The 72089-nt window shown below is 33.6% G+C and overlaps 3 protein-coding genes across 5 annotated transcripts in view; 2 read left to right on the plus strand and 1 right to left on the minus strand.

Moving 5' to 3' along the window:
- The first annotated feature begins 10661 nt into the window (after nt 1-10661).
- On the plus strand, nt 10662-12455 carry LOC124925748 (cytochrome P450 89A2-like). Its single transcript, XM_047465828.1, has one exon. It carries the CDS (start codon nt 10689-10691, stop codon nt 12291-12293), a length of 1605 nt encoding a protein of 534 aa, XP_047321784.1. The 5' UTR covers nt 10662-10688; the 3' UTR covers nt 12294-12455.
- Nucleotides 12456-34513: 22058 nt separating this feature from the next.
- Nucleotides 34514-35993, minus strand: LOC124925703 (F-box protein At5g07610-like). The gene has a single exon (XM_047465775.1). It carries the CDS (start codon nt 35956-35958, stop codon nt 34741-34743), a length of 1218 nt encoding a protein of 405 aa, XP_047321731.1. The 5' UTR covers nt 35959-35993; the 3' UTR covers nt 34514-34740.
- Nucleotides 35994-62128: 26135 nt separating this feature from the next.
- Nucleotides 62129-72089, plus strand: part of LOC124924115 (katanin p80 WD40 repeat-containing subunit B1 homolog KTN80.4-like) — a 15526-nt gene continuing 5565 nt past the window's right edge. Inside the window, exons 1-12 of one of the 3 annotated variants that reach the window (XM_047464186.1) lie at nt 62129-62615; nt 62842-63080; nt 63330-63460; nt 63678-63795; nt 63892-64118; nt 64582-64684; nt 66832-66902; nt 67034-67108; nt 67194-67337; nt 67432-67666; nt 68113-68430; nt 68500-68598. In XM_047464186.1, coding sequence (XP_047320142.1) covers nt 63050-63080; nt 63330-63460; nt 63678-63795; nt 63892-64118; nt 64582-64684; nt 66832-66902; nt 67034-67108; nt 67194-67337; nt 67432-67666; nt 68113-68430; nt 68500-68598 — 1552 coding nt within the window. In that variant the 5' untranslated portion in view covers nt 62129-62615; nt 62842-63049. Of the gene's footprint in view, nt 62616-62841; nt 63081-63329; nt 63461-63677; nt 63796-63891; nt 64119-64581; nt 64685-66831; nt 66903-67033; nt 67109-67193; nt 67338-67431; nt 67667-68112; nt 68599-72089 lie in introns of all 3 variants that reach the window. The other 2 variants (XM_047464185.1, XM_047464184.1) reach the window with 2 other exon arrangements.

Raw genomic sequence — 72089 nt, forward strand, 5'->3', positions numbered from 1 at the left:
TAGCCCATGCGTGGTTCCGCCCCTGGTTTCACCATCTTCCGTTTGTGCTAAAGAGTTTCGTCAGCAACTTTTTCCCAAGATACAATGAAACCTGTAATGATTTAGCATAGAAAAAACACTACAACAACGAACTAAACAAAAATACATGAATCACAATCATCGAGTTTCACACAGAAATGAATGAATCAAAAAACTCAAAAAACACTCACAAAAATAAGAAAAAACTTTTGGAATTTTAGAGTGAAAATGATATGAAGATTTGTGTAGAGGAATAAAAGGTGAAGGGATATTGTAAGAATTAAAAATCAACACTCTAATTTATAATATTAAAATAATTATTTTGATTTATTTTAAAAGAAAATAAATCTGTAATTGGGTGTAGCCGAAATACAGATTTATTTCTACATCCAGAACCACGTCTATCGGATGGACGCTGAAATCTCATCCAACACCCGAGAAGCGACCGCAAAGCTCGTTGTGGCCAAGGAAGTGTGCGCCCATAGCGCACCGGATCCACTAATGTTGACGTTAGCAACTTCCATCAAAATGCAACGGAACACCCGCATTCTGATTGACCGCTGATAGAACACCCCGTGAACGCCAAAATGCGCCCGAAATGACATCGTTTCGACCGCCACCTTCGTCTTCCTCGTGATCGCTGGAGGGAAAGACATGAAGTTCCGTATTTGATTTTTCAAAGATGGAACTTTCTCCACAGTCCATCTATGCGGATGATTCAAAAGTTGAAATGATCACCATATCGGTGATCATTTCTTCTACTTCAATAGAGATGATTCATCCATATTTCATCAAGTTGGCTCAAGATCAGCTAAAACGTCATTAATGAATTTTGGTTGGTTCGATCCACTTGATGCCTCCACCGACTCAGGGATGTTATAATTAACCTCTCTCAACACTTCCGAAGGCAAGAGATAACATCTCAAGTCTTAAATCAAAAGTTTTCAAAATTTTTCCAATGAAGCTCAAAGCTTTTAATTTTTCGAAAATTTTGTATAAGGCTCTAAAGCTTGGATCCAGGCATCTCAAAAGCTTCAATAAGACCTAAGGAGTGTTCTCCAATCCTTGGTAAACTTCCAATAATCCTTTAATTCATATTTCTCATTTAAGATTGAATTTTTATATTCAGTTTTTATAAATTTATATGATGTATGATTTTTTAATTTGATGATTATAAATTGATCTTATGATCAATTATGAGCTTTTTGTGAAAGCTATAACCGATCAATCGGTCTAAAAAAGAAAACTCAAATTTGAATTTTGTAAAATCAAAAAACGGGTTTGTTGTTCTTGGGATAATCCTCTTGAATCACAACCCAAAAAGTATCCCAAACTGATTGTAATAATGTGTTACGGTCTGCTCACCATAGCCTCGGTCCTAAAATATTTGCAGCACCCGTCTCTCGGCCCTAGTGTGCATATGGGCCAGTTTATGTTTTTTATTGAATAATTTTGTTTTGTTCCCTTTCTCTCTTATTTCTCTTGAACTGAATTCTATTATTTTGGAAGTTTGTTGTAACCGAATATTTTTGGGTAATTCAGCCTCTTTAAATGCTTATGTCCACCCCACATTTTGGGGCTATAAATTGAATCTTTTGGAACTTGGTTCTCTAAGATACTCTCTCGGCCCTCAACCCCTTTCTTGGACTACTATGTGTATTCTAGTGGTATTCTCTTCTCACCCCAATTTTCTTCTCTCTTTACCCTCGAATTCTCTCCTCACTCTATGTTCGCTGCGTTTGAGTATTGAATTCCATCCTTGGTCCCAACAATTAAGAACCCGTTTCTTGAATTAAAGAACTCGAAAGGCTTAGTTATAGTTTCAAGCGTAACAATTGGTATCAGAGCTGGGCGATTCTCCAAATGGTAGAAACCCGCCAGCAAACAGAAATGGAAGCACTAAAGTTCCTAATTGAAGGATTGTCCCAACAATCAGCCGCTACGTAGGCCATTTTACACCAACACATGACTGAATTGGTTGCCTTGCATGGTGCCCTTAAACATCAGCTGACCGAACTAAGCAATAATATAAACGAAAGATTCAGTGTCACGGAAGAAAGACTTGTAGCAATTGAAAGTGTTGCGTCGGGTAAGGGCCAAGATCCCCTCGTCGGCCCCGATGATCAAGATGAGCCTTCTTGCGACGGTCCTCCATTTAGGCCTCAGCACCCTGGTCAGAACCGCGACCACCATTATGTTCGTCCCATTCGGCTAACTAAGGTCGACTTCCCTCGATTTGATGGATCGGATGTCGAGGGCTGGTTGATTTCCGCCGAGCAATTCTTTAGGGTGGACAGGACCAAGGATGACACTCAATTAGATATCGCCCCATTCACTTTTCTGGCGAAGAAAGAATGTGGTACGGGTCATATCTTCAGAACCGCAACCAAAAGGAAGCATTGTCATGGGATGTGTTCAAAAAAGACCTCGTGGCGCAATTTGGGCCCTCTATACACGACACTCCAATGAGGCAGTTGATGAATTTAAAACAAGTTGGTTCAGTCCAAGAATATAATCTTCGGTACATGTCAATATCCCAAAAGTTATTACATATGCCAAGGGACTACGTCATAGATTGCTACTTGTCCGGTCTAAGGGAAGAGATTGCGAACTGCATCAGGTTGCGATTCCCAGATTCTTTGAATGAAGCCATGGCCATGGCTAAGGTCCAAAAGCAACGTATCGGTCCCTAATGTGCAGCGGGCACTTGTACAACGCCGAAGCACCGTTGCTGCTCAAGACATCGAGTATCAACACAGCCTGGCCGAGCACCAATACCGACTTCAAGAATTCATCATATGGGTCCTCATCAAGTGCAAACCAGGGCCATGTTAAGCAATTAGACACTGTCTTAATGGATGAAAGGCGAAAGAAGGGCCTATGCTACTCTTGCAATGAAAAATGGCAACCAAACCATATGTGTAAATTAAAGTTATTCATGGTCTCGGCCAATCAAGAAGACCAAGAACCTGATCAAGAACCTGTTTTTGATGATTTACCTTCGTTGATCGGCCCAAGGGATGAACCAGCCATATCCTTACATGCCTTGACAGGTCTAAAGCTTTTCAAACGCTCCAGATTCTTGGCAAAGTTGGGAACCTTCCGGTAGTGATCCTGATCGATATAGGCAGCACCCACAATTTTATCAATAGCAGGATTTTGGAGAAAATAGACCACAAAAGTATAGCAACCCGGGTGCAATCGGTTAGAGTGGTCGATGGGTCTAATGTGTTATGCTCTAGTGTTTGCAAAGACTTGAAGTGGTCCATGGAAGGTAATGAATATCAAACAGAAATGAAGGTAATTTTCATGGACGGATATGATATTGTGTTGGGCATTGAATGGCTGATTACTTTAGGCCCGTCATCTTGGGACTTCGAAAAGATGACCTTATCCTATGAAAAGCAAGACAGAACCACGGTCCTAAAGGGGATTCCTCGGTCGCAGGCCACTTTGATGCATGGAAACCAGCTAGAAAAGACTCTAGATAAATATAGTGTTGCTGCCAAAATGCAAATAAAGAGTAAGCCCGAAGGCCAAACTGTTTCACTCGCGACAATGACCTTGGAAGATATTCCTGAAGATCTAATTAGAAGTTATGGCTCTTTCGATGCCGCTGTTATGTTGGTTCGGGAAAAAGACTTGGCCTGGATTTTTGAAGACACTATAGGGTATAATCGAAGATGGAATAAATTATTTTTGCACCAGGTGCGGGAGACATTGCAGCAACAAAGGTCAGCTTTAAACGAAGAAAACCTCGACCTTGTGTGCACAGAAATTTCATACATGGGCGGAATGGCGAGGACCCGACCAACACCATTACTGAAACGATTCTGCCGAAAGAATTTTAAGAAGACCGGTCCTATGCGGAGAAGCTTGCTGAACATTCTGAAGCCCGACCGAAGCGATATTTTTGAAGTTTGAAGATGCGCATTAGAGGCTGACCAGTCCACGTTCTTTTCGTCGAGGGCGACGAACCTTGAAGGGGGAGATTATGTTACGGTCTGCTCACAAAAGCCTCGGTCCTAAAATATTTGTAGTACCCGTCTCTCGGCCCTAGTGTGCATATGGGCCAGTTTATGTTTTTTATTGAATAATTCTATTTTGTTTCCTTTCTCTCTAATTTCTCTTGAACTGAATTTTGTTATTTTGGAAGTTTGTTGTAACCGAATACTCTTGGGTAATTCAGCCTCTTTAAATGATGATGCCCACCCCACTTTTGGGGGCTATGAATTGAATCTTTTGGAACTTGGTGCTCTAAGTTATTCTCTCAGCCCTCAACCCCTTTCTTGGACTACTAGGTGTATTCTAGTGGTATTCTCTTCTCACCCCGGTTTTCTTCTCTCTTTAACCTCGAATTCTCTCCTCACTCTATGTCCGCTGCGTTTGAGTATTGAATTCCGTCATTGGTCCGAACAATCAAGAACCCGTTTCTTGAATTAAAGAACTCGAAAGGATCAGTTATAGTTTCAAGCGTAACATAATGTTAGGCAACTATTTGGATCATGTTTAATCCATCCCGATTATGTTTAATCAAAATCAAAATCAAAATCATCAAATTAATTAATTTTTTTGAGTTTTGAATTGATTCAAATAAGCAACTAGTGTTCTTATTTTGGTACCAATCAAGTGTATGTAGTATAAGGAAGCTATTGCGTAGCTCCTTACACTTTAAAACAACTTTAAAATCAAAAACCCTATATTTTATCATAAATTGTTTTGAAAAAATTGATCATCATCAATATCGATTAATACTTTGAGATGATGATCAACATGTTCCTTGAAGCTTTGTGAAGCTACTCTAGCCCTCGCTTCAAAGAATCTGAGCTCAAATCAAAGTTAAAAAAACCTTAAACTTTGGTGTTCTTGAGAATCGAGAGGTCCGACCGAAGATCTTCAGTCTAGACCGAGGTCTAGGAACGAGAAATTCGAACCCAAGACCAAGAGGTCCGACTGAGAATTTTTATATCCAAGACCGAGAGGTCTAAGCCTAGGACCGAGAGGTCCAAACTCAAGACCAAGAAGTCTAAACCTAGGATCGGAGAATCTCGACTCAAGATCAAGAACTCTCAAACCTAGGACTAAGGGTGTTAACCCCGAGCTAGCCCATGACTGTGGGGTTCTTACATCTTGACCGATGATTTCAGCCAATAACCGAGAGTTCTTAGCACCTCGACCGAGGCTTTTTAGCCCATATCGAGAGGTTCGACCAAGGGTCCTGGACCCCGACCAAAAAAACGAACCTAAGGCCTAAGACTACGGTCCTAAGGCCTTTTTGGTTCCACTTTTCAAACCTAAAATTATTTTTGTAATTTTTGAACCCCAATCCATTTTCTAAAAATTCGGAGGGATTAGAAAACGATTTTAAATTATTTTTGGAATATTTCCACAAAAAAATATTTTGACTAAATCTTGTTTTAGTGTTTATTTCTAAATCCTAATACCCTTAAAATGACTAATGTTCTTTATACATTGATCTCTAGTTATTATCAACAACATATATCATCATTTAAATATTGTTGTTTCAATATTATAAATAATGTTAAAACCTAGAAGCATGACTAAGACCGGAAGAATAATCGTTTAAAACTCAAACGTTATACAACCGATTTTCAAAACTCGAGTTTATAAGTAGCGACCATTTTTAAAACGGTACAGAGGATGAAGCACGAAAGCAATTTTCCGAGTATCACCAAATTTCGAACTAAGAAGATACTGGTGAAAAATACGTTTGTACACGTACACCTTTTTATTGATTTTTCTAAAATCAATTGGCGACTTTATCTTCAAATAAATATTATTTCTTAAATTAATTATGTTTAATTAATTTAAACTAGAATTTCATAAAAATCAAATTGTCATTTGATTATCGCAAATCCCCAGATTATTCAAATTTGAATAAAATTATTTATTTTTATAATTAATTTCAAAAGATGTCAGACACGCAAACCAATGTTGAAACCATCGAATCTCGAGTCACTATGGGCACACACACGAGACCTATAACACACGCGGGTGACAATCGATCGAGGAGTTTCTCTCTATGTGCGGAGACCGACGCTTTCTCGACGCTTCTAGCACTTTCAGATGTTATTGGTCACACAGGACCGAGAAAACTAGCATGCCTCTGCACCAAGGCTAGTTTTCCTAACGCTTAGGACCGATAGAATTGACCTGAGGTTCTTCATCCGATCAAGAGGACTTAGCCCCGGGATAACTTTTCGTCACTTCAGACCTATAGACACCCCATTAAGTTTTTTTTAATTATTTAATTTTTTTTAAATTTTTTTAAATTGTATATTTAGTCACGTTGGGCTATAATTTGCACATAAGGAGGGCTTATTGTTTGTCTATGACCGGTTGTGAGCTACTGCAGACCTAGGACTGATGATCTACACCTGAAGGAGGTTGGTTGTTAACCCAAGACTGAGAGAACAAACTTGCTACTAGTCGCGTTCTATACCCGATGCTTACCCATGACCAAGAGATCTTGCACCAGTTGATGGTCACATTTTGCACCAATTGCTAACCTAGAACTAAGAAACTACACTTGATGTTGGCTGCATTTCTACACCCGATGTTGACCCGATGCTAACCTAGGACCGAGAGTTATTATACCTAGATGCACCCGAGGAACTAGGATCAATGAGCGTGGACCGATGTTTTCCGCACCCGAGAATCGATGTCCGGGGATCGATGTTTTCCGTACCCAATGACCAAGGATCGAAGCTACTACTCACCTACGAACGAGAACTTGAACATTCTCTATACATGGGATCGATGATGTCTATTGCACTTGAGACTGATGTTATTTGATGCACCTAAAGACCGATGACCAATGTTTTATGTGCTCAAGAATCGAGGACCGCTATTATTGACCTAGAACCGACGTTGTTGCACGTTAGGGATCGATGTTTCTACACTCTATTCAACCGAGGTTGCATATTCTGACCGAGTTGGGTTCGCACATTGACTAAAATACAGGTTTTGCGACCGTAGAGGCTAACTGTGGTTCCTGTGCTTGTTTTTCATATATATTTTTTTGTCTTGTTTAGATTAGCCTCTCATTTTGGTTTTTCTGAGCTTTATTTTATGTAAGTTTGTGACTTATGTGATCCTATAGTAGCATATAAATTATTTAAATATTGTATAGCATAAGTTATTTTTAAAACGGCCAAAATTAATTAGTAAAAACTTTAAGGGCGTTGTGGGACATAACATATAAAAAATAATTTCTCACACATAATCAAACACCTAACTCATTTCTCTTCATTTTCTATTTTTTATAAATTAAGTAGTGACTCTCTATTCTTGAGATAATTAAAATTAAAAATAAGTCAATGTCATATTTTTCATTAAAAAGACTCTCAATCTCTTTTAATTATAAGGGGACAATAAATCTCAATTTCTTCCAAATTCAATGGAAAGTTGAGTTGTTTTTTTTAATTAAATTTTATAAACTTAAACAATTTATTATGTAAAGTTAATATCATAACATTGTGTTACGTGCTGCTCATCAAAACCTCGGTCCTAAAATATTTTATGCATCCGTCTCTCGGCCCAAGTGTGCATATGTGCCAGTTTATGTTTTTATGGAATAATTCTGTTTTGTTTACTTTCTCTCTTATTTCTTTTGAAACCGAATTCTGTTATTTTGAAAGTTTGTTGTAACCGAATACTCTTGGGTAAACCAGCCTCTTTAAATGGTGATGCCCACCCCACTTTTTGGGGCTATGAATTGAATATTTTGGACTTGGTGTTTAAGTTATTTCTCGGCCCTCCTCCCCCTTCTTGGACCGCTAGGTGTGATCTAGTGGTATTTCTCTCCTCCCCTTCGGCTCTTCTCTCCCTAACCTCGAATTCTCCTCTAATTTTATGTCCGCTGCACTAGAGTGTTGAATTCCATCATCAAGAACCCGTTTCTTGAATTAAAGAACTTGAAAGGCTCGGCCATAATTAAAAGTCCTAACATCTTGGTATCAGAGCTGGCCGATTCTCAACATGGTAGAAACTCGCCAGCAATCGGAAATGGATGCGCTCAAGACCCTGATTGAAAACTTATCCCAGCAAACAGCAGCAATGCAAGCTGCCATAGACCGTAGATTTGATGTGGCCGAAGAAAGAATGGCGGCCCTTGAGAGCGGGGCATCTGGAAACATGCAAGAACCCCGCCACAGACCCTATGATGATAATTCTTGCCACGGTCCTTCACCATTTAGGCCCCCGCACCCTGGCCAGAACCGCGATCAACACTATGCTCCTCCTACTCGGCTAACCAAGGTCGATTTTCCTCGGTTTGATGGGTCGGATGTCGAGGGCTGACTAATATCTGCCGAGCAATTTTTCAGGGTGGATAAAACTAGGGATGCCACGAAACTAGAAATTGCCCCCATTCATTTTTCTGGCGAAGCAAGAATGTGGTACGGGTCATATCTTCAAAACCGAAATCATATGGAAGCCTTATCTTGGGATGTGTTCAAAAGAGACCTTATGACTCAATTCGGGCCATCTATACATGATACACCAATGAGACAGCTAATGAATTTAAAACAGGTTGGGTCGGTTCAAGAATATAACCTCCGGTACATGTCGATCTTTCAAAAGTTATTACATATGCCAAGGGACTACGTCATTGATTGTTATTTGTCCGGTCTAAGGGAAGAAATTGCAAACTGCATCAAGCTGCGATTTCCAGATTCTTTAAACGAAGCAATGGCCATGGCTAAAGTCCAAGAAGCAACATATCGGTCCTTAATGAGCAGTGGTAACTTGTATAGCGCTGAAGCATCGTTGCTGCCCACGCCATCCAATACCAACACAGTCGGGCCGAGCACCAATACTGACTTCAAGAATTCATCATATGGGTCCTCTTCAAATGCAAACCAGGGCCATGTTAAACAATTAGACTCAGGCTCAATGGATGAAAAGCGAAAGAAAGGTCTATGCTATTCTTGCAATGAAAAATGGCAACCAAACCATAGGTGTAAATCAAAGTTATTCATGGTCTCGGCCAATCAAGAACCTGACCAAGAACCTGTTTTGGATGATCTACCTTCATTGCTCGGCCCAAGGGATGAACCAGCCATATCTTTACATGCCTTGACCGGGTCTAAAGCTTTCCAAACACTCCAGATTCTTGGCAAAGTTGGGAACCTGCCGGTGGTGATCTTGATCGATACAGGCAGCACCCATAATTTTATCAATAGCAGGATTTTGGAGAAAATAGACCACAAAAGCATAGCAACCCAGGTGCAATCGGTTAGAGTGGTTGATGGGTCTAATGTGTTATGTTCTAGTGTTTGCAAGGACTTGAAGTGGTCGATGGAAGATAATGAATACCAAACAGAAATGAAGGTAATTTCCATGGATGGTTATGATATTGTGTTGGGAATTGAATGGTTGATTACTCTAGGCCCGTCTTCTTGGGACTTTGAAAAGCTGACCCTATCCTATGATAAGCAAGACAGAATCACGGTCCTTAAAGGGATTTCTCGGTCGCAGGCCAGTTTGATGCATGGAAACCAGCTGGAAAAGACCCTAGATGAATATATTGTTGCTGCCAAAATGCAAGTAAAGAGTAAGCCCGAAGGCCAAACTGTTTCGGTTGCTGCAATGATCTTGGAAGATATTCCTAATGATCTAATTAGAAGCTATGGTTCATTCGATGCTGCTGTTATGCTAGTTCGGGAAAAAGACTTGGCCTGGATTTTTGAGCCAAGTATGGAGTTTAATCAAAGTTGGAAGAAATTATTTTTGCACCAGGCGCTGGGGACATTGCAGCAACCAAGGCCAGCTCTAAACACTGAAAAACTCCACCTTGGGTGCACAGAAATTCTAGAAAGGGCGTAGTGGCAAGCGACCCAGCAGCGCAAAGGACCGCAAGGACCCGGCCAGTTCCACTATTGAAGCGATTCTGCTGAAAGTTTTTTGTGAAAATACGGTCTTATGCTGCGACCTTTGCTGAATGTGCCGAAGCCCGACCGAAGCAATAGTTTTGAAGTTGAAGATGCATATTAGAGGCTGACCAGTCCGCGCTCTTTTCGTCGAAGGCGACGAACTTCAAAGGGGGGGATTATGCTACGTGCTGCTCATCAAAAACCTCGGTCCTAAAATATTTTATGCATCCGTCTCTCGGCCCAAGTGTGCATATGGGCCAGTTTATGTTTTTATGGAATAATTCTGTTTTGTTTACTTTCTCTCTTATTTATTTTGAAACCGAATTCTGTTATTTTGAAAGTTTGTTGTAACCGAATACTCTTGGGTAAACCAGCCTCTTTAAATGGTGATGCCCACCCCACTTTTTGGGGCTATGAATTGAATATTTTGGAACTTGGTGTTTAAGTTATTTCTCGGCCCTCCTCCCCCTTCTTGGACCACTAGGTGTGATCTAGTGGTATTTCTCTCCTCCCCTTCGGCTCTTCTCTCCCTAACCTCGAATTCTCCTCTAATTCTATGTCCGCTGCGCTAGAGTGTTGAATTCCATCATCAAGAACCCGTTTCTTGAATTAAAGAACTTGAAAGACTCGACCATAATTAAAAGTCCTAACACATTGTTATGGAATATTTTATGAGGTTGTGTCACACATATTTTGTTCTAATTTGGCTATAAAATAAATCATCGACATGTTATAAAATATTATATTATTATTTGAAGTGAGAGAAACAGGGTGATGGAAATCTGGTTCATCATAGTCGTTACACTTTGCGTCGCAGCTCTCATCAGATCCATCTCCGATGTCTTCATCTCTTCTAATCCAGTTTCTTCCAAGAAAAAAACAAAGAAACTACCTCCAGGACCCCCTTCCATTCCAATAATCGGTACCTTCCTCTTACTTCGAAAGTCCTTTCAACTCGAACCCATTATCAAAAACCTCAAGCTCAAATATGGACCATTACTCGCTCTCCGATTTGGTTCCAGTCTGTCGATCTTCATCGCCGACCGCTCTCTCGCCCATCAAGCCCTGATCGAGAAAGGTGCCATCTTCTCCGACCGACCTGACATATTCCCAATCCCTCGATTATTTAGCAGTAATCAGAAAAATATTAACTCTTCATCCTATGGTCCCACATGGAGGCTCCTCCGCCGGAATTTAACTTCCGAGATTCTCAATCCCTCAAGAGTCAAATCTTATACGCATGCTCGAAAATGGGTTCTCACCAACCTCCTCATCCACCTTAATCGCCACTCTTCCGACGACTTGGTGGTGCCGGTAATTAAAGATTTGCAATACGCTATGTTTTGCTTATTAGTATTGATGTGCTTTGGAGATAAGTTGGAGGAAGAAAAAATCAAGGAAATTGAAGAAGTCGAAAGGGAATTAATAATGAATTTCACCAAATTTAACGTCATTAATTTCTTTCCTAAATTGGGTTCAATTATTTTCCATAAACGGTGGCAGCAGTTAACCCAAATTCGACAGAGACAAGAAGATGTGATCATCCCATTAATCAAAGCTCGGAGAGAATTCATCCAATCAAAGAAACAAAAACAGAGCACTAAATCTGAAGCTGAAGCTGAAGCTGAAACAGTGGCGTACATTGACACCTTAATAGATCTTGAATTACTGGAGGACGAGAAGAGGAGATTGAACGATTCAGAGATTGTAGCATTATGCAACGAATTTCTCAACGCTGGAACCGACACAGCATCGACAGCTTTACAATGGATTATGGCCAATCTCGTCAAATACCCAACAATCCAAACCAAGCTATACGATGAAATCTCCGGCATAATGGGTCCGCCGGAATTCAACTCTTTTGAGAGAGAAATAAACGAGAAAGATCTACAGGGGATGAGTTATCTGAAGGCGGTGGTTTTGGAAGGGCTTAGACTTCACCCTCCTGGTCATTTCGTTCTCCCACACAAGGTAACAGAGGATGTTGAGCTTAACGGGTATTTGGTGCCGAAGGAGGCGAGGGTGAATTTTATGGTGGCGGAGATTGGGAGAGATCCTGCGGTTTGGGAGCAGCCGATGGAGTTTAAGCCGGAGAGATTCATCATTGACAACGGTGGAAAGGGGTACGAATTGGTGGATACTGATATAACAGGGAGTAAAGAGATAAAGATGATGCCTTTTGGAGTTGGAAGAAGGATGTGTCCAGGAATGGGTTTGGCTCTTCTTCATATGGAATACTTCTTGGCGAATCTGGTATGGAATTTTGAGTGGATTGCCATTGAAGGGGATGAAGTGGATATGTCGGAGAAGCAAGAATTTACAGTTATTATGGAGAAGCCTTTGCAGACTAAGCTGAAACCTAGATCAGCTCCTAAGTGAATGAATGAATTGGCTTATCTTTTAATCTTATCATATTTTCTGCTTTTGAACTTGGAAGTAACGGTAATCATGGTCTGGCTTTTTCATAATTATGTGTTTAGTAATGGTTTGAACTTGGAAGTAACGGTAATCATGTCTGGCTTTTTCATAATTATGTGTTTAGTAATTGTTTGAACTTTGAAGTAACGGTAATCATGTCTCGCTTTTTCATAATTATATGTTTACTAATTGTAAAATATCTATTATTCGTGAAAAGTATTGGTTAATAAATATATTTAATGTTCCGAATAATTTTAATAATATAAACCCTTAAACTAGTTAATTTTTTATATTTATTTTCATTTAAATGAACCTAGACTGTTATAAATATGTTAAGTTTTTGTTTTATATACATTTTTTTGCTATTGGCTTTTGATTATTTCAGTTTGAAAATGTATGTATCTTAGTGAAAAAACGATATTTATGTATCTTGTTTTTGGACATATTCTATGTCAAATAATTATTATTTTTTGATAATTTTATTATTATTATTATTTTAAAAAAAACACTAGTTTACAATTTTTAAATAATTTTAATTATCAATTATTAAATTCATTACTAAAATATAATTTATTTAAAAAATAATAATTATCAATATTGTAACGCCAAAAATCAATTATTCTCAAAAAAAAAAAATATATTGTTACTCAGATAATCGTATCTCATAACTTACCTTCCTATCGAGTCTCAAGTGAGATGAGAAATCAAAATAGTAGGTTTATCTAGAATGTATTTAAAATATCGATTTAGATTGGTTTTAATTTGTTTTGAGTCGCTACCTAATTAATACTCGTCAAATTAGGAAATAAAAATATTTTGAGTTTTCAAATGCATTTTAAAGATTTTATTATTCGTTCAATGTTTGATTACTGTTAGATTAAGTTGAATAAACAAAAGAGAAAATTAATTAAAAGAGAAGCAAGATAGACGTCGTCTAATCTTCTTAAACATGGTCTAAAGAAGAAGTGTAGTCAGTCGTCGTCTAAACTTCTTAGACGCGGTCTAAAGAAAAAAACGTAGTCAGACGTCGCCTGATCTTCTTAGACGAGGTCTAAAAAAGAAGCGTTTGATCTTCTTAGACGCGGTCTAAAGAAGAAGCGTAGTCAGACGTCATATGATCTTTTTAGACGCGGTCTAAAGAAGAAGTGTAGTCAGACGTCGCCTGATCTTCTTAGACGGGGTCTAAAGAAGAAGCGTAGTTAGACGTCGTCTGATCTTCTTAGACGTGGTCTAAAGAAGAAGCGTGGTCAGACGTCGTCTGAACTTCTTAGACGTGGTCTAAAGAAGAAGCGTAGTCAGACGTCGTCTGATCTTCTTGAACGTGGTCTAATGAAGAAGCTTAGTCAGACGTTGTCTAAACTTCTTAGACGCGGTCTAAAGAAGGAGCGTCGTCTAACTTCAACAGTCGTCTGAAGAGGCATCTGATCAGACAGCTGAACACGCGTATATTAAGTGCCATGTAATCAATATTCCAGCTCACGTTCTGTACTGCCCCGTACACCACGATCTCATGAATATTTTATAGTACAATCCGGTACGTCCATGATCAACCGCATATCCTCAACTGTACCAGCTTGTACACCAGGCGTACATCCAACAGATTACTGACATGTGTCCAAGAAAAAGATTCGATCGTTGGTGCATCTCAACTATAAATATCTACCCAAGGACAACGGACGAATCTCTTGATCATTTTTACGCACTTGATTACTTGCGATACACTCGCTCTTGCTATCTGATTATCTGAGCCCTTATTATTCAAAAGCTTAAGAGCAAAGTACTTATATTGTAAATCATCTGTAATCAATCTACTGTCATTTTTCGGTGTGAAATTTCAGTGTTATAAGTTGAACTAAGATTGTTATGTTTAATAGAGAGTTAGCTAGAAGTTCAGAAACAGGCGCGTGTTAAGTTTTGTGTTTTTTGACTGAGTTTGTGCAGTTGTTGTGTAAATCAAAGTCTTCTAATGAATAATCCTTCTATTAAGGAAGAAGGGGTGACGTAGAAGTTTTATCCTCGAACATCTAAAAAACTCCATGTGTTCTTTACTTTCTGTTAACTGAATTCGTTTTCCTGACGCTTCAAATCCAATAAATTGTTCTGCACTTGAATCCTTTGAAGAGTTTGTGAAAATTTGTGAAAAATAGAAATAGATTTAACTTCTAAAAGTGTTAAAATCGCATCGTAGTTTGAAAACTGTTAACTATAGTGAGACCACCGTTTCTATAGTCAATACCGTTCCTAACAGTTACACGTGAGAAAGAGCTTTCACGTAATTTCTTACGTGTCTATCACATATAAGTCTTTATTTTAAATTTTTGATCATTTAAAATAAATATTATTTTATACCTTATTTTTTTAATTTTAAAACATAGGCTAAAGGTAAATTCAAGTAAATATGCGTCAAGATTATCAAGTGTGAAAACTAAGTTAATAGGTAAAATTAAAAAAATACATTTGGAATAAAGTAGAATTTCAAAACTATGTTAGAGTACGGTCAAATTCAAACACATGTATGTTCAAAAATGTAATCAAATAATTAGCAATATGAATAAACATTATCTTTTGAAATTTATTATTATATTAAATAAATCATCATTATTCTTCATAGTCATTATTACCATCATGACTTCCTTTCCCATCATCAATTTCATTCATGATTACTTTCCCTTTTTATATTATTACAATTATTTTTCATTTTTTAGTTCACATTGGTTATTTAAATTAACCTACGGTCTATTAGTTTGATTATTTTTATATAGACCATGTTTAATGAGCATTAAAAAATGATCCCAAGTCTGTTAATCATCTAACGTACATTCTTAATATCTATTCTTAACAGGAGTTAATATCTATTCTTAATAGGAGTTTCGGTAAAATATCAACCGTTCGTTAAAGAGGGTTTATTATTCTTTTATTAAGTTGAAATTATATTCATCAGATTTTTGAAACTTTGAGTAATCTGGCAACCTTATTTATATCTACAAACAAACACCCTTTGGGGATGGATTACAGTAAATAATTAGATGGAGATGAGATATATACAATATTAGTAATCTTATTTTGTAATTAGACGTAAATAATATATGAATGCAACATAATAATAATAATAATAATAATAATAATAATAATAATAACTAGCATATAACACGTGCATTTGCACGAGTAATAATATAAAAAACCGTAAAAAAAATATTACGGTAAAATTTTTATGGACGGGTCAACCCACAATCCGACCCAAGTATCTATTTACTCTCATATATATCCAAATTAACCACAGCTCTCGACCCGGAAATCCGGACACTTTAAAAATTAAGCATCATTATATATATATATAGATTAGTTAGTTAAAAAGTTGAACTTATATTGTTAAAATGTCACGCGTTTATCAAATTTTAGGTTGAATTTAAAATATAAAGTGTTATTAGCCTAGTTAGTTAAAAAGTTGTACTTGTTTTGTTAGGTTGCAAGTTCGAACCATACCTATAGCATTTTTAATTTTATTTTTAACCGTTTTAAGTTTATGGGCGGGTCAACCCACAATCCGACCCAAGTATCCATTTACTCTCACATATATCCAAATTAACCACAGCTCTCGACCCGGCAATCCGGACACTTTAAAAATTAAGCATCATTATATATATATATATACATTAGTTAGTTAAAAAGTTGAACTTATATTGTTAAAATGTCACGCGTTTATCAAATTTTGGGTTGAATTTAAAATATAAAGTGTTATTAGCCTAGTTGGTTAAAAGGTTGTACTTGTTTTGTTAGGTTGCAAGTTTGAACCATACCTATAGCATTTTAATTTTATTTTTAACCGTTTTAACTTTATGGGCGGGTCAACCCACAATCCGACCCAAGTATCCATTTACTCTCACATATATCCAAATTAACCACAACTCTCGACCCGGCAATCCGGACACTTTAAAAATTAAGCATCATTATATATATAGATAATAATAATAATAGAAGAAAAAAATATAATAGATTATTTAATGAAACAAAGAAAAGTCTAATTGTTTGCTACGAGGTCTATGAAATCATAATTTCTTTAAAACAGTTTCACCGTCTCTCGTTTATGTTGGAGAGTTTCGTCGACGACTGCTTTTCAAAGTACAATGGAACTTGCAATGATTTAGCATATAAAACTACTACAAAATTGAACTAGACAAAAGTATCTGAATCACAATAAGAGCTGATCCCGAGTTTTGGGCTGCCCTAGCCTCCGGTCGAAAAAAGATCGATATTTTTGTTTTTGCCCTAAGTCTAATTTAAACCCATGAGCAAATAAAAATCTTCAACAAGGGCTGCAAATGAGTCAAGCTGCTCGTGAGCTGCTCGCAAGCCGCTCGGTCAAAACTCAACTTGAGTTTGACTTTGACCGAGTTCGAGTCGAGCTCGAGCCGGCTCGTTTAATATTCGAGTCGAGGTCGAGCTCATATAATATTGGCTTGATGACTTGTCGAGCTTTTTCGAGCCTAATAATATATAATATATTTTATTTATTTATTTTAATATTAAAACATAAAATTTAAAACAAATATTTTTTCTTCACTTTCTTTTCATAGTCCATATGGTAGGCCCACAATTCACATTATTATATCTTATGGCCCAAAAGTTAAAAAGAAAAACCATAATTCTCTAATGAATCATCATATCCTACATGACTTTTCATATTCACTATTTTTCTTACTTATTCACAAGAGTTCTTCATTTTTCTTCATACTATCTCTCATTTACTCAATTTCTCACTCATTCACGAAGTTTTTTCATTTTTCCATATTATCTCTCATTATTCAAATGACGTGCACAAAACAGACTTCGCTAGGAAATTGACTAAAGACAAGGAGTTGAGGACTTAACTAGCGATGAAGGCGGCTATAAAATCTTCTCCAGCTACCGGAGGTGTGAAGAAGCCTCACAAATTTCTCTAGGAATAGTTGCTTTGAGAGAGATCCGTAAGTACCAAAAAGAGTATGAAGCTTTTGATCCGTAAATTTCCATTCAAAAGATTTGTTCGTGAGATTGCACAAGATTTCAATACAGATTTGAGATTTCAGAGCTCCGCCATAGCTGCTCTCTAGGAGGCAGTTCAGGCTTATTTAGTTAGTTTATTTGAAGACACTAATCTTTACGCCATCTATGCCAAACGTGTGACTACTATGTCTAAAGATATTCAACTTGCGAGACGTATTCGTATTGAGAGGACTTAGAGACCTTATAGGTGTTTAATGATTATGTTAATAGTAATGTTTTTGTCGATTATCAACTAGTTTATCTCAATAGACTCCAATTAAAATGTGTAATGTGGCTTTGTTAGATCGATATATTATGTTATTTGTTATTGATGATCAAAGATTGATTTGGTTTAATTAATTTTTCATTTTAAAATAATATGTTTTTAATGTTGAATGAGTATGAAAGTTTGATATTTTCATTTTGAAAATAAATTTTGGTTTGAATTGAAGTTCAAATTCGAGTTTGAAAATTTAATTTTAGTTCAAGCTTTTGATTTGAGCCGAGCTTGTAGATAAATAGTCGAGTCAAACTCGAGCTCAAATTTATAAACTCGTTCGAACTCGAGCTACTAAATAATTAATCGAGTCGAGCTTAAGGAGGTTCGAGCCCGGTTTGACTCATTTGCAACCCTATCTTCAACCACCAAGCTACAATATTTTATGTTTAAAATTACATCAAATTTAATAAAATATATTACTATTTTAATAGATAGGCTTCCTTGGGGAGTGGGCTTCCCTAGCCCGAGGGTTTGCCGGGCTTACCCCAGGATCGACCCTGATCACAATCACCGGGTTTCACACATAAATGGTTGAGTCAAGAAACTTAAAAACACTCACAAAGATAAGGAAAAGTTTTGGAATTCTAGGGGTGAGAAATGATAAGATGATATGTGTAGAAGAATACAAGGTAAATGATATATATAGTTGAAAATTAAAGCCTAAAATCATTAATCAAATTTTTAATCCAACGACCACTATTCCATCATCCATATATCTAATGATTATCATTGTTTTCTTTTTCATTATCCTTGCAAATTATACAAGAATAATTATTTTGTAGTTACAATTTAACGACAATTGTTAATTGTCTTATCAAGACATTAATGTTAATTATAATAATTAATAAATTAATTTTCATTTGGATTAAATTTCACCTTAATTCACATTGAATTTGGTGTGAATTTCAATTGGATTACATTTCACCTTAATTCACATTTGAATTTGGGGTGAATTTATTTGAATTAAATTTCACCATTAATTCACATTTGAATTTGGTCTTGGATTAAATTTCACCATTAATTCACATTTGAATTTGGTGTAAATTTAATTTGCCCAAATATCATTTTCATTTAATTAATGAAATTAGTTTAACTAGCATGTATCCCGTGCATTTGCACTAGTAATAATATAAAAAACCGTGAAAAAAATATTACGGTAAAATTTGTATGGGCGGGTCAACCCACAATCCGACCCAAGTATCAATTTACTCACATATATTCAAATTAACCACAGCTCTCAACCCGACAATCCGGACACTTTAAAAATTAAGCATCGTTATATATATATATATATATAGATTAGTTAGTTAAAAAGTGGAACTTATATTGTTAAATTGTCACGCGTTTATCAAATTTTGGGTTGAATTTAAAATATAAAGTGTTATTATCCTAGTTGGTTAAAATGTTGTATTTATTTTGTTAGGTTGCAAGTTCGAACCATACCTATAACATTATTAATTTTATTTTTAACCGTTTTAAGTTTATGGGCGGGTCAACCCACCATCCGACCCAAGTATCCATTTACTCTCACATACTGCACCTTCTTGTTATATTTAAACCAATTAATATGCTTGATATAACTTAGCGGTTTAACATATTTATTTGAACTTAGTTTTATTTATTCATTAAACTTTTCATGAGTTCTAACAATTATATTCTAACATTTTCTCTCTTTTTGATTATTTAGAATAAATATTCAAAACTCGTAATTGTTGGCCGATTTAAAATTAACTTACTTAATTTTCTAACAATTTCTCCCTTTTTGATTATTTAGAATAAATATTCAAAACTTGTTAGTGTTGGACAGTTTGAAATCGTTTTAAGAAGTGTTTGGCCAGTTTTAAAATTAACTTACTTAATTTTCTAACAATTTCTCCCTTTTTGATTATTTAGTATAAATATTCAAAACTTGTGATTGTTGGCCGGTTTAAAGAAGTTGTATTTATTTGACAGGTTTTTAGAAAAACGGTTTGGTTTAAGAAGAAATTTATTTGAGGAAGAATTTTATATGAAAAAATTTGTATACTTAGCAATTTCTCCCTTTTTGATTATTTAGAATAAATATTCAAAACTTGGCGGGTTTTTAAATCGGTTTAGGAATTATTGTAATCTAACAATCCTAAAGTATTTTTAAGGGAAGAAAACTTAGACTCGAGAAGTGGCTTTGTTAGGATGTTAGCCACTTCATGCTTGTTTCCTTCATGTGATGTGTCCGTCAGTAGCCGGCTGTCCGGATGCAATGTTGTCTCTTCCAAGCTTTTGTCTTGATTTATTTGCATTTATAGACAATAGAAAATATGGTCCCCATTTTTCCTTGGGTCTGTGGCTTATTAATCCTTTGGGAATCCATACTTTGATTATTTTGATGGATTTTCTGTTGTGTGTATGTATAGTATATCTACCTGCTGATGATTTAACTTTAAAAGATGATTTTCGGTACACATCTTTTCACTTTCGGTCAAGTTTTTCTTTGCCATACAAACTGGCTGCCCTTCTCTCAGGTTTCAGCCAGCTTGAAGTTGGCTTTACATAAATCATCTCATCCTTTGAAGTTATACCATTGCAACTTGTAATTTCTTCCTTGAGCTTCTAATTCACAGATGAGATCTCACTTATTGAAACATCAACCTCTTTGATTTGAGATGAACAACTTGAACTATCATACTTACTTTTTGAAATAGTTTGATTAAGGGATTTTGACAGTTTTTTGTACTTAATGACCATATCATTGAGTGCAACAATTAGATCATCTCGGGTAAAATCATCAAAGGAGAGATCAAATACCTCAGATTCTTTCTTAGCCGTGAAGTAGGTTACAACTTTATCATCAATGTCGCTGGATGATGAGTCGTCCAAATTACTATCGGCCCATTTTCCCTTCTTTCAGCATCCATTAGAGCCTTCTTCTCTTTCTGGTTCTCCTTTATTTGGTCACTAACTTCAAACAGTTGGATCAACTTTTTCCACACTTCTTTTCCCGTTTTGCATTCCATGACTTTCTCGAAAGTGTTTATGTCTAGAGATTTGAAGATATGTTTCATGCAATGGTTGTCTAGGTTATTTCTTCTCCTATCTTCAGTTGTCCATTCACCTTTCTCCTTTTCAATCTTTATCGGACCTTCCTTTAGGATGGTGCTCATTTCATAATCCAACGTGATCAGATGTAAATACATCCAAACCTTCCAGCCGTTAAATGCCTCAATATTTAGCATAAATGGCCTATCGATGTGGGTCATGTTTCTCATCTTCTTTGGTTGCTTGAGTGTTAAGAACCTTTCTCTGATACCACTTGTTAGGATCGGGATGGCCGATAGGGGATCGTGGTTCTGCTAATCGGTAATCGCTTACAACACAACACAAATTGGAACTAATCCGGTTAAAGACTAGAACCGCTCTTAACACTACACAGATTGTCACAGACTCTTGAACTGAGTTCAAGTGTGGAAATGTCCATTTCAATCTGAAGCAACTTATGCGATTCGGTTTGGAAGGTATTTAGGAGATATTGGTTTAAGGAGAAAACCGGTTCGTTTAAGAAAATTATGAATTAGTTCGGTTGAGATATTTAGGTGTTTCGGTTAGGTTTAAGTAAGTGAGCCGGAATATGAAAGTAAAGAACACGAGACACAAATTTTCATGGATGTTCGGAGCAAACACTCCTACGTCACCCCTTCTTCTCAAACAGTGAGAATGATATTCACTAACTAGAATATTACACAACCCAATACACAATCCGAACGAGTCTTATTTACTGTTCGTCGGTTACACCACTCACACAACAATGTAATACTTTTATACTTGGTAAAATACACAGATTTCTTTTTAGAACAATTTCACTTTGAGAACAGATTATCTATATCAACTCAGGATGTTCTTCGGGCTTGATTATATGAAAATTTTCATTGATTCTTGCTCGCGCTCGTTGTATGTATGCGTTTCGTAGTGATTTTTCACGCGTGTATATCTTCGGCACCATGAGCTTCTATTTATATGGAAAATATGACAACGATTATAATTTTCTCTCTCCGCTGGATTGGTCATCTGAAGTCGCGCCGGTCAGGTTCAGGTGGCGTGCACGCTTTGCCATTTTGGACACATGGCAGACATGTATGCATCGGTCAGGTTCAGGTGGCGTGCACGCTTTGCCATTTTGGACACATGGCAGACATGCATGCACCAGTCAGGTTTAGGTGGCGTGCACGCTTTGCCATTTTGGACACATGGCAGACATGCATTTGTCGGCCGCCTGTTTCAGAGATTTGCTTGAGATCTTGGATAAACAGTAATCATTATCCTAGCCCATGCCTGGTTTCAGACCTTTATTTTGCATATTCCCAAGAAATATTTTTTTTGTCTTAGCACGTTATCTTCAAAATATTCATATCTTTTGAATAATCTGCCCGTTGAAGATGTTCGTTAGGATTTTTCGATGAACTAGCCGAACACTTTCGGTTCACAACTTAATCGGTCATGAATTTGAGGCGTTCCGGTTTTTTGAGCTCATTTATGACTGAAGCCATGCTTCAATAAGTGCCATTTGACATAACTTCTTGACTGAACCGGTTGACCGAAATTCTTGACCGAACCGGTTGACCGGTCTTCACTTCGAACCGAAGTCGAACTACCAAACCTATATACATTGCCGAGCCGATATTGCCTACATGGAGATTTCGGTATTTTGCTCAGCTTCCCTGAAATAGCAAAACTTTAAATAATATTTGCAGTCGGTGAGGTTCAATCCTTGGTCACCTATGTGACAGGCAAGAGTGTTTACAACTACACTACAGCAACTTCTTGTTATATTTAAACCAATTAATATACTTGATATAACTTAGCGGTTTAACATATTTATTTGAACTTAGTTTTATTTATTCATTAAACTTTTCATGAGTTCTAGCAATTATATTCTAACAATTTCTCCCTTTTTGACTATTTAGAATAAATATTCAAAACTCGTAATTGTTGGTCGGTTTAAAATTAACTTACTTAATTTTCTAACATTTGTAATCTGATAGCACGTCCTAGAGTGTCTGGCTCCGTTTCAGCTCTCCAGTTTCCTCCTTTTATAATGGAAATATGACAACGGTCATATTTCTCTCTTTTGAGTTGATCGGTCATAGGTAGTCGAACCGGTCAGAGTAGGTAGCTTTGCTTTTTGTACACATGGCAGCCATGCATGAGGCGGTCACCTGCACCGTGAAGGTTTCTTACGAACTTGGATAAAATCTGCAATCATTAAATTGTCGAATGCCTTATCTCAGAATTTTCTTCTGCATATTCCCAAAAAATATTCATTACGTTATCTTCAGACTTATTCATAACTTTGAATAATCTTCCCGTTGGCTTTAGGATCTTCAATGCGTTGAGCCAGTCGAACATTATCGGTTAGCAACTCTAGCCGGGCCTGAGGTTGAACCAATCCGGTTTAACTTTAAATGTGTTTGATCCGATCCTGTTTAACAGAGAGGATAGATCAAGTTGGGCATTTTCGGTTTGGCTGGTTTGGTTGATGGATTTAGCCGATTTGGTTTAGCCGATCTGGTTGATAATCTTCCTTTTGACTGCAGTTCATTAAATAACTAGATCTGAAGGCATTTAATTGACCGGAGCTCATTTATGACCAAAACTCATTAATAACCGGAGCAACTCATTTAATAACCGAAGTCACTCCTCATTTAATGCCGAAGTATTTAATTAACCGGTCATGCTTCATTAAGTGTTGGTTGACCTATCTTCACTTCAGGAGCATTAAGTGTCGATTGACCGATCTTTCATAGAGCCGAAGTCGGACTACCGGTCAAGCTATCGAACCGATATCATTTGCCGAGCCTACATGGAAATTTCGGTGAGATTCGATCCCTATTCACCTGTGTGACAGGCAAGAGTGCTTACCACTGCACTACAACACATTCTAGTTATCTTTAAAACAATTAATATATTTGATATGACTTAGCAGTTTAACATATATATTTATTTCAACTTAGTTTTATCTAATCATTACATTTTTCATAAGTTCTAATAATTATATTCTAACAGGAACTACACCAACTCGACGTAAAAAACGCCTTCCTAAATGGAGACCTTGAAGAAGAATTATACATGAAAGTGCCTCCTGGTATTACTGCCTCACTTAACGAAGTGTGTCGCCTCCATAAATCTCTATATGGTCTCAAACAATGACCAAGGGCATGGTTCGAAAAATTCTCAATCTCCATCATCGAGAATGACTTCTCTCAATGCCAAGCCGACCACACTATGTTTGTCAAGATTGATCCGAATAAAAAGATCACAATCCTCATTGTCTACGTTGATGACATAATCATAACCGATGACGATGAAAAAGAGATTCAAAATTTGAAACAGTTCATTAGTAGCTGTTTTGACACCAAAGATCTCGCACCCCTCAAGTTTTTCTTAGGAATGGAACTTCCCCGATCGAAGAAGGGGATCTCCTTATCTAAAAGGAAATACATCATAGATCTTTTAAGGGAAACCGACATGCTTGGATGTAAGCATGCCAACACCCCCATGGATTCAGTCCACAAACTTGGAAATAACAACGATGATATTCTAACTGGCAAAGGTAGATACCAACGATTCGTGGGTTGACTCCTGTACTTATCTCACAGTCGTCCCGACATTGGCTTCGTAGTGACCGTTGTTAGCCAATTCATGAATTGTCCCTCTGAAGATCATATGAACGTAGTTTTTAGAATTTTAAGGTACCTAAAAGGTTCTCTAGGAAAAGGCCTTTTATTTACAAGTAAAGACCATAAGTCAATTCGTGTGTTCACCGATGTCGATTGGGCCGGGGACATTACCGATAGAAAATCCATATCTGGATATTGTTCATTTGTATGTGGCAACCTCGTCACATGGAGATGCAAGAAACAATATGTTGTCGCTCGGAGTAGTGCCGAAACTGAGTATCGTTCTCTTGCACTCAGAATGTGTGAAGGAATTTGGATACACCGCATCCTTGAAGAGTTAGGATTGCCTCCAGATGGATCTATTCAAATGATGTGTGACAACCAAGCTGCAACCAGTATTGCAAAGAATCTGGTTCATCATGATAGAAACGAAAACATTGAAATTGATCATCACTTTATTTCAAAGAACGTCAATAAAGGGTTTATTGTACCCCTTTACGTTACATCACACAATCAGGTGGCTGACATCCTCATCAAAGCCTTTCCCAAGCCAAATTTCGAGGAACTATGTGGCAAGTTGGGCACGTTCAACATCTACAACCCAACTTGAGAGGGAATGTAGAATTATCTCTATCTTTCTTGGAAGTTTATGCAATTACATGCACTCAACATGTTATTTTGTTTACACTCAACATGTTATTTTGTTTACACTCAACATGTTGAGTGTTGTTAGTCTTTATCTTTTATTACACTCAACATGTTGAGTGTTATTAGTCTTTATCTTTTATTACACTCAATGTCCTTTAAATATCTGAATTTCTCATGTAAACCAAAATAAACTATCTAAATAATATTTTTCAATTATAACATGTTGTATGACATCTCTAATGGTCCTATAAAAATTGAAAAGCCAAGATGCGAATGGAAGACGGAAGAAAAGTTGATGAACAACTTAGACTATGCTTCCAAAGAAATCTTATACAAGTCGTTCAACATGGATATGTTCAGCAAGACAAGTCATGCTCCTCCGCTAAAGAAATCTGGGAGAAGCTCATCCAAATCTATGGTTGTAATGTTCAAACAAAGAAGAACCTAACTGAGCAGAAGGCTCTTATAAGTGTTGAAAGCAAGTTCAAATGGGCCGATAGCAATTTAGAGGACTCATCTAGAGAAAGCAATAATTAAGTTGTTACATGCCTTATGGAAGACGACAAATCAAAGGTACTAGACTCTTCCTCAAAGGGTTTTATAAGAGATGAATTAACTATTGCACTCAATGACATGGTCAGTGAGTACAAGAAGTTATCAGACTCATTTAACGAAATGAAATTAAAATATGAATCTAATAACTATTATTCATCTCAAGTTTCTGAACCAAAACTCTTTGAAAATAAGGTAGATGAGCTCTCATCTAAGAATGAGAATCTCAAAGAAAAAGTTCGAACTCTATTTTCTGAAAACTAACGTTTGACATATGCGGTAAGCTCCTAGACGAAGTCTGGAGAGGCTGTCAAACAACAAATTATTATGCTAAGGCCTGTCGGATGCAAATCCAGTTTAGGATATGACAGCAATGACTCAGACAAGTTCTGTAAGAAGCTAAACTTAGAAACAGACAAGTTTAAGCCTATAAACTTTGTTAGAGGGAGTTTAACTGATAATGGAACTAATTTAAGTTATGAAGATCTAACTTTAAAGGATGAAATTATTCATAATTCTCCAACTGTAAACTAGCTAAAACCTGAGAAGAAAGCAGCTAGTAAGTCTGGCAAAATAAAACCTAACAGAAGTCAAGGAGTTTTAAACAAAAATCATCCTCTAAGGTTAAGGGAACAACTGCTAGCAGAAAGACGTCTACTAAGCCGAAATCATACGCACTTATTACTACACAAAAAGGGAAGTCCATCAGAATAACTCAAATATGGACTCCTAAGGGACTGATGGATCAAGGACCCAAGTGAATATCGGTACCAAAAAGTTTGTAAATATATTTTTGTGTAGGTTGACTTCCTGGAGGATTCAGTTTGGTATCTGAACAGTGGATGTTCTAGACCCATGACTAGAAAAAGATAGCTTCTAACTGATATAACAGAATGCTCAGGTCCTAAGATCACTTTCGGAGATAACCGCAAGGGTAAGACCATGGATAAGGGTAAGATTATCCATGGTAATCTAACCATCAACAACGTACTACTTGTTGAAAACTTGTGTTATAATCTGATTAGTATTAGTCAATTATGTGATAATGGATTTTCTGTTGATTTTCAAAATCATGCATGCATGGTTAAGGATCAATAGGGTAATATTTTGTTGTCCGGAAGTAGGGTAGGAAATTCTTACAAAATGAACTGGAAAACTGAATTACCAAATCCCATATGCATGATTACCAAAACTGATCAAAACTGGTTGTGGCATAAGAGATTGAATCATCTTAATTTTAAAACCATTAACAACATGTGTTCGCATAACTTGGTTCTTGGCTTACCAAACTTAAGGTTCATAAAAGACAAGGTTTGTCCTGCTTGCTAGTTAGGTAAGTAGAGAAAATCATCGTTCAAAAGTAAAGGGAAATCTCAATCCAACAGGTGTGTGGAACTTTAACATATGAATCTGTTTGGTTCAATTCTTGTAAAGAGCTTGGGAGGAATGAGAATTAACCTAGTCATTATTGATGATTTTTCACGCTTTACATGGGTTGTATTTTTGCCTTCTAAGGATCATACTGTTGAGAATTTGATTAAACTCCTTAGAAGAATTCAAAACCAAAAATCTTTAAGCATTATTTGTATTAGAAGTGATCGGGGAACCAAATTCACCAACAGACGTCTAACTTCATATCTCGAGGAATCTTCTATTAGACATGAGTTGTCTAGTTCCAGAACTCCACAGCAAAATGGTATTGCCGAGAGAAGAGTCAGGACACTGAAGGAAGCATCGAGACCGATGCTTGCCGACTCAGGTGTTCCTTAGAATTATTGGGCAGAAGCCATAAACACAACATGCTATACACAAAATTGGTCAATAATTATCAAACGCTTTGACAAAACACCCTATGAACTGTTTTATGGAAGAATTCCTACAGTTTATTATTTTCGAGTATTCGGGTGTAAGTATTTTATTCATAACAATGAGAAATAATATTTGACCGCTTTTGATGCTAAAGTAGATACTGGAATCATGCTAAGTTACTCATCAGTTAGTAAAGTTTTAAGAGTATACAACAATCGTACACAAACTGTTGAGGAATTCTTTCAAGTTGTTTGTGATGAATCTGTTGAAAACAATTCTATTGATCTCATCGACCTTGCTAACAGATTAGAAACGGCGTGTCTTGAATCTGATAGTGAGGATGAAGCTCATGTTCAAAGGGATTATCCGTCTGATCAAGTGGCTGATCCGTTTGAGAATCAACCAGATGTCCAAACTCCGGTTCAACAGGTTGTTGAAAGTTCGGACGTCACAGAGTCAACTAATCTGACGTCTAATCCTTTTAGATCAAACTTCAGATGGAACAGAGATCATCCACCTGAATTGATAATTGGTAATCCTAATTCTTCTTGTAGGACAAGACAACAATTTTTGATGAGATTGCTAACTCCGCCTTTATTTCTCAAATTGAGCCTAAGAAAATTGGTGAAGCTGTGCTTGATCCAGATTGGATCAATACCATTCAAGAGAAGTTAAACCAATTTGTTAGAAATAAAGTGTGGCATTTAACTCCAAGTCCGACTAATCAATCGGTTATTGGAACTAGATGGGTTTTTCGAAATAAGCTTAGTGAAGATGGCTTAGTCGTTAGAAACAAAGCTCGATTGGTTGCTCAAGGGTATAGACAAGAGAAAGGCATTGACTTTGATTAGTTATTTGTACTTGTGCCAGACTTGAAGCAATCAGAATCTTTCTAGCTTATGCATCTTTTAAAAATTTCAAAGTTTTTCAAATGGACGTAAAAAGTGTATTTTTAAATGGTAAACTAAATGAAGATGTTTATGTTGAACAACCTCCTGGTTTTCTATATCATACTTTACCAAATCATGTTCTTAAACTTGACAAAGCTTTATACGGTTTGAAACAAGCTCCAAGAGTTTGGTATGACACTTTGACTAAGTTTTTGTTTGATCGTGATTTCGTTATTAGGTCAGTAGACAAAATATTGTTTAGATTCGTTAAAGATTCTCATATTCTACTTGTTCAAGTATATTTGATGATATCATATTTGGATCAACTAACCCCAAATTGTGTGAGAAATTTGCCAAGCTGATGCAAGACAAATTTGAGATGAGCATGATGGGAGAATTAACCTTCTTCCTTGGTCTTCAAGTTCGTCAACTTCAAACAGGGACCCTCATCAATCAAGACAAATATACTAAGGAATTGCTAAAGAAGTTTGGAATGGAGAGTTGTTCGGCTGCAGCCACTCCAATGAGTTCTTCCATCAAGTTAGACAAAGATTAAGATGGACAAAGCGTTGACATCACTGCCTATAGAGGGCTCATCGACTCTTTGCTCTACCTTACTGCTAGCCGACCCGATATTCAGTTTACTATTGGTGTCTGTGGAAGATTTCAGGCTAATCCTAAACTATCTCACTTTATTTCTATCAATCATATTTTGAAGTATTTAAAGGGAACTCAAAATGTGGGATTGTGTTATCCGAAAGATTCCTGTTTCAATCTAAAAAGTTTCTCAGATACAGATTATACAGGTTGCAAGATCGATCGAAAAAGTACCAGTGGAACTTGCCAGTTTCTTGGTGATTGTTTGATCTCTTGGTTCAGCAAGAAGCAGACGTCAGTCGCCACGTCTACAACTGAAATCGAATATCTTGTAGTAGAAAGTTGTTGTTCTCAGTTCTTATGGATTCAATAACAACTAAGGGACTATGGGATAGAAGTAGAAGAATCTCCTATTTTCTGCGACAACACAAGTGGAATTGCCATCACCTATAATCCAGTTCTGCATTCTCAGACAAAACACATCGAAATCAGACATCATTTTATCCGAAAGCATGTCAGTTAAAAGCATATTCGCCTTAAATATGTCCCCACAGATCAACAAGTGGAAGACGTGTTCACGAAGCCACTACCCGAGACTAAGTTTTCTTACTTTAGAAATATTTTAGGGCTTGTTGATTTTGACTGATTTATTTGAACTAATCATGCATACATTGAGGGGAACATGTTGTTCAAATGTAACTGGATAGACATGTAGACAGAGATCTCAATATGTCAATGGATCAGTAGTCTAAGGAGCATATCTACTTAGACGCATATTTGCTTAGGCAGTTTATGCTTCTGTTTGGATAAATGTCTTGGTTGATAACCTGCGTGGTTAGATGTTGAAGTCTATTAGACGTTTAGACGTTAGTGAGACTAGCATGGTTAGACACTTACGTCTAACCAGACACACGTCCAACACGTGATGTAGATGCGTAATTAGACGTCCGAAGTCTAATAGACTTTTGGTCGTCTATAAGACAAGCGTGGTTAGACGCTGACATCTAATAGACTTCTATCCAGATTAGAGGCATTAAGTGTGAAAAGTAAGTTAGACGTCTAACTACGTGTGCACTTAGACTGCTCATCTTCAGGTTAGTGGGACAGTTGTCCACTACTATGGTAGTTGTCTATGTACTATTCCCGCCAAAATTAAATAGTCATTTCTTCAATAACTTCAAGACATGTGTCTCTCAACGTTAAAAGAATGACTAAAAGTTATGATAACTTTCATCTACACGCATGACATAAATGACAATTTTGATGATTATAGTCTTAAATGTTACTTATCTTAAATGATGCGTCCCTTGGGAACATATATCTGTTAATCTTTGATGGTTCATATAAGCATTGCATTAATGATCATACGTCAGCATTCTTTTATAAATGAAACGGTCATATTCAAAGGGTTGAGTATCTCCTTTCTATGAATCCTCATTTCTCTCTCTAAGAGTTCTTCGTGTGCCTCTTAGTATTCTACAAGAAATCCTTGCATTTTCCTTTCGAAATGGGTTCTATTGTGCCATCCACACTTCAAATATATTTTGATTTTGTTTCCACGCTGGTGATTCCAGAGATGGTAGCTATGTTTGAATCTCTCTAAGCATCAGGCCTTGAAAATTTTCTCAAGGCTCATGTCGTCATTCACGAACCGGAGGTCCGTGAGTATTTAAAAAATGCTGGACTATACGACAACAGAATCGTCATGGCAAGAATCTTCAATGATATTGTATGTTTCACAGAAGAATCTTTCGCTCAGTTCTTCAATCTTCCGATCGAGGGACTGTCTGAGTTTCCTTCATCTGCGAAGGAAGTCCTGTCTGAGATGGGGCTTGTCTTAGATTTTTACCCGAATTACTAAACATGTCTGATTCATGTTAAAATCGTTTAACCTGTTCAGATTAGAGATTTTTTCCCGAATCACTAAACATGTCAGGTTCATGTTAGAATTGTTCAATAAGTTAATCTGTCAACCCGAACCCGCCAACCTGAAATTTAACTAAATTGCCACACCTAGTAAAGAGGGTCAAAGTTATTGAAGATTTACTTGAGCTAGCTTGTAATGCTCAAATTGAATGTTCCATGGGGACTCAAACTACATATCTCGAGCAAAGGGACAATGTAGAAAAACATGTGATAATGTTTCTTTGTTTTCCTTGTAGAGAGGGAAAATTCCAGAGAGACGATTTAACAATTAGTGGAAGATACCTAATACAATTCTCGATATGGGAATACAAAATTTCTTAATGCTTCCAGAAAATTTTCAAATTTATTGTTGGTCATTGCTATTGATTTGAGTTTCTGCATATAGATTTGTAAATATTATGTTCACTAAGAGACCCATATGAAGAAGCTCTCTAAATAAATCGGTCGCCGGTTTCAGGTCCACCTATTTGAATATTGAGAATAATTTTTAAGAGTGATAATGGGAAAAATGAGGTGATGATGTCAGAGTACACTACAACAAAACATACTTTCAGCGACCCTTATATGCCAACCCATATTAAGCGTGGGTAAAAATTTAAAGAAAATTTTTTTTGCCAACCTTTATATCTATACCACCACCTTTATCTTTTTTATATACCAACTTTGTAACTTTGTTAAAACCTTATAATTTAAATATTCTAAATTTTAATAATTTTTATGTTTTATTTTTAAACTTTGTAAATATTTCATTTTAATTTTTTAAATTTTTTAAAATTAAATTTGACTTTAAATTTTGTTAACATTAAAATTTAATTAATATTTTTTATATAACATAATTTTTAAACTTTTTATAGTATATTATTAATATATGTCTTTTATTTAATTATTATTTAAATTTAATTAAATTAAAAGTAAAATATGAGAGAGTTTATTAGTTTCTGAAGTGCTAATATCACATTTATCCCACATCGGAGAAAAAGAAGAAGTTTTTGGTATATAAAATATGAGAGAGGTCATTAGTTTCTGAAGTGTTTTTAAGGTTATAATGTGCTGGAATATGGGTTCACCCTTAGATAAAAAAATAATATCTAAAATAAAATAGAATTTTAGCGACGTTTTTTAATTTTGCCAACTCTTAAATAAGCGTCGTTAAAACTTTCGCCTTTCGGCAACGCTTGTACCGACGCTTAAATAAGCGTGGTAAAAACTTGCGCCACCCTGCTTCTGGCGACGCAAGAATAAGTGTCGGTAATATTTTTGGCGACGCTTTTAAAGGTTGGCAGAAGTCTTTTTAAGCGTCGCCGAAAGTCATTTTTTGTTGTAGTGGTACCAAACCCTTTGATTGAGAAGTAGTTGAGAAATTTAGAAAGTTGTCCTTCCAAGGGAATGTGGATGTGGACAGGATAAGGGTTATCTGTAAAAGGAATCTAAGGGTCATTACATATATTAATGGATGTGCCGTCGTTGATTTTGAAACAAAAATAGTTGAGAATATTGAGTTCTTAGTATCAAAAGATCTTTCCAAACGTTAGAGTGACCTTGCTTAGATGAGGCTCATCTAACTCTAGTATGAGTTTCGAATCTACATTTAGGATTATATAGGTATTTGTATCTAAGATGTCAAACTCAAGAAGGTTTAAAAGAAGATGGAACAAAATTAAGAATTATTTTACCCACCAGTTTATCAAAAGGTTGATGCTGTGTTAGTTCGTTTTTTTAAATCGTTAAAATAATGAACTCCAAGCTTTGTAGTATTGTCTTTTATTTTTTCTTGTAGAATCCCCACCAGAAGTTAAAACAAATATTGTTAATCTTTTTTAGATCGATTTTGGAAGGATATTAGTGGTCAACTGGTCATTGCGCATTGAAGAACGTGTTTTAAGAAATCTTGCTAGGAATGTAAGAAGTGTTGTTTTCCCACTTTGAAGTTTGGTTTCATTCTTTCAATGAAATTCGAATCCTTCTATGACATTTTGTAAACCCTCGATTTTATCTCTTATATCATGCATTATATCTCTCTTTAATTTAAGGAAATAAAAGAGCGAAATAAATATTTTAGTCATACAAAAGTCTTAGCTTAAATTTAAGGAAATAAAAGAGCGAAATAAATATTTTAATCATACAAAAGTCTTAGCTTAATTCATTAAGACCTTATGAGCTACATAAGAATACATGAGAATAAATTTGACCTCAAGACTATAAACAACTATTTTATTTATTATTCTGATTGAGAGGCCATAAGTATTATGATCCAAAACCAATATCAATTTTTGACACAGGTATAGCTAAATTCTTCAATAGTATTGACTTTGGGGTATGAATAAACTAAACGACTTTGTCTTTAAGGAAGTGTTAACTTCTCCCATGGTTAATGAAGTTAATGAAGATGTGATTTATATTTTGATTGTTTTAGACAATTAGTAGGATTATAGTTTTGTCATCGATCAAAAAGTTTCAAAAAATCAAGACATTGTAGAAGTACAAACTTGTGGCACATTTTAATATGGAGATGCATCATATGGATATAAAGACAATGTTTCTACGACATTGATGAAATGATTTATACGATGCAACTAGAAAACTTTATGTCAGAAGGCCCAATCAATATGGTTTTCAAATTAAAATATCTATCTATTGTCTTAAACAAGTGTCTCATTGGCGATATTATAAATTTTACAAAATAATTTTTTTGTTTTTTTGAGTTGTATTTAATTAATGATTGTGTATATCACAAATTCATGGGGAGTAAACACATATTTTTGAGTTTATATGTGGGATGAAATTTTACTTGCCACAAATGATATGGGCATATTATACCAAATCGAGATTTGTTGAAATGAAATATCCTACAGTGAGACTTCATTTGTATTAAAATTCATATACATCAATATCGATCTCAGGGTATTATTGGATTGTCACAAATTAACCATGTAGATAAAGTACTTGATTTGACATGCAAGATTGTAAATCGAAAACACGACAATCACTAAAATAGACAAATTTACAATCACTAAAATAGACAAATTTAGTCTAACATAGTGCCTAAACGAAGTATTGAGATTCAATAAATGCATTAGATTCTTTGCTTAGGTAAGAAATCTTATGTATATTCAAGTTTGTAAACGTTATCTGCATACTAGCGGTCCCACTTGTAAAATAAGTAAAAAATTTCTTCATATCAACATAAATACCAAAGATGTGTTATGACTTAAACCTATAAGTAGAGTTACTGGTTCTTGATCTCAAAGACCAAAGGAAAAACTATGTTCAAAGTGCAGCGGAGAAAAATTCAAAGATTATAGAAGAAGAAGAAACAAAAATGTGATTATAGGAGAAGAAGAAACAAAAATGTGATTATAGGAGAAGAAGAAACAAAGATGTGAAAAAAATACTGCTAGTATATACTTAGCAATCCAAGACGAAATCAGAAAATACAATTGAGATAAAGAAGTTTCACTAATTTTTTTCATTCATGCCCCCATTGGGGACTAAGTTCAGCGTTTACAACCGGTGCCCAAAATATTCAGTTACAATTTTACAACAGTTACTATAGAATTAACCAAAATCAATTTTGTGAATAACATAAACAAAATAAAAAAATAGTTATATAACAGAAAAAAGAAACTCAACAATATCTAACCCAACTGCTCTCAGCTCTCAATTGGCCAACTGCTCTCAATTGGGCATTGGAGGGTGATATTCTATTTGGGGATTGTAACCGTATGCTTCCACATTTAAGTTTTATAATAATCAAGAATATTCTAAGAACTAGAAACTTATAAAGGAATTTCTAGATTTATATGAACATATGAGAAGAAATTCCAACAATAACAAGTAGGAATAAGTAAATAGATCAACTATATTACTCAATTAAAACTAAATTTGTTTAACTCACTCTACTTATTAATATTCATACCCAAATACTTAGTCAAGGGCCATTGAATCCATCTATTGATGTTATGTAACATGTTCAAGGAACAAGAAATCAAACTCGAAATGAATTAGTCTAAATATATTGATGAAATGACACATCATTAAACACAACATAAACTCTCTATGTATGGATAACCAGCAACCCATTTGCAAGTGGGAGAAATGATCCAACCTTCATTACTACTTATATTCAAATCACAGACATTCTTCAAGCATTTCTCCTCAATGTTATAACAACCAATTTTACCTGGAATATATATCATCAAACAAGAAGACTCTTTTTCAGTCTCATCCCAAAAGCAACCCAATACCAAAAATTTCCAATAAACCAATGGTAATGGAACTGGCATATGCAACTCCATTATTGTAGCCTCAAGGTTAACGAGATACTTGAGAACCCATTTCGAGAAATCTCTCTCCATCGTGAATACTTCGAGCTGAGCCCCAGCTGAAGTGAACAGACCAATATGCAAATAGTCTCCCAAACAGACATTGAAGAAAGCAAATCTCCTCTGAACTCTCAAACCATCTGTTAATGGAGGCATAGGCAAAATGTTTGAACTTTCTGAGTCCACGTCAAACCTGAGTGAAGTCTCGGATGCGCGGCTTATCCAATTAATCGAGCCATTCCAGAAAACCCCAGTTTCGAAATCAACATCGAATGGCCCCACAAGGATATCATCGTATACTCTCCAAGTATGGGTTTGTGATGAATAAATTTGAACCCAAGAGATTCCTTTCAGTAATTTACTGTGAGAGCTAACGCAGATGACTTTGTAGTGGTGCGATTTGGAAGGATCGAACGCGATACTAACTCCGCGAACGATTTTCTCCCCGAACCCAATTGGTCGTGGGAGAGCTCTGTACTTGTTAGTTGTTGGATTGTAAACATAGAAATTGCAGGAATGGTGACGAAGACGAAAGCTTGAGCAGAGAAGCAATCCGTTGCAGGATTGGAGAACATCAATATCGTCTTCCTCTACAGACTTTATGCCGGAATCAAGAGGATTGATTGGTGGGTTTTCATGGTGGTATTGATCGCGATTGAGAGGGACGTAATCAATGGTTGGAGTATTAGATGGGAGAGGTAGCCTACGGAGGAACATACCAGGGACGGTGTGGGATTTAGGTTTACTCCAGAGAAGAGAAAAATGAGGATCGGAGATGAGGGAGAGCCATCTCTTGGATACGCAGCTGGATCTGAGAAGGGATTTGGCCGGGAAGCGCCTCAGGATCTCCTTCAGGAGGTCGTCGTTGCCCTCGATCTTTTCGGAGGCAGACGGCGGCGGTTCTTCGTTAAACCGGTGTTGTTTCGACATTATTTGTTGGATGGTTCACTACTTGCTATCGCTCACTAATGCTACATTACTGCATATATAATAATAATAATATATAGATAAATTAATTTTGTAATAAATTTTATTATTCATATCCATTTGTAGAACTTAAGTAAATCGCAATTTTATTAATTTTTTGTTTTTTCATGTATGAAGACAATTTTGATAGAAAATTAAATTAAAATAATAATAAAAATTTGTGACATTATGTTATAACTTAAATCACTAAGTAGAGTTATTGGTTTTTTATCTCAAAGACAAAATAAAATAAAATTTATGTTTTAAATGCAACGGAAAGAAGAAGAATTCAAAGATTATAGGAGAAGAATAAACAAATACGAGAAAAAGTATTACTCGTATCTAACGGTCCAAGATTAAGAGCGAAGGTAAGTAAACATTTACAAAACTTTTCATTGATATCCATTGGAGAGTGAGTTTAGAATATATAACCATTAAATTCATCAAAATATTTAGTTATAACTACTGATACTTGAGAATTAACCAAAATTTGTTTTGTGAATAACAAAAATAACAAAATGAAAACAAAATTATAGAACAGAAAACAAAAAATAGAACCCACAACAATATCTAGCCTAACTACTTAATTGGACATTGTAGGGTGAAATTCTATTCAGGGAACGTAACATTATCTCCCACATCAAATGTTTGTCGTCCTCGACGAAAAGATTTTGGCCTGGTTTGCCTCTACATTGCTAACATCTCCATGGAATGCTTATCACTTTAGCATCTTCCCATACCTAATTGTTGGTTCTGATTATTGAATCTTCTAAGAACACTTATGAAGAAATGAAACTCTGAAAAATAGAAAATGACAATAATATTTGTTAAAGAGGAAAAGTCTTAAGTGTTGTGTATTAACTTTTACATACAATCCTTATGAAAGAGTAATTAGCCTAAAATCATAAATTACTATACATGCAGGCCCAAGTTCATTAATAATTAAATAAGTCATAATTAATACTTGTTAGTGCCTTGGTGAGAATGTTTGCACGTTGCTCTCTGGTGCCTACGAACTCTACAACGATATGTCAGTTCTCGACACATTCACGGGCGAAGTGGAACCGAGTTCGATGTGTTTGTTGCGTCCATGAAATACTAGATTCTTCATTAATGCTATTGCAGACTTATTGTCGACATAAAGAGTTATCCGCCTCGGCTCGCATCTGAGCACCTCGCTCAATAAATTTCTCAACCAAAGTCTTTGACACATGAAGATAAAGCCACAATTTGTTGCTTTTGAGATTTCCAGTTGATCAAATTCCCGTTGAGATAAAACATCATCCCTTCGGTGCTTTTTCTATCGTTTGTGTCACCGGTTAGGTCGCTGTTAGTAAAACCAATGAGTTCTTCAACTTCTCGGCCTCTTCTTAACTCAATCTCATAGCTCATTGTTCCATTCACGTAACGAAGAATGTGTTTTACTACTTGTTGGTGTAGAGTGATAGGTTTCTCCATGTATCAACTCATTATGCCAATTACATAAGAGATATCGGGTCGAGTGTGCGTCAAGAACCCGAGACACCCGATGATATGCCTATACTCCTTCGGAACCACTAAGATTCCTTGCACATCCTTTCCGAGCTACAATTTTGCTTCAATCGGATACTTGCTCAAGTTGCAATCCTCCATTGCAAACTGTTTCAACACCTATTCACATAAGCTTCATGCTTCACCTCGATGTTATCTTTCTTCTGGTCCACCTCAATACCAAGATAGTACGAGAGTAGCTAGAGATCACTCATCTCGAACTCCTTCATCATCTATTTTTGAACTCCTCAACACCTTTGATGCTTGATCCTATCATAATCAAGTCGTCGACGTATATACCAACAATGATTACTTCTTCTCCATGGTTTCTCATGTACATAGCCTACTCTTGAGAACATTTCACGAAACTGAAACTCATCATTCTCTTATTGAGGCAAGTGTTCTACGCCCTTGGTGCTTGACGTAGTCCGTAGAGAGCCTTGTATAACTTGTACACCTTGTGCTCTTTATTCTTGATGATGAAGCCTTCAGGTTGAGCGACATATACTTCTTCTTTGATGTCACCATTAAGGAATGCTGATTTGACATCTAAGTGGTGAATCTTCCATCCACGGTGAGCTACGATGGCAAGAATTAGTCTGATTGTTCAAGTTTCGCCACCGCTGTAAGGGTCTCCTCAAAGCCAATACCTTGCTTCTTCACATAGCATTTCTCTACCAATCTCGCTTTGTGTTTGAGGATGTTGCCTTCGCTGTCTCTTTTCAACTTGAAAATCCACTTTAACCCGATGGTCTTGTAACCGGGTATTAAATCGGTGAGCTCCCATGTCTTGTTCTTCTTGATAGACTCAAGCTCTTTGTTCATGGCCTCATTTCACGACTCTTCTACTATCGCCTCGTGATATGTTGTTGGCTCATCGATGGTGAGAAACAACAATTTATGAAGATACATCTCTACCAGTGGTGCCTCTGAGGAGACATCTCGTAGGATTCTGAATTCCACGGAATTTTGTACGAACTCGTTATTGTCATTGCACCGCTCCCCCCATCTCCTCCTCCTTGAACACGACATCTTTACTCACATGAATTTTCCCGCAAGCTGGATTAGAAAATCCATGTGCCTTTCTTCCATCTTCGAACTTCATATTTCTGGTGATTTTCTTGTTGAGATCATTGAGCTTCTCTCGAAGGCCCTCCATATGATTGTTTGCTCCATTGTTAAGGTACCACGTGTCGGTGTGATTACACTCATCGCCACTTGCGATGAGTTTTTCCATGACTTTCTCTTCATTGAGCAAAACCACCTCTAGTTTCTCCCTAGTCGGTTATTGCACGAACTCTTCAAGGTTTGTCTCCTCATCTTTGGTAAAATCATTTGTCACTCCCTCATCAAACATTAATGTTGACTCCTCATCATAAAAGTTAGTGAGATTTGCCTCATCATCTTCAGGAAAAGCATTCGTCACTACCTTGGAAAACATTAATGTCGGCTCCTCGTCATAGAATCTAGTGAGGTTTGCATCATCGTTAGACCTTTTGTTAGGGTACTAAGACGCGTAGTGTCCGTAATTTTAACAAGAGTAATGCTTCACTATTCTCTTGTCTTTGTGGGGCTTGGTGTCTTCTTATCGAGGTGATCTTTCTCCACGACCTCAGCCTCCACCTAGCCTTTTTCTATGACCTCGGTTATCTTTACCATTCCCGATGTGACTCGACGATCTAGAAGAAAAAACGGCTTCTCTATTTTTCTTCATTCGTGACATCCATTCATCATGTGTGAGAAATAAGTGCTCCTCCTCTAGGTCTCCGTAGCCGCGAAGTCTCTCCGCATGAGTCGACCAACGATCTCCTCGACGGTCATATTCTTGAGGTCACCAAATTGCTCGATCGTAGTAATGATCTACATGTATTTTGTGGTACGACTCTAAGGAACTTCTTGACGACAAAGATCTTCTCCACCTTCTCTCCCAACGAGCGGATACCAGTCACGATGGATGTTAGTTAAATGGTGAAACCATCTACTAATTCCCCATTCTTCATGCGAATCTCCTAAAAGTGTGTCCTCAAGGTTTTAACTTCTGCCTCCTTGACTCTCTCCACTCTAACATTCATTGTCTTTAATGTCTCCCACGCTAGCTTGGCAGAATTCTTCCCAGCCACCGTGAGAAGGACGTCATCGGGGAGCGTTTGATAGATGGAAGCAAGATTCATTATATCCTTTCGTACGTCGACCTCGTCGAGCATCACAGCTTCCCACACTCTTTGTGCTTGTAAGTTTACTTGTATCTTTAACGCCCACACCGAGTAGTTACTCTTCGTTAGTAACAGATGTGAGAGTGTCGCATTCCCTTCACTTCCGATCTTCATTGCCATCGTATATCTGGTTGATCTTGTCGACGACATGTTCTTCAGATATGCTCTAATACCAAATGTTGGCTCTGATTATAGGATCTTCTCTGCGTCGACTCTTCTTCTTTAGCTTGAGTACGAAATTTTCTATGAAGGATTTGGGTCTATTGCAATATTTTTGTGCATTTCGGTAATGCCTCATTCAAATGGTATGTTCATCTCTCAACGAAAGTATGTGTCTGAGATTATAAACCGTACATACATGTCCTCTTGTAAGCCTTCGACTATGCCAGTTGATTCCATACCGAAACTTGGGGCTTTAGTCTTTTCTCTTGTGTCAAATTCTTCTTTGTACCGTAGCCTAGCTGGTGCTATATAATATTTGACATTTTCTCATCCTGATATCACGTATGTTGTTCAATAGGTTTGTCTCTTCATGCATGATTCCCAAAAGGTACACATGCCGACTCTAAAAAGAATTATATGGTATATTCAGGGAACTCTTAATTTCGGCCTTCATTTGTCTCCATCCTCTATTACATCCCTTTGGCTTACACTAATGTTGATTGGGATGGGTTCCCGGACACACGTCATTCGACATTTGGCTACTGTGTTTTCTTGGAAGATAATCTAATATCTTGGTCGACTAATCGATAAACCACACGTTCTAGTGTCGAGGATGAGTATCGGGCGATTGTGAATGTGGTTTTAGAAACTTGTTGGCTATAGAACTTTATTGCTCGGTTCCCACTACTACTCTTATTTACTGTGATAATATGAGTACGATCTAAATTTCTCAATCGTGGAACTTGGGAGTCTCGGTCCTAGGTCAAACCTTTCACTCTTGGGTTAGAATCCTAGGTTAGGTTCCTTAGTCCTAGCTCAAGAACACTGGTACTAGGTCTCGGTCATGTCTTAAAAACATCGGTCTTAGGTCTTAGTCCTGACTCAAGAACACCGGTCCTTGGTCTCGGTCTTAGGTCAATTTTCTCGGTCCTTGGTCTTGGTCAGGACCAAGGATTTTCGGTCCTATATCTTGGACCCGGTCCTACATGACTCAATTGTCGGGGACCAAGTGTTCTTCATTTGGTATGAAGAATTGCAAGTTTGTATCTTTTAGTATAGATCATGATCTGTAAGTTGCAAACAACTCATATGAATATAAGGATCATAATCCTTAACCCTAAACACGATCACTCAATCTCTATAACAATTGATTTTTCAAAATTGTTTTTAGGTCTAAATTTGGGAACTTTTTATTTAAGCCATCTCATGGCCTAATTCTTGTTCCAAAAGCTTTGAAATGATGACTATAGTCGAACATAACCAAAACAAGAATATCATTCAAACTCTTTAACTACTTTCAAAAACGAAATTCAAACATTATTTTTCAAAAAATTCAATTGGATCAGATCGGGATGCTGATTTTATGATTTAGAAATCATTCTAACATGTTTACAAACATGTTAGGCAACTATTTGAATCAAAATTCAAGCCTAAAAGCTCAAGAATACAATATTCAAAATTTCCAAATTTTCAAATCAAATTTGGGTTTTTTTATTAAGGTTAAATTGATCAAATCTCTTAGAAGGAAAGCTTATAAATCATCTAGGGAGTGATTTCATACAAAGAAAACACAAAATTGAACCCTAAATATGATCAACCCGATTTATATGGAAAAATCCAATTTCAAATCATAATTCAAATTACAACGGATCTAGAAGCTTACCAATGATTGGAGTGTGAGTTTAAGAATTGATTGTCAGAAAATTGAAAGTTGTAGGCCTTTATTGTCTTTTATACAATTAGGGTTTATTTAATTATTAATGAGCTTGGGCATGTATGTATAAGTAATTTAGGGTTTCTAGGCTAATTACTCCTTTATAATGGTTGTTTGTAAATGTTAATATAGATCACTTGAGAATAGAAAGATTTTTTCTTGTTCAACAAATTTTATTGTCCTTCCCAATTTTCAGGGGTTTTCTTTCTTCGTAATTGATTTTCAAAGATCCAATAGTCAAAAGCCAACATGGAGAACACTCTAATGATGTGTAGGAAGCTTTCTTAATCCCTTAATCGAAGCTTAGCTCACCAAAGAAGATTTTACAAAAACTAGTCGCCGGAGTTCTTGATGATTTTTCGATTTAGGCTGTAATGTTTGATGGATTGGAAACTTAACACCTAGTTAACCTAGGGAGTATTTATACTTAACTCGGTTCGTTATCATAACCGAATTTGTATCGAATTTTACATCTGAAATCCTTTTTTAAATTCTTTTTTGTCTTCAGCAACCTAGCTAAGGTGTAGGATTTGAATTAAAAGTTTAGGGATAATGATGATGAGGTAGAGACGTGTTCGTGGTTGAAATCTGGAGGGATAAGGATGACAAATGGCGGTGATAAGTTTTCTAGAAGGTAGGTGGCGTTCATCGCAGACCCTCGGAGTTCGCGAATAAGAAGAACAAAACGATGCCGTATTGTTTAATTGGATGCTTCATTGACGTTTCGTCCAATGCTGGAGCATTCCATCCAGCGTTTGGGCTAACGGGGTTAGCGATCCCGTTAGCCGATCCGCTGTGAACTTGGGTGCGCACGCGCTTGGCTAAAGCCGATTGACGTGACGTTTTCCTGAACGCTGAATGAAAATCCAACGCTAATCCAATGGATAAGAATCCTGATGCAACTGATTTCTTTTTTTTTTCGGCTGCACTGGATTATCAATTTTGTTTTTATTAAAAGGGTTATTTGAAATCAATTTTTTAACCCCTTTTTGTATTTTTCTTTACCAAATTAATACACAAAATTATTTTTGACAACATAATAAAAATTATGTTTATTTATTTTATTTTTGGGTATTATGGGGTATTTATTTAATTTTTTAAGTAATAAATTATACATAATTTATGTTTAAAATCATAGTTAAATTATTTCAACCCCTTTTTGAGTTTAATTTGGATAAAATAAATACTATATTTTAAACTCAAATTATTTTTGAATTTTGATTTAATTTTTCTAATTATGATTTAATTATTATAATAATTAACCCTAATTTGATTTTAATCTCTCATTTGGATTATTTTGAATTTAAAAATTCAAAATATTATTTTTATATTATTATAAATTGAGTATGTCAAATTTTCATATTACAACTATAAATAAATAAATAAATAAAACTCCATATAAACCAAAAAAAAAAAAAAATCATATTGACAATTTTTCATACATCTTACAGGTATAAGTTGTATGTCATATCACCTAAAACATGTCAAAAAGAATTTGTTGTCCATATGTATCAACGTCCTTCTAACAGATAAATATATATATATATATATATATATATATATATATATATATATATATATATATATATATATATATATATATATATATATTCAGCATCAATATATTGTAATAGTTAAGTTAGAAAGAGCCGTTAGAAATTAAAATAAGTTTATTAATTAAATAGAAATAAAAATTTGAGTAATTAAATAAATTAAATTAAATTCACACTAAATTCAAATATGAATTATTGTTAATTTTAATCCAAATAAATATTAATTTATTAATTGTTTAATCTATAAATATAATAATACTTATTTTCAAAGTGTCCGGAATGCCGGGTCGAGAGTTAATTTATATATATATATGAGAGTAATGGATGATTGGGTCGGATTGTGAGTTGACCCGCCCATAAACTTAAAACGGTTAAAAATAAAATTAAAAATGCAATAGGTATGTTTCGAACTTGAAACCTAACAAAAACAAGTACAACAATTTATCAACTAGGCTAATAAGACTTTATATTTTAAATTTAACACCAAATTTGATTAACGTAGGATATTCTTAACAATATAAGTTCAACTTTTTAACTAACTAATATATATATATATATAATAATGCTTAATTTCAAAGTGTCCGGATTGTCGGGTAGAGAGCTCTAATTAATTGGAATATATATGCGAACGTCGAACATTCCTAACAATGTAAGTTCAACTTTTTAACTAACTAATATATATATATATAATAATGCTTAATTTCAAAGTGTCCGGATTGTCGGGTCAAGAGCTGTGATTAATTGGAATATATATGTGAACGTGGGACATTCTTAACAATGTAAGTTCAACTTTTTAACTAACTAATGTATATATATATAATACTTAATTTCAAAGTCTCCAAATTGTCGGGTCGAGAACTATGGTTAATTTAGATATTTATGTGAACGTGAGACATTTTTAACCATATAAGTTTAACTTTGTAACTAACTAATATATATAATAATACTTAATTTTAAAGTTTACAGATTTTACCGCGTCAAGAGTTATGGTTAATTTGGATATATATGTGAGAGTAAATTGATACTTGGGACGGATTGTGGGTTTTTTTTTTTTTTTTTTTTTTTTTTTGGGAAAACGACTTAGCGTCATTTCATTAAAAATTCCCAAAAACGGGAAAAAAAACCACGAGTTTAAGAGATCATTCTAGACAGGCCTAGAATGATTTTGAAGTCGTAACATTCTGAATAAAAGCTAAAAACGTAAATGAATTATCTGTTTACAATGCTTTCAATTCTAGTGAGTTTAAAAAACGGTAAATTCCAGTTCCTGCAGATATTCCAGTTTTGCTCCGTGCTTGGAATTCCTCTCCACGTTCCCGCGAGGGCGCTGCAATCCGATACAATATCTTTCCATAACTCGTCAATGCTCCTGCGGGTTCTGTCATATAACCTTGCATTCCGTTCTTGCCAAATGTTATACACCACTGCTCCAAAGCTGCACTTGAACACGCTTGTTGCAAATCTATTTCCCTTGGCTTTGAGTAGTGCCACTTCTTTGATTTCATTCCATTCACTCGGGAAACTGATCAGCTCCAGACTTTTATAGAATCTGTCCCAAAGCTCCGAAGCAATACAACAGCTCCCGAATAGGTGATCTATGGTTTCTTCATTTCCTATGCATAGAAGACAGCTCGCGTCCAGGATGCTCATATACTTACTGATACGATCACGTGTGCTGAGTCTTTCCCAGAAGGCGAGCCATAGAATGAACTAGTGTCGAGGGATAATCTTCGTTGACCATACAAGAGAAGCCCATTCTAGTTTCTGCGCTTTTTCCCGGATTACCTCCCATATTTTCTTCAATACCAGCTTCCCATTGTCCTCAGCTTTCCATTCATGAATATCCGGTTTGTCGTGTAGTTGTATGTTACTTATATGATCAAGTATCCTCTTTCCTTTTGGAATTCTTCTCAAGAGCAAGTTCCAATTCCCGTATTTGATGTCTCTGATTTTCGCTTTTGCGCAGTCCCTTCTGATACGAGTATTTTGAAACTGCTCCTTGTTGATGATAGACTGATACGGATTGTGGGTTGACCCGCCTATAAACTTAAAACGGTTAAAAATAAAATTAAAAATGTTATAGGTATGTTTTGAATTTGCAACATAACCTAACATAACCTAACAAGTACAACTCTTTAATATATATATAATAAACTTTAATAGTGAAAAAGAGAGTTTAGTTTATTAGGAAAGAAATTGACATATTTTTTATTTTTTATTTTAATAATAAATTTACATAAATAAAATTAATAATTCAAAATTTATTTACAACAATAATAAAAAATAAACATTAATAGTATAGTGAAAAAAATTAAAAAATAAAATTTAAATTTAAATATATTAAATAATAAGTATTTATTAAATATTTTAAAAATATAAATATTATATATATAAGTTAGTCATATAAATTATATATAAATACACAAAATTATAAATATAAATTAATAATCTTAAGTGGTTTAGTGGTTGAAGTGTTAATGCTATGTAATGGAGACCATGGTTCAAATCCCATTAGGAACAATTTTTAAACTATTAAAAAACATTGAGAAATTTTTTTTAACTATTATAAAACATTGATGGTTAATATGTGAAATAATTTTTTAACTATTATAAAACATTGATGGTTAATATGTGAAATAAAAACGTTGGTTTATCGAAGTGAGGAGATGGTTGGATGGAAATGATATTTTGGTTAAAATTTGCAATGAAATTTATTGGTGGGTAAATGACATTCACAAAATTAGAGGTCAATTGGGATGGATGGTTAAAATATGCAATGAAATTGATGGTTGGGTAAATGTCATTCACGATATGGAAGGAGATTGTTTAGTGTTTGTTGATTTGACCGAAGTGAAAATGTAAGGTCACAAGATTAGAGTTTGATTGGGGATTGGTGGACCAAAGTGAAGGTAAAAAAGCTTAGTAATGTATCAAAGTGAAAGTTTAAGGTCACGGTATAAGATGTCCGATTAGGGTGGATAAATATGAAATGAGATGGGTTGGTCAGTCGAAGTGAAGGACAAATAAGTCAGGTTGTTTATTGTAAAATATGTGAGGAGATGGATTGTTTGACCGAAATGAAAGTAAAGTCTCAAGATGAGGTCGATTGAGCTTAATGGCATAAAAATGTGGAATGAGAGGTCGATTAAGGGATTGATGGGTCAAAGTGAGGGTAAATGAAATTGGTATTGTTGGAGATGGTTGATTTGACTGAAATAAAATTGTGTAAGGTCACACAATATGAGAGGTTGATTAGGATGTGGATAAATGTGATATGAGATAGTTAGTTATTCAAAGTGAGGAGATTAGTGGAATAAAAATGTGGAATGAAAGGTTAATTAAGGGATTGATGGATCAAAATGAGGGTAAAAGAAATTGGTAATGTTGGAGATGGTTGATTTGACCAAAATGAAATTGTGTAAGGTCACACAATATGAGAGGTTTATTAGGGTGTGGATAAATGTTATATGAGATAGTTAGTTATTTGAAGTGGAGATAAAAAAGTCAAGTTGTATATTATAAAATATGTGAGGAGATTGGTCACGAGATAAGAGGTCAGTTGGTGATTTGGTGATTGGTGACCAAAGTGAAGAGTAAAAGAGATTGGTGATGTTGGAGATTGTAAATTTGACCGAAGTGAAAATGTAAGGTCACATATGAGAGGTCGATTATTGGAGTGAATAAATGTGGAATGATATGGATGGTTAGCCGAATTGAGGATAAAGAAGGTCGAGTTGTATATTGTAAAATATGTTAGAAGATGAGTTGTTTGACAAAGTGAAAATAAGGTCTCGAGATGAGAGGTCGATTGTGAATTGGTGGATAAATGTGGAATGATATGGTTAATTAGTCAAATGAAAATAAGGTAACGAGATGAAAGGTCAATTAGGGTGGATAAATGTGGAATGAAATATTTGGTTAACCGAAGTGAGGATAAGAATGTCGGGTTATATATTATAAAATATATGAGAAGATGAGTTGTTTGATAAAGTAAAAGTAAGGTGGATAAATATGGAATTATATGTTTTTTGATTAGTCGAAGTGAAAGTAAGGTAAAAAAATAGAGGTCGATTGGGAAAGAAATTGATATTGGTGGTTAAAATATATGAGAAGATTAGTTGTTTAACTGAAGTGAAAGTTAAGGTCATGAGATGAGAAGTCCGATTTGAATTGGTAGATAAATGTGGAATGAGATGGTTGGTCAGTCTGAGTGCTTTAATGTCACGAAATGAGAGGTCGATTGAGCATTGATGTGATAAAGTGAGTGTAAAAAAGAGATTGATAATGTTTGAGATTTTTGATTTGACTAAAGTGAAAGTGTAAGGTCACGAGATTAGAGATTCATTGGGAAAAATATGTAATGAGATATGTGAGAATATGAGTTATTTACTAAAGAATAAAATGTGAAATGAGAGTGTTCTATTTTTTATTTTAATATATTATTCGTGATTTATTAAGAATTTTAAACATTGAAATACATATTATTATAAATTTTAATAGTAATTTATTTTGTTTATATTTTTATCCGTGTGCATCGCACGAGATTTTTCCTAGTTAATATTAATTTACAGTTATATATATCCCTTCACTATAATTATTTTTCACGCATCATCTCATCATTTCTCACTCTAGAATTTCAAAAGTCATTTCCTTATTTTTGTGAGTGTTCGTCAAGTTTTTGACTCGACGTTTTTTCTGTTATTGGGTGATCATGATTAATATATTGCTTGTCAAGTTCGTTGTGTAGTAGTTTTTTTTGTTAAACATTGCAAGTTCCGTTGTATCCTAAAAAACAGACACCAATAAAAACTTTCTCCAACACAAACGGAAAATGGTGAGACTATTTTAAGGAAATTGTGATTATCATAGAGATGTTAGAGCAATATAAGAATATTTTTCTTCTTTTTGTTTTACTTAATATTTTAGTGTATTTCATAAATTATATTTTGTTTATATTATCATAATAAATCTACGTGTATTTGTAACGAGATGAGATTATCAACAATCTTAAAACAATTATTTACTTATTTTGGATTTTTAACATGTTTTATAATGACTGAAGATCCCAAGAACTAGGTTCAATGGACAGCCTAATTGTATTAAACTTGGCAGATTACTAAGTAAAAAAACCTACGAAAAAATAGTATTTCGGGAAAGGATAAGCGCACAGACTTTTAATAGTTTTTTTGTGAACAAAGATATTACATATGTAAGAGAGAAATGGGAATTACTTCGAAAGAATTGCACGACTCAATTCTAGACTCTTTCACAAACCAGATGAGTGTTCATGGTCGAAATGAACACAATCATGAGAACTGACGTGTATCAAGAAAATTCTATGCGAAAGTGTGTAATCGTTTACACAAAAAAACAGAATAGTTCAAGAATATCAAGTCTCCTAATTAATTACTAAATTTATATACTTTCATAAGGGAATGTTCAAAGGATTACACTTACATATCCTATGTAAGATTCAATTGTTGAACTTTCACTAGGTTAATCTTTCGATTTCCATAAATGTGAGAGATTGGTTGGAATTAAACTAATTTCATTAATTGAATGAAAATGAGAAATTTGGTTAAATAAGTTAAATTAAATTCACACAAAATTCAAATTAGAATTATTGGTAAAATTTAATCCAAATGAATATGAAATTGTTAATTGTCTAATTAACATTAATGTTTTGAATGAGTCAATTAACAAATGTTTAATACATTTAATATTGTTAATTGTTATTGTAACCAGGGATAATGAAGAGGAAAGACGGGGAATGTTGGATGAATGGATTATTGGTCGTTGGTAGGAATGGCAACGGGGCGGGTAATGCATTTATCATCCTCGCTCCCTTTTACTTCGGGGATTTGTTTTTACTATCATCCATGTCCATTCAGTTTTGGGAAATTCTCGCGGGGCACCGTTTATACCATATTCTCTAAAAATAATTATGTAAATAAATTTTTTAATATAATATATATTGTAATATATTGAAAATTTATATTATTATAAAGAAATAAACTTAAACTTTTATAAAATATAATGAATAAATAAATATATGGGTGATTTTATATATTTATTTGTGTTTATAGTGTTTGGGGAAGAATCTGGGTGAGATTGAGGCGAGAAACACAAATATCATTCTCGCCCATTCTCGGTCAACTACCGGTCAAACCGAGAAAAACCCGCCCAAAATGGGACAATTTGGTTCGGTCATCGCGGGGTAGTCGTTGACCATTGAATTAATGAATCAATTTATTTTGATGCTTTAATTTCCCAAATCATTTCATCACTTTTTCACAAATCATTTCATCATTTTTAAATCTAAAATTTCAAAAGTCTTTTTCTTATTTTTGTTAGTTTTTTTCGAGATATTGACTCTATGTTTTTTCGTCAAAACCCGGTGATCATGATTGAGGTATTGTTTGTCAAGTTCGTTGTGTTGTGGTTATTCTATACTAAATTATTGCAATTTTCGTTGTACCCTAGGAATTTACCGACAAAATAATCTCGAGCACAAACGAAAAACCGTGAAACTATTGTAAGAGAACTGTGATTATCACAAGTCTTAGAGCAATACAAGAGGATTTTTCTTCTTTTTGTCTTTACTTAATATTTTAGTGTATTTCGTAAATTATTTTTTGATTGTATTGTCATAATAAATCTATGTGTATTTGTAACGAGATAAGATAATAAAAAAATAATTCCAAGCAAATATTGCTTAAAATAATATTGTAATTGTTCTCTTTTCCTAAATCGATAAACCATCCTCTATCCGGTTGCATTTAATAGCTGGAAAATTCAATAAATCAATTATAATAAAACCAAATAACTTCATATTGATAATATAATTTACATCCATTATGAATACGATAGGATAAAGAAGATTCACAAATACATATCTAGCTCACAATAATCAATTTTATGGTGATAAATATAACTTCAAACTTAAAAAGTAATGAAACTTTATTGTACGGCCTATTGTCATTTAATAGATCTTGGGGGTAAAACAGGTTCACAAAGATATCATTAGTGGACAATAACTAATTTCAAGAAAATAAAACATAAAACCAAACTTAAAAATGTCTCAAGCTACTCGTCATTACCGACCTCCTATCCCCAACCGAGTCATCATTATCGACTACCTATTACCAGAGACGGACACACTAAGGGGCTGAGGTGGACTTAAGTCTACGCCTAGCTCATTCTGTTGGAATTATTTCCAATATTTGGGTACATATATAATTTAATAATTGTATATTAGTTGTTATCATAATAAAGATTAAAGCCCAAATAAAGTGATCTATTAAAGTATAAAGGTTATGGGCTTATTTGGACATCTATAATAAATATGGGGACATATTTGTGTAGAAGCAGAAATATCATTCATTATTTCGTTGATGGGCCGAATAATAAATGGGTATATTAGGGTTAGGTCCCCAACCCATATATATAGCCAGCCTATTTGTTTCTCTCATCGAACAATAAGGATTTAGTTCATCTCTCAAGAACTCTCAAGAAGGCTATCGATATAGGGTTGGAAGACTTAAACCCCACCCACATCAAACATTCCGATCCAGGTCCAAATCCAGAACGAGAAGATCCACATTCAGATTCAGGTCCAGATCCAAGAACAAGAAGAAGAGAATAACGAAGAACGGCTTAATGAACCGTTCTTCATTAAAGATCCAGGTACGTTTCCGCAATTACAGTTTATCTCGATTTATTGACATAGAGAATTAAGAATATAGATTTAAGGATTAAAAATTTAGATTAAAGATTCTAACAAGTGGTATCAGAGCCCTCTCTATGTCGATCTATTGAGATTTAAGTTTATAAGAATTTTTAAGAATATGATTAGACATTTTTTTTGTGTTCTTGATCTAATTTGGCTAGTTATGTTCTTCATCTAATTTGGCTAGAACGGATAATGATAGAATGAATTAATGAATAGTAACAACAATATTTGATGTATATATTAATCTAAAATTTTGGATTAGATTAAAATAAAGAAAAGACATCAAGTATCTAAATAATTTTAGATATTCAGATTAATATATTTTGTTTAAAGAATTATGATTAAAGAATGGTTCATATTCTCTAATTAGATATAATATATGAATATTTAATTAATTAGAAAGATATAATAAAGAAGTTAAAATAAAGAACTGATCATATGTTATAAAGAAAGATATCAAATATTGAAAAGAATTTGTTAAAGAATATTTGTTAAAGCATGAGGAAGATGAACAGTTTAGAAACGATCTTTATTAAATTATATGTTATAGTAAAGAATTAAAGACTCTAGACATCTAAACGATTTTTCAGAAATCATAAAGAATAAACGGTTTTAGAATCATAAAGAATAAAGAAGATGGAAAAGTTTTATTTCAAGAATTGGATTTAATTATTAATTTGAAAATAATAATTCAAATTAATAACCTGAATTTAAGTCATAAAGATAAAGAGAGAAATATATGGTAAAGAAGTTGAATTTTTTTTTTAAAAAATTGGTCAAATTAATATCTATTTATTATTAATTAGATAATTAAAGAGATATTAATAAATATATTATATATATTTCGGTTATATATATATATATTTTGAGTACGAATTAATTAAGGAAATTTGAATTTTAGAATAATAATTTATTATCATTCTAATAATAATAATATATATAAGGAATTAAGAAATTCAGTTTTGGAATAATAATTAATTATTATAATTAATTTAAGGAATTAAAATAATAATAATTATATAATTATGTAAAGAATTAAAGAATTCAGTTTTAGAATAATAATTAATTATTATACTTATTATAATTAATTTAAGGAATTAAAATAATTATAATATTATTTTAATTAGTTAAAGATTGAATAAATATTTATTCCTGAAATAATTGTTAATGTATTAATACATTTATATACAATTAAGAATAAAGTAAAATATATTATGGAATTCTAGAATTTTAAAACTTTAATATATATCTATGATATAGGTTATGATTTGAGAATTAAGTAAAGAAAAATAGTTACTTATCATGTTTATAATCTTTTATAAATATTAATTACATTAAGTTTGTAATATATTTAATGAATTAGTATAAAAACGGATGTATTATCCATTTAATTTATGATTTAATTAATGTATGGAATATATTCAGAAATTAAGAAAAAGTCAATTTATATAAATATATTCAGAAATTAAGAAAAGACAAGAATAAATAGATTATTATTTTATTAATAATAATAATTTACAATTAAAGAATAAATAAATATCAATAACTTATTTATCAAGAATTAAGTTATTTATCCGGAATTAAGAAATTAATTAACCTAATAATTGATAAATTTAGAATTTTTGGGTAATTTGTGTAATTGATTATTTAATTATTTATTATGATTATTATATTTGGATGAATAATCAATCATGTTATATTACACATTCGAATATATATACATATTTCGGTCTTTATGTATATATTGTGTTGATTGATATTAAGAAATAATTGAGTGATTAGTAAAATCACAATTATTTGTTTTGTGTAACACATATGGAATTTATGCAATTTTGATACATAAAACAACATTCGGATTTTCGGTGTTAATAACACATTCAAAATTTGGTACAATTTTAGGCCCACTTAAATTTGTAATTATGCGGTTGTTAATCGGCCCAAAGGAAGATTAATAATTGGTCGGATTGCAAATTTAAATAATGTACAAATTATTAATTTATAGAACATATTTGTTTTATAAGATTAAGACGGTTGTGTTTGTAACTATGCGATTATTAATCGGACAAAAGGAAGTTTAATAATTGGTCAAGTTACACACTTTTTTTTTTTGAGAACGGGTCAAGTTACACACTTAAAGTATGTACATAATTTATTAATTTATTAAATTAATTAATTGAAGCAACATCCTACCAAAGTAGGCTCTCTTGTGAAGGTTAATATGTTTTATAAATTAAGAAAGTAGTGTGTATGTATTTCATGCGGTTATTTAATCGGCCCAAAGGAAGATAAATAATTGGTCAGAATAACATTATGCACATGTGGTAATAAATATGCAACAATTATTCGGTGGGCCATGTGAATAATTGGAATATCCAAAGATAACCAATTATTTGACAGGACTTATTGTTAATATTTGATTACTACAAAAGAGTATCGTTTGCAAGTTAATATTTAATGTCCAAAGACTAAATATTAATGTTGCGTTTGGTATCTTATGATGAGACGTACCATTATTTTGAATTTATGTGATTATTAAAATTTTGTGAGTATGGTTGTTCATTTGTTTTGTTATCTAATCAAGTTAACACTTCTGCTTATACGGATTATTTTTTTGTCAACATCTTAAGTTCATTTTATATGATATAATTTTTAAGACATATTTAGAATTTGTTGTATTTTTAAGAATTATATCTAAAATGGTTAAAATTGCTAAGGGTATTATTAGAATAAAGATTTCATAAATAATATATGTTTTATTTTGTTTCAAAAGTAATGCATTAAAGTCAGAGTTACAATAATGTATTCTCATGCATCTAATTTGGATTTTCTTATTTACACTTAAGTTAATTGATGTGAATTGTAGTTGTCTAAAGGGAGACATAGTCTCTATATGAACTCACATCAATTGTGTGTAAGAAAAATAAAAGATTGAAACAAAAATAACATAAATAGTGTTCACTTAGCAAATACCTTAATACATAATAAAGAAATGAAGTTGTAAGAATTGCAGATATTGCACCTAAAAGAAAATTACTAAAGAAAGTGGTGCATAAAAGAATACATATTATAGTTTGTTTTGTTTGTTCTAAGAGTAATTTAACTTCAGTACTCATACACATTTAATGGTAACTTCAGTATTACTAAAGTAAATGTGTTGATGTACGGTTGAGTTAATTGTCAAAAGTCAATTGATGGTGAAAGAAACATCGGCGTGGGCATTGACAATTCATATTAAAGATGAAGAAATAAAGAATTACTTTAGATACTTTTTTTTTTATTTGGAAACAAACATTTATGGAATATCTTCATGTAATTGATTCATTTGGAAGGAAGAGTTAAGAATTACAACTTATATATGGAATAAAGATTCAACTAAAACAACTAGTAAATCCTTTTGGGGTTGTCCAGTTAAGGTCAGGCCTTATAGGTCTAAAGAAAATAAACTAGACTAAAGAATTTCTAGATGTTAATTATTGGATATTTTGAAAGATCTAGAGATAAATTTAGTCTCATAAGTACTTCAAGATTAGCCTTGAAAATAAATATATATACATAATACTCCTTAAACAAGAGTTTAATGTATGCTCTAGATTATATGAATCAAGAAATTAAGAATATTTATGATGTTGGACAAATACTTGAAGGATCCTGGTTTGGATCATTAAGAAAGCAACCAAACAACTAATGTGATATTTTAAGAACAAAACATTGCATACTCATATAGTGAAATCGAATCGGATAGAGATCATTTGGTATATTGATTCGAATTTTGTTGGATACTAAAACAGTCGAAAATTCGTGCCACATCATTTTAGTTTAAAGAATTAATTTTTGGAAGAGTGTTAAGTAGACACTCGAATTATTTCAAGTTGATGGCAGAATTTATTAGGTGTTTTGTGGTATCCAATTAAAGAATCTGACTGCAAAATTTTGTCACGAGGTTGCAAATTATGAATGATATAGAAAGACCACTAAAGTTATTACGTGACAATAATTTGCAGTTCTTTTACTTTAATAGTAATATGAGTTTGACTAAGTCGAACTATTTGGAAAATAAAGAATTCAGAATGTTTATTTATCTATTGAGCATATTTGGACAAACTCTAAAATTACGGATCCGTTCTCTAAATATTTGCTATCCGAGGTCTTTCGTGAACATATTGTTCATATGGATATTACATATTTAGATGATATACAGTTTTAGTGAGAGTTTGTATTGTGATGCTTGTATAGATACAATTTGGAATTTATGTGCACATTAAAGAATTAGTTTCTAAAGAAATTAAAGATTTAGTTTTTAAAGAAAATCAAGATTTTAAAGTTATTCAGATTGATCTCTATAAGGAATAAAGGAGGACCAGTTGGTATTAGACATGTTAAAGATCACACTACATGTTAATCCACACTACACACCCATGTTTAATCTATGTCATTTGATTGTATTGACATATGTGACTATTGAGGGTTTAGTTACGAATTAATGTAACAAAAACCGCTTTAATCCTATGTTGTTATAATTGATGGACGAGATTGATATAGATGTATTTGTAATGATAACAATATTTTGAGCTCTTAAGGTTATAATATATAATTGAAGGAAATATTATATGACCCAAGTGGGAGATTGTTGGAATTATTTCCAATATTTGGGTACATATATAATTTAATAATTGTATATTAGTTATTATCATAATAAAGATTAAAGCCCAAATAAAGTGATCTATTAAAGTATAAAGGTTATGGGCTTATTTGGACATCTATAATAAATATGAGGACATATTTGTGTAGAAGCAGAAATACCATTCATTATTTCGTTGATGGGCCGAATAATAAATGAGTATATTAGGGCTAGGTCCCCAACCCATATATATAGCCAGCCTATTTGTTTCTCTCATCGAACAATAAGGATTTAGTTCATCTCTCAAGAACTCTCAAGAAGGCTATCGATATAGGGTTGGAAGACATAAACCCCACCCACATCAAACATTCCGATCCAGGTCCAGATCCAGAACGAGAAGATCCACATTCAGATTCAGGTCCAGATCCAAGAACAAGAAGAAGAGAATAACGAAGAACGGCTTAATGAACCGTTCTTCATTAAAGATCCAGGTACGTTTCCGCAATTACAGTTTATCTCGATTTATTGACATAGAGAATTAAGAATATAGATTTAAGGATTAAAGATTTAGATTAAAGATTCTAACAAATTCAATTTTATTATATTATATATATATATAATTAATTCAGAGGAATGTGCGTATTATTAATATATGCAATATGAGGTTTTTAAGCCTTGTTTGAGATAGAGAAAAAAAAATGACGTCAGATATATTTATTTTATTTTTGTTTGATTTAAATGATTATTTAGATTTTAATTATATTTTAGAATTGTCTGATATAATTTTTAGTATTTTTATAATTTATAGATATTTTTTGTCTTTTAAATTTATTTATTTTCTTTATATTCAAATTATATTTTATAATTATAATTATTTTATTTAAATAATGTATATTAAAATAGTCTATTTTAATCTTTCAAAAATAATAATATTAATATTATTTACATAATACCTATTTTCACCTTTTTCTAAATTATATCTTATTAATTTTTTCAGTTACATATTATTTATATTTTAAATTTTTTTGTCCCATATATTATTTTATATTTTTCTATTAATTATTGTTGGAAAGTTTTTTTTTTGTTATTATTTACCTGTTACTAATTGAATTTGAAATATTTTATTATATAGAAATTTAATTAAAATTTTGCTTTATTAAATTTATTTCGTTTTCATAATATTATAATTTTTAATATTCCCTTATATATAAGAATGATTCTTATCTATGTTATACAGTATTATAATACAGTACATTATGTTTAAAAATAATAATCAATCACATACAATGTATTTGATCTAAAATTACTTTTGTTATGATTAATTATATCTAAAAACTAGATTCATGCATATAAAAAATTGCACCAGATACAGTATATACAGTACATGTATAATATGTGTTGTGTACATCGTATAAAAACTCAATCATCTAAAACTTATTGTAATTCTAAAATATAAATTCATGAACTTGCAACATAAAATTAAATGATAATACTTTGTGGTTAACTATGTATAGTAAACAATAAAATGGTACAATACAAAACATACAATATTAACTTTTTTTTTACATTATACATCAATGTATGAAAAGAGTGAAAAAATCATATTTTAAAAGAATTGAATATTGTAACTCATACAATATACATATATAATTATGGAATTATTATTTTTCATATTACCGGGACATTTTAACAGTATAAGTTCAACTTTTTAATTAACTAATTATTATATATAAAATGATGTTTAATTTTAAAGTGTCCGGATTGTCGAGTTAAGAGTTGTGGTTAATTTGAATATATATGTGAGAGTAAATAGATACTTGGGTCGGATTGTGGGTTGACCCGTTCATAAACTTAAAACTGTTAAAAATAAAATTAAAAATGATATATGTATGTTTCGAACTTGCAACGGTTTGAAAAAACCAAAGGTTTGTCCACGAAGGGAATGTCGGCTTGAGTAACGCAAACATTTGTGAGAAAACCTAAGGGTTTGTTCATTAAGGGAATGTCGCCTTCAGTAACACAAACATTGGTGATAAAAAAACTTAAGGGTTTATGCCTAAAGTTGTAATCGAATGTTTAAGAATGCACTTTCGAATTTGGTTATTAAATAATCAAAATCATTATAGATATAAAAACTAAAAACTTAAATGAATTGGTTAAATGGTTTTTTATTATTATTATTTTTTTAAAATAAGTATATAATAATAAGTAATATTAGACCCAATAGAACTTTATATTTGATTCATAATTTGATTCAAAATTTAATGTATGAAGATTTGTTTTATCGAAATTATTTTTTTTTTCTAATGAATGTTTTTAATTTATATGATTTTGGATAGGCTTACAAAAAATTAAAAAGAGTGGATAAAGGTAAGTTTATCATATTTTTTAATAATTAGATAAAAAAATATTGAATTAAATTATAAAGTCACATTTTTAACGTAATTTTTTTTTTTTGAATTTTTATATCATTACTCGTGTAAATGCACAGATTTCATGCTAGTTCCTAATTATAAAACTATAATTTTATGAAAATCAAATTGTCTTATCAATTTTTTAATATAATAACTTTATGAACAAACATGCCCTTAACAAAAAAAAATTTGATTAATCTTCTTTATTCAAACCATTTTCTCTTAATTATTTAATAATATTCCTTCCAAAAGAATAAATATCATCCGTATAGGATTGTTGATGTTATTGTATGATTTAATCCAATAAATTAAGTAATCATATTTTTAAATCTTAATTTCATTGAATGACATGTAATAAACTTTGATACCACTGGTTACATTTCTTACCGTTCAAACCCAAATACAAATCAATTCTAACATTAAAATAATATTCAAAATTGTGGAAGCGTATATAAATTCTTAATGTAATATTTTTTTGAAGATATCTGTTGTATTTCCATTTTATATTGGATCTTTCAATTCTAAATTTGAATGGATGATCGATTTGAATCTTTTAATTTGAGATTAAATTTTTCAACATTTATATAACCTTAAATTGTTTTAAATTAAACAAACATCTACATTTAGTCTTAGTAGAAGAAGATAACAGGTGGAGCCAACGACCCTCTAAGACTAACGTATCTACACGGAGGCGTGAATGCAAGATGCCAGCGGAATGATCGGCCGGATAAAGGCTAGGGCTGCTTCCTTCCCACCGCGTCCTTCCTTGTGTGTCGGAGATATAAAGCGAGTGCACCGGGTCGATTCCCGAATGCCTCTTTACTTTATTATGGTCTATGCCTCCTTCCTTGCCGCGTACGCTTTCAAGTAAGCAAGCTACCTTGCTTGCTGAGATTTATATGGTTTGACAGCATGATAACTTTTGATCTTGTTCACCTTTATAAAATGGATTAACCTATTTTATTTTGTCTAAAATATAGATCCAAATGAGAGTGCATTTAGTTATTAGAGTACCACAATATTCGGATCCTCTTTATATATATATATATATATATTATGCTCTCACACCATTCATCTAGATAGGAATACACAATTGTATTTTAAAGAAGGCTTGTTGGACTACTTCAAACATTTTTTTATTTCTTATTGTATTTTTTTAATTCTATTTTTGTTTGTATTTAGGGTGTTTGATTAAATTTATTATCGAAACGACGTTGTTTTTGATGGGTAGTGGTTCGACTCGATCATTCGTAGTTAAGCGCTAAACTCGAATCGCTCCTGACCTATTTCTGGTCGGTTCTTGATTTATTTTAACCGCAATTACTCAGCCTTTCAAAAAAAAAATCGTATAGAATTGGGCCTAGGGTTTTGAGGCCCAATTTAGTGCACTTCAATTAATGCTGTTAAAATCAAGAGTTTGCGTAAAATCATTTTTTATATGTAAACTCGTAAATCTAGATTTTACTCAAAATAGTAAGAGTTTACATAAATTAATATTATTTATACTAATAATTAAAAATATAATTTTTAAACTAATATGTAACCAATTCATATATAAAAAAAAGTCAACAATTATTCAATACAATTTTTTTTTAAATATTTAACAAATTTAAATTTTATAATAATATATATATTATCTATTCAAAATTTTCATCTAAAATTTTATTTAAAATTACACATTTATTTATGAATATATATATATTAAAATAATAAATAACTAAATAAAGTTAGAATAATATATATATATATATATTATTGTTTATTATTTAAAGGATTATATTATTCATTTACAAAAAGGAGTCCCTTTACGAACTCTAATTACTCTTTCTATTATTCAATTTCTCTCTTTACCTCCTTTCATTCCATAGATTTAGGAAGAATCTATAAGGTAAAATAATTCGATAACACTTATTTTATTCGCGTTTATCGACAACTATTTAAATCGTAATTTCACTACGATTTTGTTTCGAAACAAGTTTCTTTGACTCTTGAATCGTTTTCGCTCGGTCGACTTGCAAACTCGAACGAGTTTACGAGTTGACTCGCGTTTTTAACAGCTTTGGCCTCAATGCTAGGTAAAAAAGGAAAGAATCCATATATATTATATTATATGGAGAGAGATGATATATTGTAAAAGGGAAAGAATATATAGGCCCCTTCCAACACCTCCATCTTTTTCTCCGCATCCATCGAGGCTGGTAATTTCGATTCCCCTCGAGTGCTTTAACGACTCCCATGTTGCCTATGTGTATCCTCATCTTCATCTTCCATTATCCAAAACCCTTCGTCCCATTAAACTTCTCGATATCCACCTTAGAAGTCGACCCATCTCAAGTCAAAGAAATCGAACCGCGACCGCCTTAGACCAACCTCGCTCTGATACCAATTTGTTATGAAAATTATCACCTGAAGAATGAAAAGCGGAAATATAGCAATTGTAATGGATGTAGAACAATAACGTAAAAGTGCGGGCAATTGAGGTAACTCAATAATGATATCTTCGACCGACCTCATTAGACATTCTCTTGGACCTTGTTTAGATCTCCATCATCAAAATCCAACTAAAATCTCTTCAAATGCACATAAGTTTTTTTTTCTCAATGTATTACTAACTAATTCGTTTCATTTCTTATCTACTTCTTCTTTTCTATTGTAAAATGTTGTAGTTCAATTTATAAAAATTATAGTTCATTGTTATTTATGAAACATATATTGTTATGTTTATGAACTTGAAATTTTATGTTTATTAACTTGAAATGTTATTTTTATTAACATGAAATGTTATATTTATTAATCTAAAGTGTAATGTTTAATACACTGAAATATATTGTCTGATATACTGAAGTGTAATATATGATACACTGAAGTATAATATCTTACAAACTGAAGTGTATCAAACATTACATTTTAGTATATATAAGACATTACATTTCAATATATCAGACATTATACTTCAGCGTATTAGATATTACACTTCAGTTTATCAGATATTACACTTCGGTATATCAGACATTACACTTCACATTACACTTCAGGTTAATAAATATAACATTTCAGGTTAATAAAAATAACATTTCAAGTTAATAAACATAACATTTTAGGTTTCATAAATAACAATGAACTGTAATTTTTATAAACTGAACTACAACAACATTTTACAATAAAAAAGAAGAAAAATATAAGAAATGAAACGAATCAGTTAGTAATACACTGAGAAAGAAATTTATGTGCATTTGAGGAGAATGCTTGGTGAGGTAGGTCGAAGATATCATTATTGAGTTACCTTCATTGCCATTCCCTGTCGTTGCACCTTTTTGACAGGCTAATAAAAATCTTCTTCTTCAAGTCCGAGATTGAGAAGCACTTGAATGACGACTAATTGGTGTGTGAAGGCAAGGAAGAGAAAAGTTTCACATGCTCTTTAGATAGCGGTTGTTGAGACGATGTGCTTCTGGAGGACATTGATGAGTCATCGTCATAATCAAATCAGAGGCTCATGTTGGGATAGAGAGAAGACGGAAGGAGAGAAGGCGAAAATTGAAGGAGATAAGAAAGCTATGGTTTGGTGAAAAGGGGGAAATGAATATAAATATGCGATTTTTTTTAATTTTTTTTTTTAAATTCGATTTTTTTTCAACATTAGCTCCCAACATCATTATTGTTATATGTATGACTCTAATTATATGTGTATGATATTTTGAGTTTCTTAGGATTTGTATAAGTTTTTTCTAAAAGAAATGGTTCAATAAAAAAATTAGTTAATTGAGTTTTGTTTAAGATAAATTACTAAAATATTATTTTTTATTTAAAATTTAAATTTAATAAAAATAAGTAAAATTATTTTAGTATTTGAATGGATAAATTAAATTGATTGATATTTAAAATAATATTCATAGAATAGATAGAGTTTAAAAAAAAAATCAATCTAACAAAATTCAAAAAGCATAAGATCAAATTAGCTCTTGTGCATGATAACATTTACTTTGATTAATGATTTAATAATTATTATGATTTATTAATAGCCCTTTTGAGAGGGAACTGAGATTAAAATAAATCATTACATTATTAGCACTTTTCACTTATAATTCCTTCCTTTTTCTCAATTTTCTTTAGTATTTGAACTTTTGAATATATATAAAATTTTATTTTTATTTTTATTTTTATTTTTTTTGATTAGTGTTACATTTCAATATTGGGGAGGAGGGAAGATAAAAACCCGAGGTTAAATAAACCTTTCCATTTTCCTCTTTTGGATTCAGATTTCTTGAAACATCTTCTCCGTTCTTCTTTGAACATCGATAGATCTCTGCACTGAAATTTCTCTCATCTTCTTTCTCTCTGTACCGTTGTGCCATCACATTGTGGGTTCTCCCCCTTTCCCCCACTTTGTTTTTTGGGTTTATTACTGTCGAGGAACATGCGAGGAAGACAAGAAATGTGTTAATTGCAAGCGAAGAAGAAGAAGGGTACTGGGTTTTCTCCATTACTGCACTGCACCGCACCGCACCGACAGCAATTTTCTCGTGAGTGGAAGAAAAATCTTCAGTCTGTATTCACTTCTTCGGTGCTGTTTGTATAAATAGTTTGTTAAGGAAAATACGATTCATTTTTTGGGCGTAATTTTGGCATTATATACGTCCGTCCCTCTCTTATTCCAAGTGGGTTTCCGGTGAAACGGAATGTGGGTAAGTAGTCAGCAATTTCTGTGCAAGTCTTAGCATTTGCATTTCCTTCTTTTCTTTCTTGTCCGATCTGATTGATAAATACAAAACTTAAGGTTCTAGTCTTTCTGATTGTTATTGAAGTTGAATGAATACTAGTTTGGTGTCTTTATGATCTCGATGGAAATTATATAAAGACTCAGTATTCAAACAATGCCCAAGGCTAATGATAATGCATTTGGTTTTGCAGAAAGGGTGGTAAAATGGGTGGGGTTTTAGATCTGGTTAGGGATGGTTTCTTTAACTGAATCACGGGAAGAGTAGATGCTAGGTGAAATTGATAGCTGAGGAAGGTGGATTTTTTAGGTATTGCTGCTGGTATGCTGTTAGGACATTACCTCCATTTGTACTGCAGATAGGGAAGGAGGAATTGTCCATCTTGCTGAGCTTTCTTCTACATGACGACCACTCAACGAGCTTATAAGCTACGTATCCTTTGTAGTTTCCTCAACTTCCGAGGCCTTATGTGTTCTTTTAGCTTCTCTAATGATTTCCCCTTCTCTTCTTTTGTGTTCTATGAAAGAAAATGTATTCAACCTTCTTTGCCTGGTCTCAATCCAATTTTATTTGCTTTGGAATAATCCTATCTCTTCTAACTCGTTATTTGAATTTGTGAATTGTGGTAAGTGGAATTTAAAGACTTAGATGAATACGTTTCCCTTGACCAAATGCAACTAGAGGAGTTTGTGGCACATTCGTCTAGTGTAAACTGCCTGAAGATTGGAAGGAAGTCGTCTAGAGTTCTTGTCACTGGGGGTGAAGATCACAAGGTGAACCTTTGGGCCATTGGAAAGCCCAATGCTATCCTGGTTAGTTCCTTTTTCTTATTTTCTTTTCATTGGTATGCAATCACATTTGATGAATGGATATTTCTACGAGCAAAAATCTTGACAGAGAAACATAGTGGAAAATCATCACTATGAATGGCAATTTTGACAACTTATCCATTTGTTTTTGTTAACATCTCTCTTTCTCTTCATTTTGATTTAAAATTTCTTTTGTGTATGCAATTTCATAATGGTGCAGAGTTTGTCTGGTCACTCCAGTGGGATTGACTCTGTCAGCTTTGATTCTTCAGAGGTATTGGTGGCTGCTGGTGCGGCTAGTGGCACAGTAAAGCTCTGGGATCTCGAGGAGGCAAAAAGTATGCTGCTAATTTTTGTCAATATGTGTCACTGTACTTTATTCATTGTAGTTGGTTTTGTAACTAACGAGTGTGCAATTACAATTTTCTGTGTAGTTGTTCGTACGTTAACAGGTCACCGTTCCAATTGCATATCATTGGACTTTCACCCATTTGGGGAGTTCTTTGCATCTGGTTCACTTGATACAAATCTAAAGATATGGGATATTAGACGAAAAGGATGCATACACACATATAAGGGCCATACTCGAGGGGTCAGTGCAATCAGATTTACACCAGATGGGCGGTGGGTTGTATCTGGTGGTGAAGATAATAGTGTTAAGGTAAGAATTTGTTTCACAAAGTAGTCTTGACTTCTTGTTTCTCCAGTAATTTTCCCTTTTGACTTGTTTTCTTGTATGGGAGGGTCCTTAGGGGGGTATTCATTTTGAGTTGATGAGCCTATTTGGAAAGTAGTTCGCCAAAGTTTAAATTGAAAGTATTTTTTTTCCGTTTGTTATAAGATTATTTTTATCATGATCTAGATTATAGTGTAATTTTGTTACTTCATTTGATATACAAATTATTTTCTTGATGATGATCCAATTTTTTTTTTTTTTTTATCATTGTGATTATTGGAAAACATAACTAATGTAGATTTTTCAAATCATGGTCAACATGATGAAAAGTTGGATAACAAAACAGCCCAATTATCAGTTCCATTATGACGTTGAGATGTTTATACCCAGCCTTTATATATTTATCATGCTTCCTTAGTCCTTTTAATAAATCTAATTTTCTTTACAGCTTTGGGATTTGACAGCTGGGAAATTGCTGCATGATTTTAAATCTCATGAAGGCCAAATTCAGTCTATAGATTTTCATCCTCACGAGTTTCTTCTGGCTACTGGTCAGTGAAAAATCTACTGCTAGCCTTCCATTAATTTTGTAATATCTAGCAATTGATGTAATGCATTGAAGTGTCCATTAGTGATCTCTATGTCTCAATCAAAAATGTTGTTTGTAATGGTGAATAGTGGTTGCATGATCATGTTTAGGAGCCTCCGAGTGTTTTTTTCTTTGTATGATTGATTGTTAAAAGAGACTACATGCCTATACTTCTTTCTTTAGAACTTTAACTATCAACCAAAGGGAAAGGTTCATTGACTGGAATAAGAAAGGATTGGTGCGCTAACTTGAGATTTGGGATAAGTATTACTTTCAGAACTCCTTATTTTTGTAATCCTTAAAAATTTTGGAGAATTAAGAGATTCCAAAAGTGTATATCTTCAACAGATGCATTACTGAATAATATTTTCCGAAACAGTAAGTAAAGGATAATGGAGGTGAAAAAAGTATAATCTTTTTGATCATCTAAATGCTATCTTTATGAGAGATTATTGGAGATGTTTTGTTATTGGGATCTATGTTTTTTGCTTAGTTGAGGATACACAAACAACTTCTTTTCTGACATTATAAGTGTTCTATCAGCAGCTTAAGGTCTATTTGGTTAGATGAAATTGAAAAGGAGAAGTAAAATATTGTGAAAGAACTTGGAAGTAAACGAATATAAAGTCAAGAAAATATGACTTTAATCTATATTCTGTTTGATAGATAATTTTGGTGAAAAGAGACATAAAATGAGTATTATTCCTTTGTTTTTTCAAAGAATAAGTAAACAAGCAGGTGATGTTAAGCATTTATATGAAGGAACAAATTTTCTTAGAAATATTCCATTTCCTGGAGTTTTGTATATGTAAATGGTTTTCAAGAATCTTTGAAAGATAATATTTTTTCTTCTATCATAATTATCTTAACCAGTTGCACTCCTAATGTTAAAGATGTTTCATTAACTTAAAATTTGAATCTTCCTGTTTTTGTAATTGTTTCATCATATTTATTATACTTTTAGTAAGTTTTGTGTTGAAACCAACTTTTAGAATTGTTTTTTTCTTAAATGGTCATGAAGACTCAAACCCATGACCTGATGGTCATAAGTCTTCAACAACTGAGGTAAACAAGTCTTCACTTTAGAAATATATATTAGGGGTTCTAAATTGCACTAGATGAGAAACAAATTGCACTAGATGAGTAACCAGTTGCACTCCTAATGTTAAAGATGTTTCATTAACTTAAAATTTGAATCTTCCTGTTTTTGTAATTGTTTCATCATATTTATTATACTTTTAGTAAGTTTTGTGTTGAAACCAGCTTTTAGAATTGTTTTTTTCTTAAATGGTCATGAAGACTCAAACCCATGACCTGATGGTCATAAGTCTTCAACAACTGAGGTAAACAAGTCTTCACTTTAGAAATATATATTAGGGGTTCTAAATTGCACTAGATGAGAAACAAATTGCACTAGATGAGTAACCAGTTGCACTCCTAATGTTAAAGATGTTTCATTAACTTAAAATTTGAATCTTCCTGTTTTTGTAATTGTTTCATCATATTTATTATACTTTTAGTAAGTTTTGTGTTGAAACCAGCTTTTAGAATTGTTTTTTTCTTAAATGGTCATGAAGACTCAAACCCATGACCTGATGGTCATAAGTCTTCAACAACTGAGGTAAACAAGTCTTCACTTTAGAAATATATATTAGGGGTTCTAAATTGCACTAGATGAGAAACATGTCCTTTAATTTGTGAGTATGAATCTATTCTTTAGTTGGAACTGTTAAAATTTCTATTATGCTTCATTTCTCATTCATCTTTAGAAGGTTGGTTAGTCTTGTGGATGGATAATAGTGTGGGACTGCACAAGGTTGGTTAGTCTTGTGGATGGACAATAGTTGGAACTGTTAAAATTTCTATTATGCTTCATTTCTCATTCATCATTAGAAGGTTGGTTAGTCTTGTGGATGGATAATAGTGTGGGACTGCACAAGCATGTAAAATCCTTTTTGATGAGTGGATGACTCGGGAATATAGATGTGCATCTATACACTAGATGCTATGGTTGAACTGGACCAAACTATTTTCTGTCATGATTTCTTCTGTTCCATTTTTGTTGTTGGTCTTACTATTTCATTAATCATATTCTTGCATTTTCTGCAGGTTCTGCCGATAGAACTGTTAAATTTTGGGACCTTGAAACTTTCGAGCTTATTGGTTCTGCTGGTCCTGAGGTGCATGTTTTGATATTTTCTTACAGATTTACTTTTTGCGCTTTTAATTCCTATAAATGAAATAGCTGGTGTTTTTCATGACTTTGACCTTGCTTCTATTTTCCACTCAATTTCCTTTGTAATTATCTTAGACTACAGGAGTGCGTTGTATGGCCTTTAACCCTGATGGAAGAACTCTTCTCTGTGGTTTGCATGAGAGTTTGAAGGTATGCCTTCTTTTGTGATAACTACAACATAAAGATATCAGCTTAGAACTCAATATCAGTTATATTTGCTTGTGCTTTTCTATAGGTTTTCTCTTGGGAGCCCATTAGGAGTCATGATTCAGTAGATGTTGGATGGTCTAAACTGTATGATCTCAATATTCACGAGGGGAAGCTTCTGGGCTGCTCCTTTAACCAGAGTTTTGTTGGAGTATGGGTTGTAGATATATCGGTATGCTTTTTAATTAACCGTTATACAGATTTACTTTATTCTTTTCCACATTGTAGATTTCACATATGATTCTTGTTGTTTTGCATGGTTGCAGCGTATTGAACCATATACAATTGATAGTATTTCTAGATCCAACGGTAATTCAGAGTCGAAGCAAAGTTCAGGTGGGAATACAACTGTATTGAGTGAAAACAATACAAAAAGCAGTCTAGGGAGATTATCCACCTCTCAAAATCCAGACCCCGCGGCTAAGGAAACAAATTCCCTGGCAAAGCTTTCGATCACACAAAACCCAGAACCTGTTGCTAAAGAGGCAAAAACTTATGGATGTATGTCATCAACTGTTAACACGATAACTTATAATATATTTGTATTATTTTGTTCCACTTGTACTTCATTGGTTGTACCATTCCTACGATCGATGCAACTTTTTTCTTTAATGTAGTTTTAATGAATGTTTCAATGGTGATGCAAAAAAACCCGTCTAGAAAGAACAAATTTGTACAAAAGAGGACATAAGAGAAGCTTGAATTAGAGTATAGTTAATCTTCAATTCCTCACACACACACACACACACATATATATATATATAATTTCTTGCAAATCTTTTCTCTTTCACTGATTTCTTATTTTAATTTCAAGTTTCTTTGGTCTTTTTATTTTTTTTACTGGAAGGCATGGTGTTATTATTTCTTCTGCAATTGTTCTCTCATCATTTGTTGCATTTTCACAGTCTTCCTTACATTAACATGTCTTGAACTCTGCCTCCTTGAAGTGACAGGAAGTGTTCCCTCTACTCCACAAAACAATAATTCAAAGACTACTCCAGTTAGTTCAGTAGCAGTTCCTGTCGCAACAGCTCCAAAGAGGAATACAGTAAAGGTCCAACCAACAACAATAAGTTCTTCTGTTATACCTGTGATAGTTCCACGACACAATGAGTTGTTTGATGTGGCTGAATCTAAGAAGGAAATTACTGGTGGAAGACCTGTTCCATTCTCCATACAGACAAAAAGGTCTGATTTAAGAAAGATTTCAAATGTAAGAGAGGAGCCTGAGAAACCATCTGCTATGCAATCTGAAGTTGAAACGGGTAAGCTAACTGAATTGAGTTATATGGTAGAAAAGAGTATCTTTCCAGCAGCAAAAGGTTCAATTTCAGAAAATGAGGGGAATGTGAAAGATGATAAATGTACGCCTTCTGGGAGATATGGGACGAGTTCAATGCAGGAGATGCCTACTGGTTATCAACATGGTGGCTGTATGTATTCCTTGATTAACAACCTTCTTCTTGTGCATTCTTACTCATAGTTGTCAATAGCGTATAGCACTAAATAGCACCAAAGCTTTTCATGGCTATAGCGTAAAGCGAATAGCGTTGCGAGGGCTATTTGAAAATATAGCATAAAAAACATGTAAATATCAAAAATAAAAAACATCATAAACCATCAATTCTTAAACTAGAAAAAGTTCAAAACATAATCTAAAATTCATTGTCATCATTTCTTTTAGAGGAAAGAATAGAAAAGAAAAGGCTAGAGAAAAGAAGAGAAGATAAGAAAAGTAGAAATATGATTAGAGGAAAGAAGATATAAGAATTGAAAAAGCCTTGAGAGAAAAAAGTTAAGAAAATAAAAGAAGGAAAAAGAAGATTGAGAAGAGGAAGAGTCAAAATAATTTTTTAAAATTTTGGGGATACGAAGAGTCAAATCATTAATATTATATATTTTTTTTAAAAAGCGTCGCTATAAGGGGCAATAGCTTTGGTGCTATATGGGCTATAGCAATAAAAGCGGGGCTATTTGAAAGTGCGTAGCCTATAGCCCCTTATAACTACAAGTGGGCGCTACGCTATTCGCTATAGCTAGCGCTACGGGCGCTATTGACAACTATGTTCTTACTGAATTCTCATCGACTTGTTTATCAAATTTCTCTTATTCATTTAGTTCCAAAACTATAAGTCAATTAAGCACATATGCAATGCTTGGTCAGCATTCCATGGGTTTTACCCAGAACACTTAAATGTTTTGTTTTAAAGGATTTAACTTTTGTTCTATTTAATGATTTCCTACACAAGAAGTATGCCATTTTATTGAAAAAGCTATAATGGATCATTTTGAGACAAAACATCCCACATACCAATTGTTTGTAGAATACACTAATAAGGTATATTCAGTCAAATCAACTAGTTGTGAACTGAAAAGAATCACCAATTTTGTGCAAATTTGATAGTTTGTTATTGATTAGTGATTGTGATGTAGGTAGGAAAGAGGAAACCCTAAATCCCTAATATTGATGATAAGGATATAAGGGGAGAATATAATAACATTTTATTATATGGATCATTTTGAGACAAAACATCCCACATACCCATTGTTTGTAGAATACACTAAGTAAGGTATATTCAGTCAAATCAACTAGTTGTGGACTGAAAAGAATCACCAATTTTGTGCAAATTTGATAGTTTGTTATTGATTAGTGATTGTGATGTAGGTTGAAACAGAATTTAGGTAGGAAAGAGGAAACCCTAAATCCCTAATATTGATGATAAGGATATAAGGGGAGAATATAATAACATTTTATTGCCTTATCCCCTATTAACCATGGTTTATTTATACCCTCCATGGAGGCTACACTTTTCCCATTTGTGAATTACAACCCTCAGCCATTTTGCATTTTAACTACCCATGTGCTATAACTAACTCAGCTTCCTTTAAGGCAATTTTGGTTGCTTAAACCCTTGCTCTGTATCATTACCACTACAAAGAATGGTGCAAGGAGTATATGTTATATGTGACCTACTTAAGGAGAAAAAAGCAATTGGGTGCAAGTGGATCTTTAAAGTCAAACACAAGACCAATTGAGCAATTGAGATATTGAAAGTGTGCCTTGTCGCCAAGGGATTCTCCCAATCCTATGAGATTGATTATTTAGAAACCTTTGCTCTATCTAAACACAGTTATGATATTATTATGTTAGCTTCAATTATCGAAAGGAAATTGCACCAATTGAATGTTAAAATGCAATTTGGAGGTCTACATGAAATTTCGCCTTACACTTGGCACCTAAGTCATGAATAACAAAGTCTGCCTCCTACATACATCATTATATGATTTCAACATTCTCCTCATGGTTTGATAAATTTGCAACCTGTGGGGCTATTCATCAAAGTCTCTCCAACCAAGAAAATAACAGTTTTTATTTTGTATGTTTGATGATACCATTCTCACCGGGATACGAGATGACAACATTGAAATCGATAAAGAGTGCTCATCAAAGACCTTTGCACTCCAATGTTTTTCCTCGGGATGGAACTTGTTAAGTCTTTTTTTGTAAATATCAACTTTTCATTAGAAAAAAGGAATGCAAATTGTGTTCAAACATTACAGAAAGGAACTTGTTAGGTCTACACATGGGATATTCTTGTGACACATGGATCCTTACAAAAAAAATTGTCCTGGAAAAGACTCTGCAACTCCAACGTTAATTGGGAGAGAAGTATTACTAATCACTAATCATCAATCAAACTCATGCTACTGCAATGGGAGAGAAGTATTACTAATCATTAGTCATCAATCAACCTCATGCTACTGCAAATGTGATCCCTTTGCGAGGTCTATCAAGAAGTGGTAAGACGAATAGATATGACTCTTAGAAGAAAGAGATAAGACACAGACCAAGATATGAGAGATAACTAATCATCAATCAAACTCATAATTGGGAGAGAAGTATTACTAATCACTAATCATCAATCAAACTCATGCTACTGCAGAGTGGGAGAGAAGTATTACTAATCATTAGTCATCAATCAACCTTCATGCTACTGCAAATGTGATCCCTTTGCGAGGTCTATCAAGAAGTGGTAAGACAAATAGATATGACTCTTAGAAGAAAGAGTTAAGACTCAGATCAAGATAGGAGAGAGAACTAGACTTTCCACTTTCACATGCACAACTCCAGTAATTTCCTTTCTTTCTATTTACCGAACTTGTTATATTATACCAATACATCAGAGCCGTACTCTACGTATCATGTGTCTTTCTATCCAAACAACTGACATCCCCCTTAATTTCTCTAGTCCTTGAGAGAAGGTCAACGGCTCATTGTTTCTGTCTTCTTAGGTGGATTTTGTGTTTGCCTCTTCTGTGTTTAATTCTTGGATAATAGGGAACCTTTTATTACTTTGTTGGACTCTTCACTACCTCTTAATAAGAGTCTAGCTTTTCCTCTGTTCCTTCCTTTCTATACCTCTAATCTTTTATTTTTGTTGTACTCACAATGTTAGGGATGTTTGGGCTAGCCAAACATGCTCCCAACATTCTTCAGCTGTGACACATGAAAAGTGTTGTGTATACGAATAGATATGTAATTTGATCCTATAAGTCATTGTTCTTACTTTCTGTACAATTTCAATGTTGTTGGCTTTTGATTCTACTCCTGTTTTTTTATTGTAACATGCCTGAGAGTTAATAGTCGTTTACATTCCTCTGTAAAATTGGTAATCACCCATGACCCAATTGCTAAATCCGACCCCACCAAGGTAGCCCAGTGGTATGAGTCGGCTTAATAGACCAAAAGGCCACGGGTTCGATTCCATCTGGAAGCGCTTTGAGATTAAGCGGGGGTCATGGCTATGGGATGCCATGCTAGTTCTCCTTTAATTCCCAAAACAATAAATTGCTAAATCCGAATAGTTGTTCTTTAGGTCTCCTATTGTAGTGGACCTCGCCACTAGCCCTTAGATTTTGCTAA

This window comes from Impatiens glandulifera, chromosome 2 (assembly GCF_907164915.1).
Source record: "Impatiens glandulifera chromosome 2, dImpGla2.1, whole genome shotgun sequence".
Taxonomy (NCBI): domain Eukaryota; kingdom Viridiplantae; phylum Streptophyta; class Magnoliopsida; order Ericales; family Balsaminaceae; genus Impatiens; species Impatiens glandulifera.

Bases quoted from the DNA above. Each gene is read 5' to 3' on its own strand.
- LOC124925703 (XM_047465775.1), bottom strand. From the start codon at position 35,958: ATGTCGAAACAACACCGGTTTAACGAAGAACCGCCGCCGTCTGCCTCC.
- LOC124925748 (XM_047465828.1), top strand. From the start codon at position 10,689: ATGGAAATCTGGTTCATCATAGTCGTTACACTTTGCGTCGCAGCTCTC.